The sequence below is a fragment of the Juglans microcarpa x Juglans regia genome, chromosome 7S (genome assembly GCF_004785595.1).
Source record: "Juglans microcarpa x Juglans regia isolate MS1-56 chromosome 7S, Jm3101_v1.0, whole genome shotgun sequence".
Lineage (NCBI taxonomy): Eukaryota > Viridiplantae > Streptophyta > Magnoliopsida > Fagales > Juglandaceae > Juglans > Juglans microcarpa x Juglans regia.
This window is the reverse complement of record NC_054607.1, coordinates 17,712,650-17,784,377: the sequence shown is the minus strand read 5'-3', so window position 1 is coordinate 17,784,377 and position 71,728 is coordinate 17,712,650. Positions and strand designations below refer to the sequence as shown.

Below are 71,728 nucleotides of genomic sequence, written 5' to 3'. Positions count from 1 at the left end.
TGACATAGCCAAAACAGGTTCAAAAGCCTACTAACTCAGTCATACATGCAGAAACATACAAAGACAAAATAAGATTATCCGGCAATGAGTATGTTCATCTTGATGCATAACAATCTCTAACGGATCCATAGATCTGCAAATTTTAAGGCCTATTTTTATTTTTATTTTTTGATAAGGAAGATGAGTTTTTTTTTTTTTTTTTTAATGATCAATCAAAGAGAAAGAGGCATAATCGAAATATATGAGGGGTATACAACAAAAACACCTAATGAGAGGCCTATTTCATAGAAAAGAAAGCTGAAGTTATTGAGGACATATTCACTGACCATTCCATCCACCTTAGATTGTCTAGTTGTGCTTCATGATAACCCCCCCTTAAACAGTTTTTCCATTGATGCACCCCTAAATTTTAGCCTTATGCCTTTGTTGGAGAAATAAATTATTTGTCCTGTCTGGTTATTTTTGCCTTCAATAGATATTTATGGAACCACAAACAGAATCCAACCCAATTGCTCTACTAGAACATAAATGCAATACAGTCTAGTTCATCAAAACAATGATGGCTTCATGTAGTTTTTTGTTTCATAACTCCAAAACATGTGGAGTTGCAGATACAAAAATCTCAAGTGTGTTGGATTATGTATTTGTTAACAGAATGAAAAGAAATATTCACTTCACCTTCTCTGAATTACTACCATAGTATGAGATATCAGAACAAACAATTAATACAATACTCAAAGCCCATTATCAAACCACGTCTGGATTTAAAAGCAGGAGTACATTTTGCCTATAAAATCACTTAAGAGGTCATTATATGGTATAAACTCCGGCCAAAAGGCAAAGTTGCTAAGGCAAGTCCAATTAATTCAAGCAACAAGCATTAAAAAGAATTACAATGAAGTGTTAAAAGTACAAATTGACATGATACCAGCAAACAAGGCATCGAGTTTGTTAAAAACAGTGATGGATCTACACTTCGGATATCTCGCGGACGAAGGCCTGAAAAATTAATATACCCATTAGAGGAAAAGGAGTAAAGGGACATAAACAAACACTATAATTTCAAGTTATGTGTGTTTGTGCGTCATGACTTATTATTTTTTTGATAGGTAATCAAAGATAATATATTCATAGAAATAGGCATAGCCCAGGTACACAGGAAGTATACATGAAAACACGCCTAGCTAGAGGGTACAATAGAAAGAAGAAGATCATGGATACTATGTCCGTTACAAACTATAGCCCCCGCCCACAGGAACAATGTCTTAAAAAACAAAACTTTAAGCTCGTCCCTTGTTCTCTCTTGATCATCAAAACATCTAGCATTTCTCTCCCTCCAAATGCACCAACACAAGCATATTGGTATCAATCTCCAAATTGCCGCTACTTGAGAATCTCCGTGTAGTCCTGTCCAGCTTGCAAGGAAATCCACCAATCTCCAAGGCATAACCCAAGACAATCCTACTCTTGAGAAGAAATCATCCCATAGAGCCTTAGCCACCTGGCAGTGTAAAAGCAGATGATCAACAGACTCCCCATGCTTCTTACACATACAACACCAATCTAGGACAATGACCCGTCATTTCCTCAAATTATCTATAGTGAGAATATTGTCCAAAGACGCTGTCCAGACAAAGAAAACTGCTTTTGAAGGAGCTTTCATCTTCCATATAGTCTTCCACGGGAATAAAGACAAACCGGAGTTCGTGAGCTTTTGATAAAAAGAACTGACCAAGAAGATACCTTTCTTAGAATGATTCCAATGCAAATTGTCTCCAAAGCCCCTGGAATACTTGTGGAATATAAAGCCGCAAAGAACTCCGTAAAAGACTCTAATTCCTAGTCCTGGGCTGCCCTAATGAAGTCAATATTCCATTGAAGGGTGCCATTTATTGAAGAATGAAGATAGGCAATCGATGCCTCATTTACTCTTGCAAGTGCAAAGATGGCAGGGAAGGTATCTCGTACACAATGGTTACCACACCATATATCAAACAAAAAAGGACACGCGAACCATCACCTACAACAAAATGTTCATGTTCTCGGAAGGTCCCCCAAAGACTCCTAATGTTTTTCCATAAACCCACTCCATAAGTGCCTTGTACCTCATTCGAGCACCTTCCTCCCCAAAGCTTCCCCAAACTGAGAATCTATAACTGCCCTCCAAAAGGCCTCCCTTTCATTTTGGTACCTCCACAACCACTTACCCAAGAGAGCTTGATTGAATTTCAGAAAGTGGCGAATCCCCAAACCTCCCCCAGATATTGGAGTACAAACTATGGACCAATTAACCAGGTGGAATTTGAACTCTTCCCCCAATCCACTCCATCAGAAATCCCTTTGTAACTTCTCAATTCGGTTAGCCTCCTTTGTGGAGAAGGAACAAAGACAAGAAATAGGTGGGTAAGTTAGAAAAAATGCATTTAATCAAAGTCAACCTACCACCTTTCGACAAGTAAAGCCTATTCCAAGCAGCCAATCTGCGCTCCACCCTTTCGACTACATCATTCCAAATCCTTTCAGATTTAAAAGAGGCACGCAATGGTAAACCAAGATACTTCATAGGAAGCAAAGATATTTTGCATCCCAAGGTAGTAGCAAAAATCTCCATATCGGGGGCAGCCCCCACTGGCACTATTTCTGATTTAGCAAGGTTAATACTCAATCCTGACACAACCGCAAAACAAAGGAGTAGCGCCCTCAAGTCTTGGACTTGACCAAGGTGTGTACCACAAAAAATAAGCGTGTCATTAGCAAATAACAAGTGAGAAATGTTAAGATCACCAATCCTCACCGAAAAACCATGGAGTAACCCACCATCCACCATCCCCTCAATCATCTTGCTGAGAGCTTCCGTGACAAATAAGAAAAGTAGAGGAGAGAGCGGATCTCCCTTTCTCAGGCCACGAGAGGAGTTGAAGAAACCTACCGGAGAGCCATTTACCAAGATGGAGAAATGAGCTGAAGAGATACAAAATTCTACCCATTTTTGCCATTTCCCCCCAAAACCACATATTTCAAGTAAATAAAGAAGAAACTTCCAGTTGACATGATTATAAGCTTTCTCCATGTCTAACTTGCAAAGTGGCCCAGGGTCTCTAGACTTAAGTCGACCATCCAATACTTCATTTACGATAAGAACCGAGTCAAGGATTTGTCTACCTTTGACAAACGCATTTTGTGGCTTCGAGATTAGTTTTTCCACCACTGAGCTTAGTCTATTAGCTAACACTTTGGATAGAATCTTGTACATCCCGTTCACAAGACTAATGGGGCGATAGTCCCTCACATCCCTAGATCCCACCTTTTTAGGATTGAGGGCTAAAAATGTGGCATTGAGGCTCTTTTCAAATCTAGCAATAGAATGAAATTCAAGAAAGACTTGCATAATATCTTCCTTGACCACCTCCCAACAAGCTTGAAAGAAACCCAGGGTAAACTCATCCGGACCGGGAGCCTTATCACTTGCCATACCTCTGATAACATTGCCCACTTCCTCTTCCGTAAATGGCTTTCTAACCACCCTGCACTATGCTGGTCTAATGTGGAAAATGACAAACCATCCACTCTCAGTCTCCAATTATGATCTTCTGATAATAATTGTTAATAGTATTGTTTAATGTGGTTTTTGATAACATATGATCTCATGACTTACTATGCAACAGTAAGAAGCATATCTTATGACACAACAAACAAAAACTACTAGAAAGACTAACTAATCCACAACCCAGACTAGGTATGTAAAGGTGAAAGGTCTCATCAATCAAGATTTAAGAAAGCAGTACACATATGGCAGAAGAAAAAAGAGAAGTCAGTAGCGTGACAATCAAATAAGACTAAAAGAGTTCTATTGCATTCAAACATGAAAAAAAACTACAAACCTTTCTGGAATAATTTCCTTACCACTTGATTTCAATAATTGGCGTCTGTTAATTTTCCTAGTAGATACCATCCCATTTGACTTTACCTCTAGCACCTACAGGACGGAAAACAACAAAAATGACAACACTTATGTAAAATGTTTTTCTTTCAAGTAACAGATAACATGGAGCAATTAAAAGGAAAAAAGAGGTGTTTCTTTGACATCCAACTAAAGTCAAAATCAAATAGGTCATGTTGGGCTACTTACATATACTTAACACAATAAAGTGAGGATAAATCATAAGTGATGAAAGTACATTCCAAAGCCTCAAGGTTTCCAATAGAATAAGAGCATGACGAATGCTATGGAATTTAAGGCCACCGGCACCCCTACAACAATAATGAAAACTATAAGGGATGGCTATCTCGGTTATTATCAGATCAATCTCTTGTGATACTTGATTGCAGTGATGTAGATCAAAACAAAGGATGCTTCAAGTTTAGAAAGATGCGGCTAAAATCTGAAGCATTTGTAGACAAGGTGAAATGACAGATGCAGTAGATTACTTTTATGGTGCCCCTAGTTTTGTCTTGGCGGGCAAGCTGAAAGCTTTGAAAAAAGAGATGAAGAAATGGAATGAGGATGAGTTTGGCCATGTGAAGGGGAGAAAAATTATTCTTATGGCGGAGTTACGTGAAATTGATGAATTAGCCAAAGAAAAGTCCTTGTCTAAGACAGAAGAGTTGAGAAAGGAGATTACCTACGGATGGAAAGGACTACATGAAGTTGGAGATAGAAGTCGAGAGCAATTTGTGATGTGGGCCCTATCACACGGGTTTGGGATTTAACAGGGTAAAGAAAAATTGCATTTGCATGGTCTCCAAGTTTCCTTGTCCTCCAAAAAAGAAGTCAGGGCAATTTGGCTACATAAAGGTGATAAAATATCATTTTCTTCCATAAAGTAGCCAATTTGAATTGCTAAAATAATATCATTGAATCTATTATGGTAGATGAGTCAATTTATACAGATCCCACATAAGTCAAAGAGAACACGGAACACTTCTAGTGTAATCTCCATTATGAACAATTTAGTTGGCGGCCCAAGGTGGATGGGCTGACATTTGATTCTTTTTTTTTTATAAGTAAGAGGTAAATTTTATTGATACGAATGAAATAGGCATAGCCCAAACTGACATTTAATTCTACTGGTAGGGAGGAGGCCAATTGGATGGAAAAAGAGTTTGGGGAGGATATGGTCCTAGAAGTTTCGAAAGATTTGAACAGTGACAAAACTCCGAGACCCGATGGGTGCTCATTGGGGCTCTTTCAAATGTTTAGGAGGTTGTTAAATAGACTTGATGAATGTCTCATTCAAAATGCTAGCTAATAAGATGGAAATGGCACTGGAAGAGGTCATTTCTAGAACTCAAAATGCTTTCTTCAAGGAGAAACAAAGCCTAGATTCAGTTTTTATTGCCAATGAGTGCATAGATAGTAGACTACGATCAGGGATTCTAGGAAATCCTTATAAGCTGGACCTAGAGAAGGCCTATGACCCAATTTTGTGGTATTTGCTATAATGATATGGCTTTGATGAGAAATGGTGCAGGTGGATCGCGCATTTTGTTTCTTCAATACAGTTTTTCATTGGGATCAATGGTTCGCTATTTGGCTTTTTTTGCAACTCTCGACTTGAGACAGGAGAATCCATTATCCCTCTTATTGCTTGTAGTTGTCATGGAGGCATTGAGTAGAACGTTGACTACGGATGTGGAGAGAGGACTCCCATCAAGTATTTAGGCAAGTTATGGAAATTGGAGGAGATGCTTTGTATCACATCTCCTTTTCATTGATGATACATTGATTTTTGCTGAGGATAATGGATATAAGTTTTTTTTTTTTTGGCTTATGCTGCCTATTATCATGATTTACAGCTACATCCAAATTGAAGATTAACTTGGCCAAATTAGAACCATTTCCTATGGGGACCATTGAAGATAATCGACAAATTGGCTAGTATTTTGGAATGTAGGCCTAGGGTGGCAGCTTGTATTGAGTACTTGCAGTGACCTTTGGGAGTGTCATTTAAGGCAAAAAAAATTTGGGATGACATCGTGCAGAAGACGAACCGACGTTTGACGTGATGGAAGCGACTCTATTTATCAAAATGAGGAAGGCTAACTTTCATCAAAAGTACTTTTTGAAGCATTATGGGAAGTAGTGCAAGTTAAGTATGCAGCATATGGGGTCTAATGAAATCGATTGTCCTTATGGCGTTGGTGTATGGAGAAATATAAGGAAGGGATGGGGAAGCTTCTCAAACTTTATCAGATTTGAGGTAGGTGATGGGTCTACGATCAGACTTTGGCATGACATTTGGTGCAGCGATAGGCCATTGAAAGTTATGTTCCTGGAGCTGTTCAGAATTTCTTGTGACAAGGATGCATCGGTGGGAAACTATTGGCAATGCATTAATGATACTAGCCAATGGAACATCACCTATATCTAAGCTGCAAACAATTACAAATTGGAGTCCTCTTTATCATTCTTCAATCTATTGTACTGTTCCAGAATGGGAGGTGTTGACAAGGACAAGATAAAATGAATTCCATAAAAACGAGGAGGTTCAAGGTCAGCACTTGTTATCGTGCATTAAGGCCCACAAATACTCTTTCTTTGGAAAGTAGTTTGGAGGAACAAAGCCTCTTTACGGATGCATTCTTTGTATGGACAGCTGCATTGGAGAGGATCCTTACTATGGACAATTTGAGGGGGAAAAGAAAAAGAATATCAATACTAGATTGGTGTTGCATGAGCAAAAAGAGCGGTGATGCAATCGATCACTTATTGTTGCACTACGAAGTAACATGAAGAATTTGGGCTGCGATGTTCAATATTTCTGTCTTTGCTTGGGTGATGGCCCAAAGGGTCATGGAGTCACTAGCTATTTGGAGAACAAATAACATGAGTCACTGAAGTGCGGAAGCTTGTAGGCTTGTTTCTTCATGTTTGACGTGGTGCTTGAGGATATAACAAACTGTACAGAACTTCAAAGATTGCAAGAAGACAGTGGATGGGCTTAACTCAGTTCTAAAAATGCTGTGTATGGATGTTGGCTCATAGTAGATCAGGCTCTCCTAGCTATCGTTTTCTTCCTTCCTAATCGGGTGCTTTCTATCATATACACCTTGTGTACTTACATTATGCCCCTTTAACTTGAATTATTTATCAAAAACAAATACTAGGAGCTATGGGAATGGTGTTACCTTCAGTCAAGTGTTCCTGAGTATTACATTTTCTTTTGGTGTCTAAAAATTCTGAGCTACACATATTTGATTTCCTTCAAGTTGCAATAATCGGCCGTTTTAATATTCATCCATGTTAGGTATGACAGCACGACCATGTCAATATTTTGGCAAGCATACCTTTCTACTCTGCTACTATATATTAATGAGTACTATTATTCTAAGACCTCTACACTACAATACTGCTTACGTGGCATAATTTGATTTGGAAGACAAATTTTAAAATTTGAATCTTACCAATCAAATGTTACCATTTGAGTAATGTGAATGATGTGCTCTATACATTGGCTCGAGAATAGAATAATTCTATATTAATTTATAAGTGAAGGGGACTGTGGCCTAACTTCGAATTTTGAGCCTTTGAGGCATATAAATTGTTTCTAGCATTTAAACTTGTTTTGGTAGCTACACAAGACTTGGAGATTATACTGTAAATTAATCAATGTCTTAAAAAATGTGTTCTTTGCAATTTCACCTATGCAGTTCTGTTTGAACTTTAGTGCATGGATAGTGAACTACATTCTGACTATGCCTTTTGAGCTTTGAAGTTGTTAGGTGATTTCTAGAAAAACGTTGTTTTCAAAACTTATAGCATTATTTGGGTACCACATAAATCTATTCTTTGGGTTATAATTTTGATATAGTAAGTCATGTCATCCATACTAAGAAACCACCAAATAATTTTCCTTTCTGCTCATCTTTCTTAGTATTCCTTTAGATAACGCTTCATTTTAAACCATACATTTAGTTCTTCAACACTCTTCCTGAAATCATTGGAAAGATTCTCTTATATGGACAGGTAAGATAACTGTTAGTTGCGTAAGCATTCTTTATTATTGTAAGCATGATTAGGAGTTCTAAAACTCGCAATTTTTCTACTCGTAAAACAAAAAGCATCAGGTTAAATAAAGGAGAAGCAAAAGACAAGAGGAAGGCTGGAAAGAAAAATACTTCGTAAACTGGCTCGCGAATCCCGAGAGAAAGAGAATCACTAAGCGAAGTGGACACCCTCTGAGGACCAATCGATCCAGTGGTCGGCACTGAACTCTGGTGCGGGGCCTTCGGGTCGTCGCCGTCGTCAGAAGTGGCTATGGTTTCCCGTTCGATCAACCGGTCCTCCTCCGCCGTTGATTTCGACATGCATTTCACCCTGGACAAAGAGGCCTCCTTGATCACAATAGGAGAAATCGCAGAGACCTTGCTCTTGTGCGACGGCGCCCATGGGGACTGGAAAAAGCTGGAGCTGGAAGCGAGGTCGGCGAAGAGGAGGTGGTGAGTTGTTGCGGATGGAGAGTGAAGGGGAAAATGGAGGAGATAGGGGGATGAAGGAGTCAGAGCCATTGCTCGTTCATAGAGATTGGATCTCTGATTCTGTAACGATCATACGGCGATTAAATTACTATTTTTTTGAAAAAAAATAAAAAAAAAAAGTCATAAGGAATTAGTGACCGTTATTTCGTGGCTCAGATTTTGCTTCGTGCTCGCGCCTCTCCTCGTCCTCACGTGATTTTTCTTTTTTTTCCTTAGAAATAAAATTTATATATTCTTCTCATTATAATTCCTTCGAATACGAATCATTTTGATACCCGTAATGACGGAGGATAATAACTAAGTTTGTCCACTTGGTGTGCATTTAGTATAAATTATATATATTTTTTTAATTTTGTTTAAAATATTTTTTAAATATCTTTAAAAAATAAAAAAATATCAATATACTGTCATTTGTAACTATTAAGTAAAAGAAATAAAAAAATAATTGAGGGAACAAATTTAACCGGCATAATATTTTTTTTTTTTATACAACTATACTTTAAAATGAGAGTATTTATGTAACGTAATGTTATTTTTATAAATTATTTTATAAAAATACTTATCATTTAAAACATAATTATATAAAATATTATAAAAAGTATTATATGTCTTTCATTTTCTTTTTCTTTATGTGTTTTCTACTTTCATAATTTCATAATTTTAGACTAATGGCATAGGAGGAAGAAATTATTTTTAAAATAATATAAAAATAAAAATAACAAAGTAGGCACCGCCCGAGGAATGAAAAGGATTATAGAAGATATGAAGGCATCGTTTGTTTTCAGAAAATATCACATCTCATCTCTTTTAATCATTACAAATTTTTCAACTTCTAATATAAAATAAAATAAACAATTTAATTTTTTTAAATTTTAAAATAAAAATAATATTAAAAAATTTATTTTAATAATATTTTATTTAATTTTTAAATTTTAATCTCAACTTATATCATCTCATTTACGAAAACAAACGAGGCCTAAGACACTTTTTCAATTTCCATGGCAGAGAGATGTGGAGAATCCAACATGTTCAAAGAGAGGGTAGCCAAGCTGCACATCAACTATCAAAGTTAGCCTATCTTGTGAACAAGAGATTGTGTGAATTGAAGAGGGTCCTGAATTGATTATGCAATGTATTAATTTCGAAAAACATTGTAATGCATAAATTATGGACGAGATTGTTTTTTATTCAAAAAAAAAAAAAAGTGCAGCCCGTGCGTGCTAGGCATTGGCGGCATTGCTTGGGTCGAGAATCTCAAACACTACCTTTCTTAGGCCCGATTTAGATATAAAAGTAGTCAAATTCATCTCATTAAATTATTATAATTTTTTTAAATTTTTATATAAAATATAATAAATAATTATATTTTTTTAAATTTTAAAATAATAATAATATTTAAAAAATAATATTTTATTTAACTTTCAACTCAACTCACTATTCAAATCTCCCCTAATTCTAAATAAAATTGTATTCGAGTCAAATTAAGAGGTTTGGATATAAAAAATCTCGTAACTCATTTTATCTTATCATTACAATTTTCACAAAATTCAAAATAAAATATAATAAACAATTCAAAATTTTTAAATCCTAAAACAAAAATTATATTGAAAAATTATATTTTAAAAATATTTTATTTAACTTTTAACTTTCATCTCGTTTCATCTCATCTCAACTCACTATCCAAACCTCTCCGCCTGGACTGAATAGTGAGATGAGATGAGATGATATGTAAATAATAGTAAAATTATTTATGAATAATAATAAAATTGTTTGAGTTGAGATGTTTTATGAGATTTTAGAAAATGAGAAAAAAAATTGAATAAAAATATTATAAGTTTAAAGTATTGTTAAAATATAATTTTATAATACAATTTTTGTTTTGCGATTTGAAAAAAGTTGATTTTTTTTTTTTTACTTTGTCTAAACTGTTTAGAAAAATTGTAATGATTAAGTAATGATTAGATCAAAAATTTAAATATTTAAAATTAAAAAATATTTGTATTTATAGTATTTGAATATTGAGATGAGAAGTTTTGATATCCAAACCAAACCTCAAGTTAAGTTTGTTCAAACATCTTAAAATTCGACTCATGCTCAGCTTGCATAAGAGTCGGGTTCAAAAATTCAGGTCGAGTTCAACTCAATTTATAGAAAATCGAACTTAAACTCGACTGGAAATTCGAATTGTAATCAAGCTGAGTGCTTAATCGAAACCAGCTTGGTTCAACTAGACCAAAGTATTGCCAACAGCCACAGGCCTTGCCACATGACCCACATCTCCAAAATAGAATTAGAGATCACATATATATTTATAGCTAATATATATGTATGTATATATGAATATGCGTACACCCATAGATGTTTAATGCATATTTTTAATATATATTGTTACTTGATATATGATATAATGCACCTACATTTATATATTGCAATACACACGAAATTATGTGTTATAATATATACGGGCGAGCTTTTGAGTCAAGCCAGGTTTTATACGAACTTAGTCACAAATATTAATTGAATTACGTAGAGTATTATGCAAGTTGTATTATTTAATAATCAATCATAAATTCATATTCAAGAACAAATCTATTTAATAAACAAAATCGGTGTGAGTCGAGTCTAATGATCAGTAATGGCACAAACAAACATTTCTATTGGCCTTATAAAACAGACCCAAACCAAAATAAAATATCTCAAGTATTTGCAAACTCAGTCATGAAATTTGAGAATTAAACAAACCCAAATCAAAATAGAAGGAGAGAACAAACCCTAGAGTCACGAGGATGATGGCGAGTCAGCGACGAGAATGATGGGGTCACGAGGATGATGGAATTTCTTTGATCGGCACTGAGGGAGGGAGGGAGGGGACCTATCGTTTAATGGGTATTTAAAAAAAAAACCCTAGTACAGAGTTTTAAATTCGATATCTAGTTAGGGTGTACCCAGATTTTGCTATGTAGATACTGGCTTGGGTTTGTTTCGGGGCACAACCCGTAATCGAAACTAGGTTATTCGGTTTCTAGACCGGGTTGGAAAAAAACTCGATCAAGATGAATAGACCTATTATTGACAACCCTAGAAAGTAGGAAGCATGAGCTTATTGTTTATGGATTGATGCTATATGCATAAAGAATGTGATGAATTGATGGTTCATTTATTAATTCATTGTGAGGTGGCAAGGGTGTTATTAGCAAATATTTTAAATTTTGTTTCAATGATCATTCAAATTTATGCACTAGAATGGAATATTTTAATGTCGACGCCTTCCCGTGTACATAAAATGAATATAAGTTGAAAACATTAAACAAAAAAGATAGAGATATTGATGTTAAAAGATAATATGAAAAAATAAGAAATGTGATTTGAGACACAAAAAGAAAAAGTTGAAAAATTATTAAAACTCATGAGATTTAAAGAAGAATGAGGGAGAATATTTAAAGTTACAAAGAAATCAAAACTATAAAAATGCCTTTTAGATTTTAAAATTATATGAATTCTATATATATTTGAAATTTATAAAAATGCCATACAAATTCAAGAAAATTATAAAATTTCCATTAAAATAGTTCGAAATGGAATTTGGTCTGGAATGCAAATTTCAACCAAAATCTGAAACAGAATGGAACAAGGATGTATAGTGTATTGGGTACTACACTGGAGGTACTACACCGAAGCTGAATTTAAAAAAAATATGGTTAGGAATGAAATTTTTAAAAGGAGTAAATTGGCTTGGGTGTTGGTTAGAGGGTTGCGGATCTTTTTGCTTGTTAGAAAGATCTTCGGGATGATTCTCATACGACTGCTGTATGAAATTTGATTCCTTTATGTCTCATGTTGTGCATTTGGCTTGAAAGAAACACCTGAAGCTTTGAAGATCGAGAGCACTCTTCAGATGAATTAAGGAATTTCTTTTTACACATCTTATTTCTATGGGTTTCAACTATTGGATTCAAAGGGACTAGTGTCTATGATTTCCTTTTATCTTTTATAGTTCCTAAATTATAATTAGGTGTTCACTTTGGTATACTTCTTGTATACTTAGGCTACACTTATTTATTTGATTTAATAAAACTTCATTCTTACTTATTAAAAAAATTCGTCATTCGATTAACATAGCTCAGAATTGTATTTACTTTTTTTTTTTAAAAAACAATATTATTTCGTTTCATCAAGATCAATCATTACAAGCAATGTCACTTAATACAAGACTTTTTATAGCTACTCGTCTTTCTTCAATCCAACATTGCACCCATTTCTTTTGTATAGCCAGCTTTGCTAATTTATAAGCTGCACAGTTACATTCTTTATGAATAAAGTGAGTTGTCTAATCTAGTTTGTTCAGGAGAACACATTTCATGTCCTCAATGATTGCCCAAGCCAAGACCAGTTATCTTCTTTGCTATGTAAGGCTTTGATTGACTTGAGCATCTCCTTCAAAGACAACATCCCTGAAACCTAATTCTTGGCATAGCTCCAATGCCATCCACAATGCTAAAATAGGTTGACCTACAAAGTTTTTTATGCACAAAGGGACACTAGAATTTCCCCTTGTAGTCTCTTGCTATGATTCCAATTCCCAATTTCTGCTTCTTTGTATCTAAAGCTACATCAAAATTTACTTTAATAGTCTCCCTCTCTAGTGGTCTCCAATTTTGCTTGCTGCCCTTGTTGCATGAATTGTGTCTGATAGAAACTCTTCTAAGCTTGTTAGAGCAGACTACACCACCTTATTTGGGCTTTCAAACTTGTTTTAAAAAATGAATTGATTTCTTCTTGTCCAAATCATTCTTAGGATAGATGATATCTCTTCCAACTTCTCTTTTTGTAAGTTTTGGTACATCCTCTCCCAAAGCGGTAAAAAATCCTCACATTTGCTTGACCACTTTTGAATTGAGTTTGCCTTTTTAGCCCACATATCACTTTCTGTAGGGCAAGACGTGAGAGCATGAAAAACATATTCATCTTTGCTTTGACAGATGAGGCGAAGATGATTATCAATAATCTTTTTGTTGTTTAGATTCAATCTGGTTGGAAAAATACTATTTCTTGCTTTTCGTAGAAATTGCTTCACTGCCCCTGGTACATTTGGCTCTCATGTTTTGTTCCACTTCTCTTTCTGTTCACATTCCCTTAAAGTTTCCCCTTGTCTTGACTTTCTCATGGTTTGATCCACACAATAGGCACTCCTAACAGAAAACCTCTCATCCCTTGTATGACCCCATATCAGTCTATCTGCATATAAATATGTCCAAAACCGGTGCAATAGGGGTGTAACTAGTGCGATATTGGTTCTTCAAATCTCAAAACCGGTATATACCTGTTCGGTTCTAAAATATGTCCAAAATCAGACCGAACCGGACCGATTACACCCTATTGCTACATAAAAGAATAAGTGGTCTATGATCCGAGCTTCTAGCAACCAAACTTTCCACCCACACTTCCTTGTACATTTCAAACCACCAAGTGTTGTCAACCTCTCTATCCAACTTTTCTTTAGTAAAAGACAAATCACTATGTTTGTTATTGCATATATATGTTGCCCATCTCCACCCCAGATCATATAATTCTCCATCCTCCCAGGCCCTTCTAAAATATTCCATCTGAGTTTCATTTTTGGGTCTACCACCTTATTTTTCCCCATGAGATGCAATCTCTTTAAAATCCCAATTACACACAATCCTATTTGGTTTGAAGGTTTGAAAGATGACAATAATTTCCAAGTGTCTCTTTTTTACTTGCATCAGGGTGCCCATAGAATCATGTGAAAAGCCATTTTGATCCATCTATTTCATCATTGATCCACGCATTGATCTGTTTACTCGAATAATTCAGAACAACAACACTTTCATCCTGCCTCCATAAGAAAATTAGACTTCCACTTTTTCCTATAGGCTCAACTACAAAACACCCATCAAATTTCAATCTTTTTTTAGAAACACTCATCTACATGCTTTACTCTTAGCTTCCATGAGAAAAACTAAGTTGGGCTTCTTATCCTTCACTAACTGATGAAGGTTTTGAACTATCCAGGAGTTCTCAATCCCCCGACAGTTCCAACAAAAGATTTCATTACTTTTGGTGAGTCTGACTAACAACCCCCGCCAATACCTTAGCACCATTGCCATCCTCTTTCCCCATTCCCAATCTAGTATTCTTAGACATTTCTAGTAATAGTTTATCATTATCTTCATCAATCAAATGTCTCTTCTTTGCAAATCAATTTTTCATAGTCACAAAAGTCGTACCTTTTTCTTTGGCTCTTTACTTCTAGCTACCTTTGTTCTGTACAATCAGCTCATTTTGTTGATCATGAGCAGTTTGAGTTTCCTCCCCATTCTTCTCCCTCTTCCTCTCCACTGCACCTTCTGTTTCAATAGTTGATTTTTTTTTTTAGCCCACTTCCTTTCACTAACTTGTTTGTTTTGTTTATGGGCCCTCCATCTCCCCGGCCCACATTTGCATTACTTCCTTAATTCTCGCCCACAACTCTCTTCCACATGCTCCTTCAAAGATTTTTCCTACGTCTGTACCTCCATTCTCGCCTGGCCTTCTTTCGTAATATACTCTAAATCTTTAATAGGTAACAATTCCTCCATTCACTCCCTAAAATCCGATATGTCCATCATACATTCCCTACTTTTGTGATTCTCACCCCATCCTTTGCCCTTTTCCTTTCAAATTTTCTGATCTCTGTCAACCACCACCACCGACCCGATATTGGTTTTTGATCTGCTACTTCCCTCCCCCTTCTCCAGTGGTTTCTTTGAACCAACCACCATTCATCTTTCTCTTTTGATTATTTTGTCTAGCCCATTTGTATTTGTGTGTAGCTATGTTCCGAACTGTATCCGATGTATCACCCCCGGGCCCTTATTTTGACATCCTCATTTACCATGTAGAATGCAACCACATTTGAAGCACATTTTAAGAAACTTTTCATATTTTAGTAGAACCTAGATCTTAATCTTGTTCACATTCAAAAAAGACATTTCAATCTTAACTCTAATGTATTGGCCCCAACAGATTCCATCCTTTGGAACATCCACCTCAATTACTTTGCCAATTGTGCCTCTGATCCGCTCCCCGCAGTCCCTATTCATGCATGTCAGGGGTAAATCATGAAGTTGAACCCATAAAGATTCATGATCAAAACTCATCTTGTTTGGTTGAGTAAAACCGTCGAACAGTTTTATGACGAAAAAGACTTTATCAAAATAGCCATGGACAACCCTCCATCACCCTCTGTTTATTGGCAAGAATAGCTAAAGTTATGAAAACGTTTGGACCAAATTCATGGAAGACTGCCGGTTTACTCATCTTAAGCTTCCATACTTTTGCAATAGTCGAAGCTATCACCTCTTTTTCTATTGACCAATTCATACACAATTTGCCCACCAGACTCTTATCTTCCTCCTTCCTTTATGCTTCTTCCACCGTTCCTCCATTTAACACTAATGTCGTATTTTACTCTTCTGTTAGCCTCAATAGGGTCTATAGTTCTTCCAATCCCTCCATCCCGTCCTCAGTAATCACCCGTCACAATTAGAGAGTTTTGACACTTTTACTCCATGGGGGAGGCAATGTATTTTCTTCGAAAACTCCACCTCCATTCACTCAAGAGAAAAACAAAGAGGAGACTTCCCTAAAAGTTAAAATAGTGACAAAATTGTATTTACTTTAACTTAGTGCATACGATTAAATTGATGCACATAAGACTTCAATTAAAGTCTACAAACAACTTTGAAATTTATTGTCCTTAATCTATGATAAATTAGACATTTGATATAATATATTGACAAACTTTGTTGATCATCATATTTTAAGACATGATGGCTTTAATCTCATCATCAATGGCTTCCTTCCGCAACATGACATCTCTAAATTTTATAGCCTTTTCAAATACATTGGCTCTACACTATTGAAATCAGGGAAGAGGATGACTGTAGAAAGAAAGTGAGATAAAATTGACATTTCTTATAATGAAAAAAGTATATTTCAATGTTGATAAAAAATATTAAAAATCATATAATGAAATTTAAGAATTTAATATAACGTATAAAGTCGGTATTGAATTCAGAATCAAGTAAGGACCAATTGAATAGATCGGGTGATTCAATAAATTGAATCGAATGTCAATTTATTGAAAAAAATAAATTGACATTTATTTAACCTCAACTGTAAATATTTTTTTTGCCTCATATGCAAAGAAAATAAAAATCATTAAGTTATAAGCACATGGTAAATGTAGTATTTTATACACAACCATAAATTTAATATACAATACTTTCTAATTTCTTGTTCAACTAAAGAAATAAATAAATACATGTTATTTTTTAATTTTCTGTGAATTTTATTGAATTCAATGATGAAAAAGTTAATAAATGTTTAGTTCTATTATATTTTGTACAAGAAAATTAAAATAAAAAATTTAATTATTAGACAATTTAAAAATAAATACAATTTTGAATCGGTTGAAATCGGTCAACTGAATCGGCTTAAATCAATTAATTGAACCGATTCAAAAAATTCACTAAAAACGATTTCACCGGTTTTAATCCAACATCTTTTTTTTTTTTTTTTTTTTTTTTTTTTTTTTTTTTTTTTTTTTTTTTTAAGGACGTAGGCTTGTAGCCTTGTTTTATATTCTTACCCTCTCGATATAACTATTTTCTATAGAAATAATATATATTTTATATTCTTACCCGTAAATATATATGCGCTAGACACGCGTCAGAAAGTGAAGGCCGGGTCATTTTGAGAAAGTAAAATTGCTCGGTATTTTGCATAACCATAAGCTCCATGGCGCTGGATACGGAACCAGCCACTATAGAAGAGCAAGAAGAAATCGATGAAGAAGAATGGGAACCACGACTTGATGCACCGGCACATCACCCGTCTGCTCCGCTTGATGAGGTAAAAATCTGATTTCACTCGGTTCCTTTTTTTGTTTGTTGAATTTTGCTATTCTTCGTGTTTTAGTTTTTCCACTCTATCTTAAAGGCTTCAGAGTCTGTAAATAGGGTTTCATTGGTTCATTTCTCACAAAAGTTTATAGATGACGGTTGTGGTTAACGTTTCCAGCGAACCTCACTGTTCTTGCCCCTTTGTTTTTGCTCGTAATTGTGCTTTACTTGCTGTATAAACGAGTTATAGAGGGCATTCTATGATGTGAGCACCTGGTGTTTGTCTAAAATATTCATTATTAAAATCTATTTGCAGCTTAGATTCATATGCTGGTTCCAATACGATGTCATTTGCCTGACGTTTGGTGCATGACATACCAGTACATTGTGGTTAAAGCTCACATGCTCGCATGAATTTTTCCGTATGCGTTCAATTTGGCTGAAATCTGAAATTGGAGCCCTTGATTGTGAGACTAACTGTAGTCCTATTTGGCACTCCAACTTAATGAGATGATAAGACCCTGTGTACTAGAGTTACTCCTTCGCACTTATAAAAAAAAAAAAAATGTACTAAATGAGATGATATGAATGTTGCCAATACATGCCCACTCACCCATATTTATCAGCCCTTAAATTTCTGTAGAATATAAATTTCACTTTAAGAGCGTCAAAATCAACTTTGGTGAACAATGTTTCAGATTCAAACCCTGATTCCTTTCTCTTTCTATTATGCAGTTATTTGAGATCTCGACTACAGTTGATCCTGGTTATATAATCTCTCTGATACGGAAACTTTTACCAACCAATGCAAGTGATAACCACACTTCTCATGGCGTTGATGCATGTGTTGATAGTAAAGTAGCTGGTAATGATCACGTGGAAGAAAGTTCAGCTTCTCTATATGGAGATGAAATTCTGAACTCATCAAACAAGATGTCTGAGAGCATGAACATTGTTCAGGATTATGATAAAAATGCTCAAACAGAAGGAGAAAATGAAGAGTCATGCCATGGGTTTAATCTGCCTGGTAATTCGGTAGGAGAAGAAGCTTGGGAAGAGTATGGTTGCATTTTGTGGGATCTTGCTGCAAGTAAAACTAATGCAGAACTCATGGTACTCAAGTTTCACCTTCTCCTGTTAACTAATCGTGATGTTTTTTTTTTTTTTTTTTTTTTTTTTTTCTGTTTTCTGATTACATGTCACGTCATTATTACCTTCATCCATGGTGCTAAACAAATAAAACTTGATTTAAAGAACTAGCTAGTTATAAGTACAATCTAGCGCCTGGCCTTATGACTCCTCGAAAGTCTTGGACTCTTGATTGTGCTTGTGATTATGAGGTGATGATGATGGTCATTAAAAATCTTACCCAAAGATGTGGTGAATTGTATTGATGTATCCACCTCCCACCACCCTTCTCTTTCGCAAGAATCCCACAAATTATTAATTTTTGTTGAAATAGGCTTCTGAACTGTGGTTTAACGTTTTGCTAGAGATTTAACTATGAATTCGTTCCTACCATAATCTAGTATGCTATTTGTGCAGGTAGAAAATCTTGTACTTGAAGTACTTTTAGCCAACCTTTTAGTTTCCCAATCTGTGCGAGTTAAGGTAAGCCACACATCAACTTTGTTGCAAAACCCTTTTTGCATGATTCATTAATGTCATTGACTTCCCTCTTTTAACTTGGTTTCTGTGTTTGGGTCAACTGTTAGCCTTGGAATTTTAAAAATTTGCGTCATGTGGATATCCTTGATTTTAATGCTCCAGGAGATCAGTCTTGGAATTATTGGAAACCTTGCCTGCCATGAAGTTCCGCTGAAACATGTAGTGTCTACAAATGGATTGGTTGAGATACTTGTGGATCAATTATTTTTAGATGACACTCAATGCCTATGCGAAGCTTGCCGGTAATATATAGTCATATACTTGTAATTCCCATAGTTAGTCTTTTGATTTGAATATTTTCAGATTTTGGTTTTAGTACCATTTTTGTTATCAACTTGCATATTTTGTGCCATAATGCTTCATTTCGGTTTGGTATGAAGTTGTAATTACCTGGACTTCTACGTATCATGCTGTAACTTGTGGCCAATGTGCATAAGTGTCTTATGACTCTCTTGAATTTTCTTTTCCTTGGAATTCATTATATCTTCTGGTGAAAAATTTGCAAACAGCCTTTGTTCTCCATTGATTGACAAAACATAGAAGTGCATATCAGTACTCACTGGTTTCCCACATTTTATTGTAAGATTATATGCCTCTTTTTGCATGGTCTGTGGGTTTAACGGGGTATAAGACACATATGTACACGGTCTCCGGGTTCCTCTTCATAAAAATAGAAAAAAAAAAGAATATACATCTCTCTCTCTCTCTCTCTCTAAACAACATTTATTTAATGAAAATAATCTTTATTTTTTCCTACGTCTTCTTTTCAATCTTCCACAGGTGGCGGTATTTGAGTCACTTCTTACATGTTGCATCAATCATATCAAATATTTTTCATATGTTTAACTATAATGGTTTTGAGACCCACATTATATCCTTCTTCTTTCCCATGTGGATGATGCCGAAGTGCTTAATCAGACCTTGAAATATTGTTTGGCACTGTCATACGAATCATCTATTTTCTACAGTAATTTAGTCATGAGGCCCTTACTCACACCCTATAATATTTTTAGTCAGTGTCATATAGCTACATGTCACCCTAGCATGTAAAATATTCTATTTTGTTTAAATATGTATACTTTTCTTATGGTAATATTCTTGTGCAGGCTGTTGACTTTGGGTCTTCAAAGTTGTGAACCTATTCCTTGGGCTGAAGCATTGCAGTCGGAACATATTTTATGCCGTATTTTATGGATTGCAGAAAATACCTTAAATTTACAGCTCATCGAAAAGGTAGCAAATTGTCTGTGATTTATTTTCCTAGAGACATTTTGGTAATTGTGTGTGCATTTCTGCATCTATTATGATATATAGTTTAGAAACAAGGAGCTTTGCTCTTGTTTAGGTACATCATCCACTCCTCCATAGTATATTACTTTATTTGAAAAATAAATCATATAGGAAATGAAAGTTAGAGCTATTAAATGATTTTTTTTTTCTACTTAGCTAATAATGACTTTCAGAGCAGTGGCAGCATCTCCCTCCTTGCCAGAGCTCCCTCCATTGTTCATCTAAAATTAGTTGTATCTTATATTTTTTCTAACGTCTTTTTTATTTTCTTAACTCATACCTTTTTAGTTTTGTCACCAATAGTTTCATAAAGGTTACTGAATTTTGGAGGAAGTTGAGAGATTATAAGTTAAGATTTCTGATGACCATGGTTACTTCGACGCACAAGATAAAGGGCTCTTGGTCTTTCTTTCCACTCGAGTTAAGTTTGTGAACTTTGTCACCAGTAACATAGAGTAAAGGGATAGAGCAAAACAAATTTATATTATATTGTTCTGTCTATTACAATGGAAGGAGGCTTCGATTACAAACACATGCATGTTTTTTATTGCTGAACTGGAACGTTAACTTTACTAGATCAGTCCAACATTGGGAGATGAAGTTTTTCTCTTCATTCTTACTTATATAAAAAAAAAAGTTTTTCTCTTTGTTCTTTGACAAGTTGTCCCCTTTAGGTGGAGAAATCGGTGGTGAGGACCAAATATGTTTGATCCCATCCAAAAGGCAGATCTTTGAGATTAGATATTTCTTTGGTTGTTATTTTTGGTTGGTTGGCAGCTCATGGGAAAATTCTGGCTATAGATAATTTGAGAAAGCGTGGTATACTTCTTATGGATTGGTGCTTTATGTGCAAAAGGAATGGTGAATCTGTGGACCACCTTCTTCTCCATTGTGAAGTGGTAAAAGTTCTGTGGGATGAGATTTTTTATAGGCTTGGTATTGCATGGGTGATGCCTAAAAGGGTGGTGGATCTATTGGCTTGTTGGAGAGGAATCCAGGGTAATCGTCAAATTGCCGTTGTTTCGAAGATGGTGCCATTATGTCTTATGTGGTGTATATGAAATGAGAGGAACAGACGTTGTTTTGAAAATAGAGAACGTTCATTGGTAGGGATTAGTATTTTTTTTTTTGCATACATTGTTACTTTGGGCATTGCTATTGTATTGGATGGGATTAGTTTTCATGATTTCTATGCTGCCTTTTCCAGCTCCTAGTTTGTAATTAGGTGTTTTCTCTTGTATCCTCCTTGTGTACTTGGGCTATGCCTAATTATGTGGTTTAATAACTTTGCGTACTTGTAAAAAAAAAAAAAGAAGATATTTCTTTAATGCACTCATCCCTACTGTTGGTTCTCCAATTATTTGGAAATGTATTTGGAGAAACAAGACGCCTTTGAGGGTAGTTTTTATTTTTTGGTGGTTGCATTGGGACAAATTCTCACAATGAACAATTTGAAGAAGAACATTATAACAGTAGATTAGTGCCCTATGTGCAAGCAAAAGGGGGAAAACATGGATCACCTTTTGTTACATTGTGAGTTCTCTTGAGAATTATGGTCAGCAATGTCTGGCACCTTTGATCAAGTGGGTCTCATGCCACAGCGAGTGAAGTTGTTCGCATCTTAGTGATGTTCTTGTGGAAGTCATAGAAATTTAGAAGTTTGGAAGATGGTCCCTTTGTGCTTAAGGTGGTACATTTGGCAAGAACCTAATGACCAAACTTTAGTGGACCGTGAAGGGACGGCGACAAAATTAAGAGCTTCAGTATTAAGCACTCTCTATCTTTGGATGGCTGCTCATATTAGTTCCCAACTCTTAGCTTTCTAGATTTCAAAGACTTTTTCTCTTTTTCTTCTTTTTGCTTATTGGAGGTTTCATTTTGTGTACTTCTTGTGCACCAAGATTGTGCACCCCCTCTACTCTTTCGTTAAAGTTGTATTGTTTATTAAAAATAAAAAATAAAATGGTTCTGGGTATGCTAACTTAGTAACGTATGATATCTTTAGGTTTAGGCTCCCTGGTGGTTGTTGTGCTAGTCTCCCTGGGGGTTTAGGTTTTATGGGTGAGTCTTGAGGGCTCTGCCATGGGTAGTTCCCCCATCATAAAAAAAAAAAAAAGAAAGAAAAATTAAAATTGCTGAAATTTACTTTTAGAGTTCTTGGCCTAACATGTTGTGGTATTATTTTTATTTAATCCTTAATTTTCCCCTGTTTACCAGTACTTGTTTTATTGGAACCGAACAATAAGTTAAAACAGGTTGAACTGATTAAAAAAAAAAGAGTTAAAACAGGTTGAATAACTTGGATAATGATGTTGGTTTCTGGGTTTTATAATTCTTTTAGGTCATTCTTCAATAAATTGCATATTCAAATAGACAAACAGAGTTTTCCATGCTTTAAAAATAATTTTTAAAATTCTTGAACACTTGTCTCTTTTAAACTTTCTAAATCTTAACCAATTGTCAAAAGATAAGCATTTAACTGCATATGATTTCCAACACGAGATGACTAACAAAATTTTACCCGAAATCACACCATAGCAAAATTTAACTACCATTTTAATTCCTCTAAGCTACATATGAAAGTGTTTTCTGGAGATTGTTCACAAAAGCTAGCTTTCTAGATTGAATTTATGGGTCGATTAGAAACTACAACTTGAGGGACTGCATATAACGTTAACAACTCTCTTGTCATTGCTTCTGCTATGATGCTTTGGAGGAATAAACATTGCTCAACATACAGTTTATACACTTTTCAATGAGTTAGAGATTTCCTTTTGAATAAACCTTTCACTGGCTGAAAGAGGCTTCCTTTTCTTAACAGAGTGTTGGACTATTATTAGCCATCATTGAAGGTCAGCTGGAAGTTGTGCATGTTCTCCTTCCACCTTTGATGAAGCTGAGTTTACCGAGCATATTGATTAATCTCTTCACTTTTGAGATGGGCAAATTAACAAGTGAAAGAATTCCTGAAAGGTACTTATTCACTCTGTTTCCAAATGGGTGACACAAGGGCTAAATTAAACCCCCCCCCTCCCCCGCTCTCACTCTCTCTCTCTCCCCCCAAATGGGTGACACATTTGTATCATGTAATTATTTGGTCAAGCAATTACTTCATTGTATTAGTAATTTCTTCTCAGTTTATCCTTCAGTTAGTATATTTTCAGACTTTACTAGTTCCTAGTCCCTAGCTTGTATTTAGGTGTTTCCGCTTGTATACTTTCTATGTACTTGGGCTATGCCTATTTACTTGCATTAATAAAATCTCTTATTACTTATAAAAAAAAATCACAATTAAGCACACATAAGATCTAGGAGAACAAAATAATAATAATATTCTCCCTGAATCATGCTAAATACCTGTATTGCATTTAGTCCCTGTGATTTAAGGATAGCTCTGTGCCTGTAATTTGTGTATTGACAAGAAAAAACTGCATCTTGATAGTTTTCCTTGCCAATTTTTTTGGTGCCATGTTTTGTCACGGTAAAAGAACATAACTAGGGATCTAGAGGTTAAGTGATAACTTAATGGCACGTATCTCAACCGGTGTTTGTAAATTTGTTGTCTTTGTCCAATTCATAATGGATATTTTTTTTTATAGGTAAGATAAAGTTTTATTGGAAAGTGTAAAAAGGCATTGCTCAAGTACACATGGAGTATACAAAAGAAAACACCTAATTAAAGTACACGAACTAGAAAATGATACAAGAAAGTCATGAACGCTAATTCCATTGAGTACAATAGCAGAAAACCAATAGCATAAGGCATGTAAAAAGAAATTTCTATGTTCATCCAAAGAGCGCTCCCCTTATCTTCAAAAATCAAAACTCCTATGATTCCTTTCTAGCCAATACCCCGCATAAGATATAAAGGAATCATTCTCCAAACAGCAGCCCCATTGTGGGCTTTCTTGAAGACCTTTCCAGCAAGCTAGAAGAACCACCAACCTCCTAGGCATCAACTAAGCAAGTCCAGTCCTACTAAATATCTTGTCCCATAATACCCTTGCCACCTCACAATGCAATGATAGATGGTCCACAGATTTACCATTCTTCTTACACGTAGCACCAATTTATGACAATAAGTCCACACTTCCTCAAATTGTCCGTGGCCAAGATTTTTCCAAGGGAGGCAGTCCAACCGAAAAAGCAACTTTGGACTCCTCCAAATACACTTCAAAGGAAAAAAGAGATGACTTTGAGTTTACAAAACCTTGTACAATGACTGAATAGTTAACTTCTTACTCCCAGTATGCTTCCAAAGCATCCTATCCTCCCCAAAGTACCAATAACTGCAGTGTATAATAAGCTGAAAAACTCAGAAACAGCTCAAATTTCCCGATCCTGGGCAACTCTAATAAAATGGACATTCCATTGATAAGGGTCATTAGAGCTGTCTGAAAGATCCAACATTGAAGCCTCCTGGTTAGAAGCAATTTGATATTGTGAAGAAAACACCGCCTTGAGAGCAAGATTACCACACCAAGTATCAGGCCAAAATCTGATCTTAGAACCCTCTCGAACCGCAAAACTAATAAGACTGGAAAAACCCTCACAACCATTCCTTATGTTTTTTTCCATAAACCCATACCATGCTCACCCCTCACTTCGTTAGAGCACCAACACCCCAAGCACTACCATACTTGAAGTCAATTACCTCCCTCCACAATGACTCCCCTTTTTGATGATACCGCCACAACCATTCCCCTTTATGGTGGATATTACCATATATAACTGTAGTGAAGTGATCTAGAGCCCTTTATTTGACTCTGTTTATATATGGGTGGCTGCACACAATAGTTTCCGCTCCTATAGCTTTTTAGAATTTATGCAATTGTGGTATTTTCTTCATCCCTATTGTTGGGTATAATGCCCCAAGGCAAGGACCAAGCCACATCTAGGCCATACTCCAAAAGGACTAGTTAATGGTACAATTGGAGCCCCATTCGAATCATTATAAAGAGCAAAAACTTCTCTCTCCCAATCTATGTGGGATCACATACACCACTTACAGTCACTACTTAATATGAGGTATTACATTGGGTGTTCCCTATTGTATATTTCTAGTGCACTTGGGTTATGCTCCTTTGTGCTTTGAATAAATTTGCCTTTCAAAATGACCTATAGTGAAGTTATCTGGCGCAGTTGGCTATTGTTATTGATAATTTGAATTTACCATGTGGACTGAACAGAGAAAATTCAATTGCAATAGTGTGGAGCCAATTCTGGATGGCTTGACTGTTCATTGGCTTTCTGCGCATGCCCAATAACTAACAATCGAGATCTACGTTACACAATCTGCATGTGGTACCTTAAGCACTGTGTATGACATATGATGGTTTTGAGTTTCTGTTTAAATGTATTCAACAATAAAGTTTGTCTAATAATCCAATTTACAAGGGTTAAGTTTCTCAGCCTAGTTGCTGGTATGTAAACAGTGGGTGTTTGATGATTAGTCATCCTTTAATATATGATTTTGTGATACAAATATACTCAAATTTTGTCAATGAGATACTAATGTCTTACATGTTTTTGTAACTTGGATTTATATTTACTCCTCTATGCAATTCATGCCATATGTGATTTATATTGTCCGATACTATTTTTTTCACTAATGAGGTCTCAAGGAGGTGTTTGAGCACCTAATTAATGTCTGGGCATGTGCAGTTTCCACATCCCAAACACGCTGATGACTAGTTTTGATTTTTTTGGGATAGTCATTTCTTTCCTGCATTTGACTTTATTTTCATACAATTTTCAGGTATTCAGTTCTTGATGTAGTTCTCCGTGCAATTGAAGCTCTTTCTGCTTTAGATGGTCATTCTCATCAAATCTGTTCAAATAAGGAACTTTTTATATTAGCTTGTGACATGGTCAAACTCACTGACAAAGTTGAGGTACATTATAGCTTGCTGAAATTTGTAAAAATACTAGCACTGGATAAGTGTATTTTGTGGTTCCATGTCATTTAATTCTTTTCAAGTATTTTGATAATTGTTAATGCGCTTATTTTTTGAGGTATCAACTATTCATTGTCTTTTCCCACCAAAAGAAAATTCTTGAGAACTTTTGGACTCAGTTCTTACTACAGAAAATAATTGGCTATATGGGAAGGTTTTTTTTATTTTGGATGGGTAAGATAGTTATAATTGGCAACTATGAGAAGTATCATGCAAATTGAAGTGAATACCTATTGGCGCTAACCCTCTCTCCTGATGAAAAAATTTTGTGATGAACTAATTAAGTTGATTGATTTTCCTGCAGGTTGCCAACTCTTGCGTTACTGCTGCAGTACTTATTGCAAATATTCTCTCTGATGCAACTGATTTAGCATCAGACATATCACAGGGTAATTAATTTGTCTTTTCTCTGCAAATTTTCTCTAATGCCGTTGTCTTTTGTGTGGTGTGTGTGTGTGTGTGTATTTCCAGGTGATTTTTAACTTCTGTTAGAATTGGAATTGACACTTTCAATCTGTCCAGATTTGCGTTTTTTGCAGGGGCTCCTTGATATATTTCCTTTTGCTTCAGATGATCTAGAAGCACAAAGTGCACTCTGGAACATCATTGCAAGGTTACTCCTTCATGTTCGAGAAAATGAGATGAGTCAATCAAGTCTATCTCAGTATGTTTCAGTTCTTGCAAGCAAATCTGATCTGATTGAAGACATTCTTCTCGATTACCAATTAGATGACTGCAGCGACAAAGACAAGGGCATGAACACTTCTTGCACAAAATCAAATGCTAAAACTACAGCTGTATCCTATTATGTGTTGGAATAACCTATCTTTTGTTTTAGGAACTATATGCACCTTTAGGTTATCTTTCTTATATTGATTTCTTGTACTTACTGTAACTGCCTTATTTTGCAATATTTTGTTTCTCTTGACCTTTGTGACAGATTAGAAGGTTAATCAGTATTTTAGACCGGTGGATTGTTTCAAAGGATTCTGCTGAAGAGAACAATATGGCAGGTGAACTTCATCCAGATAATGTCAGTGTGAATAGATTGCTTGATTGCTGTCGGAAATCATCCAAGTAAGCTGTCTCTCTCTATTATTATTTGATAATATTGTTTGTTGCAATGCTTCAAGTTAAATACACAGCTTCTATTTCTTTTAATGCTGATTTATTTTTGCCATTTATTACATATGAGTTTTCAAGCGAAATATTCCAAGCTTTGCTTGAATAATTATCTTGTGGAACAACAGTTTTCGTAGCGATTTATTACATATCAGTTTCATGTAACTTTAGTTTGAAGTTGGTGATACAATAAACACAAAGGTGTCAGGTCACTCATGGACAAAGAGTGAGAGGACGAAAGGTGCGATCCAGTGCCTGGTAATTAGTTTCTTTCAGAGAATGAACCAGATATTAGCTGATTTTACCTTGAGGATCAAGCTCATTTTTGTTTGATGGACACCCCATGTTTTGAGTAATGTTAAGTCACTCAACTGGGCAGTTTAAATCGAAAAGAAACTTAATGGGATGGAGGAGCACGATCACGGGGTTGATTTGCTGGGGCTAGTTTCAATAAAAGCATCTTAGATTTATGTCAAAATCTGATCAATTCTTAGAAATCTCTATATTGGCTGGGGATAGTTTCAATGCAACTATGATTATATACTCTTTAACTTCGAAAAAGAGTTAAACAATTATTTGTTATCTCCAATGAGATTGGGCAGCATGTGACAGCAGGATCAAGACTTAGTGTTGGGGTATTGGTGTGTTGGTGTGATTAGGATGGGGTTTTCAAAAGATATAGTGATAGAGTCGAAATCTTTTTCCCTTGTGAAGGATGGAGGTTTCTTGGTTATTATAGAGAGGAGTTGGAGGGTGGTGACTAAGCTGCTATTGGGGTCTCTTACTGTGTGATGGTTGGCAAAAGCATTGGAGGACTGTTTGAAGGGAGAAGAGAGATTTTTTCACCACGGTCAGGGAAGGCAACTGTAGCTTCATAGCGCAAAGGTGCTCCAATGGTCGTAGCCGCTACACGGCGTTGGTGGAATATGGTGGTGGTGGAAGACGGAATTTTATATTTGTACCTGAAGAGAAGGAGGGTAGTGGGTGGAGAAGGATGGGGGAGGCATTTTGGGAGCTCATCTACAAAGGGAGAAACACCTACAGAGGAGTAGCACCGATGAGACCATCGGCGGTGAGGATCTAGCTGCAAATTTGCACATACAGGGAGGCGTTGCTGGCGGAACAACCCTGGGAAATTCGAAAGGGGGATGTCAACATGGAATTGCAAAGAGGAGCCATTGCAAGGAAGGGTAACGGACACAGCATTGGCATATTTCCTCGTATTGTATAGTGGTAGGGTGGCAGTGGCAGGCCTGTTGTCAGCATGGCAATGGGGGACATGCATGGTACACTGCTGGACGTAAAAACATAGTTGAGCACGCTGTAGAATGAGGTTGATTGCTTAATACGGTGCGTTGAAGCTAATGGAATATGGGGGTGGGCCTGGAACGAGCTGGGCCTAGTGGGGGTCTGGGAGAAGGAGCAACAGACTTAATGAAGAAAACAAATGGGCCGCGTATTAAAGGCCTAGGCCCTGTATCTGGTAAAAATTTGGGCACTGTAGAAGAGGGATAGAGCTGACCAGGTGGGCCAAGTAGAGTGGGTAACTAGATTGGGCTTCAACCCGTGGGGACAAAAAGGGGGAAAGGAGGGTCTCGAGCCCTAGCCTGTGTGGAGAGTTCTAAAGGGGGGTGACCATCGGCCCACCACCAATGGGAATCTCGTAATCTCACCGAAACAGGTGGCAGGAACACCACGGTCAGCTGAGGGACTATCGGCTACGGTCCATAAGTCGCCGACGGAGGTCCAGAAGGTGCCGACAATGGTGGTGGACCTGACGGAAGTGTGGGATAAGGTAATGATCTCCTCTCCACCATCGTGCGCTGTAATTCCGGCATTTTGTGGCCAGAAGATGCCGATGAACAGCAAGGAAGGCCCATCCATTACGGTAGAGGCTCTACTACATTCTGTGGAGCATTTTGAGGCTCGGGTAGCAAGGCAAGGCCACTCTGTGGGAGCTATCGAGGTGAATTCCGAGGGAACTGTAGAGGGGCCTCCATAGATGACTATTCCTCTGTCTGGAGGTGACGAGGGCACTGGTACTGGATCACATATGCCTTTTCTCTTCTCTGGAAGTGATGAGGGAACTATTATTGAGTGGGAAGGCATAAATATGTTCGGGGAGGAAGAGATAGGGACGCCATTGAACTCTCAGTGGGCTTTTAGAGAAGAGGAGCCCATACCCCTGAATTGTACGCTACCAAACGAGTCTAGTATCTCTGATTGGGTGCTACTCAAGGTAAAAGAAATTCAACATTGTGTGGGGATGGAGTGTGACGGCTTTGAGGAACAGTTTATGGCTTTACTTACTGCCATAGAGGTGGGTCACGCTCAGTTCAAGAAATCTGGGACCAAGAAACAGCGGGAGCTAAAGAGATTTACGTGGTCATTGAACTATGAAGGTAGGTCAAGTTGAGATGGATCCAAAGGGAAGGGGATGGTATCTCTTATATGAAGCCTAAAATTGTGTCTTGGAATGTTCATGGGCTTAATGAGGCAAATAAACATCTTTGTATAAAAAATTTGCTTCGTGAGTGGAAGGTGGACATAATTTGCTTACAAGAAATTAAGCTGAAATTTATTTTAAGGAAAATTGTGCAAAGTATTTGGAGCCGTCCCTATGTGGATTGGGTGGATCTTGCTTCGAATGGGGTATCAGGTGGAATCTTAATGATGTGGGACAGAACGGTGGTGGAGAAAATAGAAGTCTTCATAGGGGAGTATACAGTGGCTTGTTCTTTTAAAAGTGTGGAAGATAATTTCTTGTGGGCATTTGCAAGTATATATGGGCCGAATGTAGACAATATCAGATGACTATTATGGGAAGAACTTGCTGGAATACATAGCTAATCGAATCTTCCATGGTGCATAGGTGGAGATTTTAATGTTATAAGATTCCTAAGCGAACGATCTGGAGACAGCAGGCTGCACCTAGCAATGACAGAATTTTCAGATTGTATATTTTTATTTGAATTTGGTGGATCTTCCTCTCATGGGGGGTTCTTTTAGAGTACTCTCTCTAACTTACGAACATATTTTTTGTCTCTATTCCCAATTCTAGCTAGTGTGGCGGCCTAGATTGAAAAATTTCATCGTGATTTCTTTTGGAATGGTGTGGGGGATGAATTTAAATTCCATCTAGTCAGTTTAGACAAGGTATGTAGGCCAATCTCCTCTAGTGGGTTAGGAATTAAAATATGAGAATTGTCAATCAGGCCTTACTTCTCTCTCTCTCTCTCTCTCTCTTTTTTTTTTTTTTTTTCAATCGGGCCTTATTTGAAAAATGGTTATGTAGATATAATATGGAGCCGGAAGCCCTGTGGAAGTCAGTGGTTGACTGCAAGTATGGAAGTTTGTGGGATGGCTGGTGTACTAAAGAGGTGAATGAGGCTTATGGAGCGGGAGTTTGGAAACACATTAGACGAGGGTGGGGGGTTTTCACTCGCCATACTAAACTTGTGCTAGGTACGGGCTCCAGAATAAAATTTTCGAGTGACATATGATGTGGGAATATTGCCGTAAAGGATTCATTTCCCTTAGTTTTCTGGGTGGCATGTGATCAAGAAACTTCAGTAGCGGATCTCATGGTGTTATTGGGGGATCAAGTCCAATGGAACATCACTTTGAATAGGGCGGCACAAGATTGGGAAGTAGGCAACTTTGAAGAATTCTTTAGCCCATTGTATTCTAAGAAACCGAATGGACAACGAGCAGACAAGTTGTGGTGGGTACTTGCAGGTAAGGGTACATTCTCGGTTCGATCCTTCTACAAATCCCTCACACACTTATAGAATAATCAGTTCTCATGGAGAAGAATTTGGAGGAATAAGGTGCCCCCAAAGCGGCCTTCTTTGCTTGGACAACTTCACTGGAAAAGATTCTGACAACAGATAATATGAGGAAGTGCAGGGTAATTATACTAGATTGGTGCTGCATGTGCAAGAAATCAGGTGAAATGGTGACCATCTCTTGCTACATTGCGAGATAGCTCAAGCATTGTGGATTGAAGTGTTCAGCCGAATAGAGTTAGCCTGGGTAATGCCCACCACTGTTGTTGAGTTTTTGGCCAGCTGGACACTTCCTGGAGGTGTTCCACAAATCAAAGCCATGTAGAAGATGGTCCCTATCTGCATTATGTGGTGCATATGACAGGAGCCCAATGACCGGACAATTGAAGATAAGGAGCGGACAATAGAGGAACTTCGATCCTTCTCTTTTAGAACCTTATTTCTATGGGCCACAACTATAGATTTTAATGGTCTAGACTTTCATGACTTTCTTGTTTCCATTACTGCGACCTAGATAGGTCTTATCTCTTGTATACCATCTTGTGTATTTGGGATATGCCTATCATCATCAATAAAATCATTTACTTATAAAAAAAAAAATACTTACTTTGGCTATGACTACTTTTCTTCATCTTTCTGCTGTGTTTTTTGGTACATGTATTGGTTTCCAGTCATGCCAATGGTGACTTCATTTCCTAATCTGGAAATTTGGTATTTATTTACATGGTAAGGAAGCCAAACGAGTAGAGCTGCTTCTTCATATTCCATATTGAGGAAGAATGCGGAAACATTGGTCATCTTTTGTTGCATTGCGAGGTTGATAGCATATGGAACATGGTTTTTGGCCTATTTGGGATAGAGTGGGTTATGCCTTCCTGAGTGGTGAATGTACAATATGTTGAGAAGGGAAACCCGATAGCCATCAATACGCTATATCATGGTGGATGGCCCCCATCTTGCTTACTACGATATATTTGGAGAGAAAGGAATGCGCGTAGCTTTTAAGGTTACACAAATTTAGTGTTGGAGCTCAAGTCATACTTGAGCTCAAGTCATCTCTTTCATTGTACAATGGTCCAAAATAGTGTACCTTCTTCTGTTTCTACTGTTCAAGATCTTTTAGCACTTTTCCCAGTTACGAGAATCTCTTGTATACTTCATGTCACTTTGGGTTATGCCCTTTTTTTTTTGCCTTGATTAAATTTTTCTTATAAGAAAAACTCTATTTATTCTGAAATGCATTGCCATTTACCTTTTGCCCATTTTACCATTCTGTTTGGAAAGTAGTTTTGAACATAATAGTCACCTGCTAATATTTGATCTTAAATGACAGATGTAATGATGCATCATGCTTCATGGATTGATATTTGCCAAAGGTGTCATCCTTGTGTCCTGGTCTTGAGATACATCCTCACACAGTGCTAATATTTGATCTTAAATGACAGATGTAATGATGCATCATGCTTCATGGATTGATATTTGCCAAAGGTGTCATCCTTGTGTCCTGGTCTTGAGATACATCCTCACACAGCTACACCGGAGAAAACGTCTTTACAGAATACTGCCCGGAGGAACACTAGATCCTGCAAGGAACATGGAATTTCAGCTGAGGACAAGATTGCAAGAGATTCATTGAAATTGTGGCCAGATAAGCCCAAGCAGCCCCAGTTTTTTACCTTGTCAGTTTTGATGGTAGAATTGGAGTGAAAGTAGATCTTTGAAACGACCTTGGGACAATTGGATATAGAGATAAAGAGCAGAAGCATGGTATCTGAAAAACCTGCTTGCTTAGTGTAATGCATTATACGTTGTAGCGAAGGAAGGAGGTTGGAGGGAGTTGTGAAAGGTGGCATAATTTGCTGCCCTTGTCTGGGTAGATTGATTACATAGCAGAGATCACTTCACTTGGTTTTGGACCAAAAAAAAAAAAAAGAACACTGTGCAAAGGGAAAGGGGGATAATTAAGTTGTCTGAGTAATGATACACATTTTTTTTTTTAGTAACTTTGTTTTAAATGGAGGGTGGTTGTGTACAATTTGAAATTCAAAAAAAAAAAAAAAAAGACTATTTGATGTAGTGCGGTGTGTACTATCACACGATAATGGTAAAAAAAAAAAAAATCTAGTCGTGCATTCATGCAATACATGGTCGATTGTGGAGTAGTTTAATGCAACCTTTTTCAACTACTAATTGTAATAATCAGATATAGAAGAAAGAAATTAGTTAGTTATATATAAAAGAAGTGGAAATGCCTTAAATAGTTAAAATTTAAAATTGCATTATATTTATTAACACAACTTTTCAAATTGTTTTAGCTTAAATTACCAAATTTATGGACATCTAATATAAAAAAATTAGATAAGATGGCCCAACAAGAGCAAAGTTCCAACTTTAAAAATTATATTTGTTGTAGACATACACAACTGGTAAAAAAGAACCATGCTTTTCAGCCCAACTCTGCTTCCTCCAAGTCATCAGAACTTTCACCTGGTAAATGACAAATACGTCCTTAGATCAAAACTGGATAGAATTTATTTTGAAAAAGAAATGTCATATAAAAGAAAAATGATAATTACAGTCGTGAGTGTATAAGTATCGTATAATTATTTTGAAAAAAATAAATAAATATGGATCTACATAAAAAAAAAATTAATTATTTAATAGTAGATTATATTTTTTTTTAAAACGATTGTACTGCATTTGCACACTTCATAACTATATGTAACATTACTCCGTATAAAATTGTAGAAACCACTTTCAATTGCCTCCTTCCTCTTACCCTTTTTTATTTAGAAATAATAATAATAATTTATTAGAAATTTAATTATAAATGTGTTTGCATCATTTACCCAGGGTTATAGAATTAAAGGAGTCAGGGACCCTGTATTCAACAGGCTGAGGTAATCGAGCAGGTCTATTTGACATAGTGCCTCTAGGTCTCGTCCGAACTCATGCTCAACTACCATGCAGAATGGATAAAAGGAATATACACATATGACTATTAGTCATCGACTGCCTAACATTTGGAAAACTGCACTACGGGTATATCTAAACAAAGGGTAAATATATTATGAGAACTAAAAAACTCGATTTCAACTATCTATGGCACTGATAGTTTATAAAGAACTGGTGAATAAGAACAAAAAATCAATGTGATTGCATGTTTGAAATTTATAAATCAGTTATACTAAGTAATCATTTGGGTAAGAGGGGAAAATATAGGGGAAGTTCTGTCAGGTCATTCCAGTCACCATCTTGCGTTTGAAGTTGACATGGTGGTTACTAAGCTTGTTGTATATCCTCCCTTGATCTCCCTCGTAAGGGTTTTTTTCTCTGCTAGGGTGTTCTTGGTGCGATCGTTCATATGACTACCTTTGGGGATCCCCCTGACTCCTCGGCGTTGGCAGGCAAGTCTCAGTCTTTCATGGATCTTGTCTCTCAATCTCCTTAGGCCATCCTTGAGGTGATTGTCCCTTTTAGGCAGCTAAAAGTCTTGGAGGGAGAAGTTTTTGTTCAATTCTCAAAGGAAGAAGTGGAAAGGTCTACAGAGCCTTTTCGGTATGCAGTTGTGTTGAAATTTTTGCGGCAAAGGCCATCGCTAGACAGGATCAGAGATTTCATTCATGGGCACTGGGGATTAAGATCTCAGCCCGTGGTCTACGGATTTTACAGAGGAGTCTGAACCGATTAGGGCCCCAGTTTGGATTACACTTCTTGGTCTTCCACCAAATTTCTATCACGAAGCCTTTCTGAAAAGTATCACGGCTCCTATTGGTACGTATTTGAAAAGGGATGATGCCACGCGATGTGCGACAAGACAGATGGTGTGTGGGTCTGCATCTTGATGAATATCTCCGTTGATCTGATTCAATCCTTTTGGATTGGTACGCCAAAACATCCCACGAGTATTTGTCAACAGGTGGTTTATGAAACTTTGCCTGCATTTTGCATGTGCTGCAAAGTGCAAGGTCATAATCAAGGTACTTGTAAACAGTAGGTGGAAAGAGTTGAGAAAAAGAACGAAAATAACAAGTCGGGATGTGTTTGGGTTCCAAAAATACCTGAGGTTCAGGCTAATAAAGACATTGTTCAAGGGGTTTCTAAGGGAGGGGAATTGGAGGACTTGCATGATAATGAAAATCCTAAGTCTGATGGGGGAGTTGGCAAAGAACTCTTAGTTGGTAAGGGAGGTTTAGAAGTCGAGCTAGGCTCTGTTTTGGTGTCTGAGAACGTGCATGATATGCATGATGTCTAGGAGAATCTGCTTTGACCACGTGCAAAGGGAGTGGTTTTGTGCATGGGGAATCTAGTGGGGCTCAAGATGATGGGGCTCTGATTGTTGACAATTTTGTTAGTGGATCTGTGGAACCAGGTGCTGCAGAGTTGGTGTTAACACATACTCCGTCTGTGGGGGATGTGTCGGGGGTTTTGTTTGGTCATGAGCAGAAGTTGCAAGTAGTTGCTTTTTCTAGGAAGGGAGGATAAAGCTGGCTTAGTTTCTGAGGGTGACGGTGAGCTTCCTAATTTAGGGAAGGAAATGGATGAATTTTCTGATTCAAAACTGGTCAAGAAGGATGTGGTTCTAGGCAAGTGTTACGCAGTTCGTCTAGGGCTCCTAGCAGGCCTTCTCAGTTGAATTTATGATTGATAAAATTATGTTTTGGAACGTTCGAGGCCTTGGGACCTCAAGGAGTAGACTTAGATCATTGCTGAAAAGGCATAAACCAAAAATATTGATTGTGGCAGAGTATTTTAGAGATGAAAGTAAGCTTTTACATTGGCAACACATTTTATAGTTTGATGAGTGTTTTTCGAATGGAATTAAAGACGGGACATTGTGGATTTTTTGGGAAAAAGAAGTGAAGGTTAGTGTTCTCAGGTTCTCTAATCAACATATTTCGTTGTTGATTGATTCTTCATTGGTGGTTATAACTGTTTATACAAAGTGTTTATACTTGGAACGATGGCGTCTATGGTCAAAGATTTTATCTTTCGGTGCTCTTCAATTACCGTGGATAATTCTTGGAGATTTCAATGTTATTAGTGATGATAGGGAGAGAAGGGGAGGCAATCCAAGGTTGCCTTGTTCAATGGAGGATTTCTGTAATTTTATTTATGCTGGAGGTTTTATTGATCTTCCTTTTAGTGGCAATAAGTTCTCTTAGTGTAATGGGTAAGGGGGTTTGGCAGTAGTTGGGCTCATTTGGATAGGGGTTTTTGCAATTCCAAATGTTTGGACCTCTATCCATATTGTGAAAAGTATTTAGGCCGTAGAACCTCGGATCATGCTCCGATGATTCTTGGGATGTTAGACATATCGTTGAGGTATGGCCCGAGCTCCTTCAAGTTCCAACAAATGTGGACATCTCATGAAGATTTTTGGAGGTGTGTCTCGAAGTCTTGGCAGGAGGTTACTAGTGGTTTAGGTCTTTTGAAACTTGCCTTTAAATTAAAAAGACTCAAAGTGGTTCTTAGGAACTGGAATAAGGAGGTTTTTGGGTGGATTGTGGAGCATATTAGAAGGTTGGAAGCGAGAATAGAGGAAGGTGATACACGGCTTCAGGAAGGGTTTTTGGAAGAGGTTGAGAATGAGGTTTTTGCCTTTAAGCTAGAGCTTTCTGCTTGGTTAAAAAGGGAGGAGGCCCATATTACTCAACAAGTCAAGCAATCTTGGGTCGATCATGGTGAAATTAATTATTCTTCTTTTTTTTCAGCTTTGCAGGCGAGGAAGTATAAGGTTGTAATTGATATGCACCTGAGTGATGGTCGGGTTCTTTCTTCTCTAGAAGCTATACATGATGAGGCAGTTGTTTATTGGATAAGCTGGGAGGTCGGTTAAGTATTGGATAAGCTGGGTGGGTATTAAGCTTAAGGATGTTTCTAAATTACTAAGAAGAGATGTCGCAATCTTGAACATGCTGCAGATACCAATTATGCAACCCAAACAGAAAAAGATTATTGCAGTCTCATGGCAAAAACCGAGTTCGGGATGGTCTAAATTAAATGTTGATGGTAGTAGTAAAGGGAATCCAGGGGACTCAGGTGCAGGTGGTGTATTGCGAAATGATAAAGGTTTGTTGCAATTTTCTTTTACTGCTAATATTGAAATTGGTTTTAATAACAAAGCAGAAATGATGGCTTTATTGCTTGGGCTTCGAAAATGCAAGGAGCTGGGTTGTTATAATGTAATTGTTGAGATAGACTCCATGCTAGTGCTTACCTGGTTGAGGGAGGGTAGGTGTAGTTTATGGCATTTGGAAGATTTTTTAGAGGAAATAAAGTGTCTGGTGTGGGATTTTAACATTCGGTTTCAGCATGTCTTCAGGGAAGCTAATACTGCGGCGGACTATTTGGCTCGTTTGGGAGGAATTGGCTACAATAATGTTTGGTTTTCGGTTGAACAACTTCCTTTCCAGCGTAAAGATATTCTTAGAACTGGCCGACTTGGCTTGCCTTACTTAAGAAAGGTCTAAAGTCTCCTACAGGTTTGAAGTGGCCCTTGATTTTAATAAGTTTTGCTTGCAAGAGAGGAGTTTTTTTTAGGTGCAGGGTATATAGTTTCTTGGTACATAGTGGTTCAATTCTTTTGGAATACGTCGGTTGGAGCATGATTTGTATAAGGTATTCTTCTGCTAAAAGTGAGGCCTTTTAATAATTAATGAGAGATCTTCTCCTCCTTTTATAATATATACATATATACATATATATATATATATATATATATATATATATAAAAGCATCCGAGTTATAACTAAGAATAATGATAAAATTATTACTTTATTACTACTCATTTATTACTTTTTTTGTATTTGATTTTTTTTTATTTACTTAATGATTAAGGAAGTTGTATATTAGTAAAATTATATATTCTTTTAATTTTCTCTTGGTGATTAAGGATGTTAAAAAAATACTTAAAAAAATGATAAAAAAAAAAAAAAACCTTGAAATGCCTTTTAGTAGTAAATAGGTAATAATAGAGAAGTAACCTGTCACTACCCACTAACTAATTACCTAGTGGTTTGCAGTTACGGCTGGGCTAGCTGGAATAGGTGCCTCAGTGACCATCCGAGGTTAGGGTCAGCAATCTTCCACGACACAAGCCATCCCATCCCCATCCCTCACAACTAAACACCGACACAAATTGTTAAAATATAAAGGGAACAAAAACGAAGTGGCTTATCGCAGAACCTTTCATTGCGCTCTCTATACCCATGGCTACACTCACTCTCCCAAAGCATTCTATTCCCTCTCTGCTCCCCACTCAAAGTCCCACACACCCATTTTCTCAAAACTTCCCAATACTCTCCAAGTCTTCACAATCTCAGTTTTATGGCCTCCAGGTCTCTTATTCTTCCTCTCTTTCAATCCCCTCATTTTCCTCGATGAAGGGTTCCATTTTTGCCAAGGTGAACAAAGGTACGGTCCCACCATCGTTCACATTGAAAGATCAGGATGGAAGGAATGTGAGTCTCTCCAAATTCAAAGGCAAGCCAGTGGTTGTCTATTTCTACCCTGCAGATGAGTCCCCTAGCTGCACAAAACAGGCTTGTGCTTTTAGGGATTCTTATGAGAAATTTAAGAAAGCAGGAGCTGAGGTTGTTGGGATTAGTGGTGATGATTCATCGTCTCACAAGGCTTTTGCAAAGAAATATAGGCTTCCTTTCACTTTGCTTAGTGACGAGGGAAATAAGGTGAGGAAAGATTGGGGAGTGCCTGCAGATCTGTTTGGAACACTGCCTGGGAGACAGACTTACGTTCTTGACAAGGAAGGGGTGGTTCAGCTCGTCTACAACAATCAGTTCCAACCCGAAAAGCATATCGATGAGACCTTGAAACTACTTCAAAGTCTTTGATCAGCTTCTTCTTTTCCCTTTTTATTATGTGTCTCGGACTTGCAGCAATAATACTTCTTCTATCATTCAGAGCCCTAATTACTTTAGCTGTTGGCCAGATTTGGACCCATCATTCTATCAGGTGAGAAGCTGATCAGTTCTGCTCTAGAACATCAAACTATTTAAAAAAAAAGTTTGCTGTATCTCTGCGATATGATCCGAACATAATCATTCAAGTTCTTCAATTAAGGGCCTATAGAACAGTTTATATGCCTCCATAACTTCAAGATACCACATTGCCTCTCGATCCGGGAACTGTGAAAGATCAACAATCTTGTGCACCTGATATTTGTTTTTTTGACAGTGAGAATATTTTATTAATAAGTGAATCTAAGTGCATAGGGAGTACGCAATAGATACGCCTAATAAGAGAGAACAAAAAGGGTTAAAGAATTCCTGAAAACTAAAGTTTGAAGAACAGATGGGTGCTGACCAGTGTTAAAAGTGTTCTAAAACTTAGTGAACCTGATGTTAGGACAAGGTAAAGGCTTTTCAAGTGAACTTGAAATACATGTATTTTATATCGACCAATTAAACAAGGGCCATTGTGGTGAAATTTGTGTTTGAAACAAAAGCAATGGGGCTTTTGTCTTCCATTTCACACATATTTCTTCATGCTTTTAATGGGGACTGCTAAAGAGCTAAACACCAGAGTCTTGAACATTATGCACAACATTTTTCAGCCAAAATAAAAAGTTCCACCATACGAAGTAAGCGACTCTTTTTTGTTTTTTGTTTTTTTAGTCTGTAACAAAGGATGAAAACTTGGATGTAGAACAGTTATTCTAGGATAATTATATCACTGGTAGTAGTTAAATATATACACACACACACACACACACACATCACTGGTATGCTTTAAAATATATGGCATGAAAGCGTTCTAACACTACGCATATCATTAGTATGGTTAAGTGAACCTGGTACCAAACTGTCATCATACCTGATCCGTAATGCTAACAGTTTAACATCTCTTCTGGTTTAAATAAACATTCATTGGAGTCATAAAACCAACAACTCGTGCATATCAGGAAAAATTTGTGACTGCATTTGTATATGGATGCAGATGAAAAAACTCATGCAAGCTAAAACTCGATAGTTAACAACTCTCGTCAAATTGAACTTTGCCAGAATCTTGAGGATCCAATGAATAGCTATGTAGACTTGAAGATTTCTAGCAAAGACAACCACTAAAATCAAGTTCAAAACATCAATGTCTCTCTTACAGAAAACAAGAAGAAAAATTCTAGACATAAAATCACATCTTTTATATGAAGTACCAGGATAAAAAAGTAAAATCACATCTTTTTAAGTGGTGTGCGGGAGTGTGGGGCTTCTATGTAGTATGTCTCAAATAAGAATATAAGTAATAATAACTATAACCTCGGTAGCAATATCCACAATACTAGCAGGCATAAATTATGTATTTGGTTGGATAAAGGTGAAAATAATATGAAGTATTGACAGAGTCTAAACATAGTGATCAGCAACATTTGCACTCTAATATTCTGAGAATAGTTTGTTCTAACAGACGCATACAAATACAATGCCCACCACACCAAATAATACAAAATTCAAAGATATGCTTCTTTATATAATCTCAAATAATACAAGTTCTCAAGCAATACTTTGTATATACGCATATATATAATATACAATAATGATATCATACTGATCAAAAACATTTCTGATATCATACATACGGTACCTTGATAATTGGGGGCTCAGCTGCACGTGCCATGTATCCTCCAACAACCATTACATACATCCCTGTAGTACAAAGAAAGAAAGATACAGAGAGAGACAGAGGGGGGAAACAAATACTAAAATGCTCCGTCGGAAGAATGAAAATGGGTCAAAAGTGGCAGGCATAGGTACCGGTCTTCCAAGGGCGGAGACGGAAGTCTGCGGAGGAGAGTGCGAGCTGGACGACGCCGGTGCCGTCGTCGAGAAGTAACGGGGCCCCTACGTGGTCATTTTCGTTCGAGGCCGAGACCAGAACGCCCTGAGACACGGATGTTGTTGATTTTTGGGTCTTACTAGAATAGAAAAATGCATAATCAAATGGGAGAAGATGGAATAATGGGAAAAAGGGGACATCGTTTTGGGGAAGAGAGAGAGAAGAAGAAGAAGAATAGAGGGAAAGTAGACCTGTAACCAGGCGCGTTGGAAGAGTACGTTGCCGAGAGACATGGCGTTCTGCGACGCCATTTCCTTAGCGTCTTTCAGCTGAGCGCAGAGCAGCTTCAGCGCTGCTAGCCTGTAGTCCATTTCCGGGCAGACACCGAGAAATGTTGATCGTTCTAACTTCTAACCTTCTATGTAAGCCGTCGATTTATAAAATTATTTAAAAGACTTCTTTTTACAAAGTTGGTAGATTAGGCCCTCTATTTTATTTAATTACAAGAAATTTTAATTTTAAAATTATTTAATAAGAAAAATAGACTCATCATCCTTACATTACATTTTTATTTTTACGTTTATTTTTATTTTTCTTTTCTTAGCAAGTGTATAGTACAAAAATAATGAATAAAATAACTTATCTAGTAAATCAAGTTTTGTCATGTTAAGAAAATAGAGTGTTCTTTGCAAGCATACTTTCAAATAGAATTTTTCTGATTTAAAATATACTATATTTATTAATAAAATTGGAATGAAAAAGTAAAGAATAAAGAGTAGTGTTCTCGATTATAATTCAAGATGATATTTCTTCGTAAGATGTTATTGAAAATTTTCTTAAACTATTGAATAACTCTTTAAAGTTGGGTATTAACCTATTATGAAAATTAGAAAGTTCTTGAGATGTATTTTTATTAGGGTTTGATAAAAATGATGGGGTCCATTAAGAATATGAATAAGAAGAAACTTTTTCTGATTGAGTTTTTTTAGAGAGTTTTTTATTCTTAAGAAAATCAAAATAAGATGCTTTAAGAATTTAAATTGTTTTGGTGTAAATATGTTTTTATTAAGAGTAAGAAAATTTTGAGAAACTTTTCTGTTAGAGAATATAACTAAATACCTTAAGCATAATTTATTGAGTTGCTTTATAAGTCTATCTAGCCTGAACAAATAATCCAGCAAGCCTCAAGCGTTTCTTCTTGGTGGTGAAGTATATTATGTAGAATAAACTAGAGTAACATTCAACACATTCACAACCTAAATATTTTTTTAAAAAAGAATAAAAAGAGAGAGATTCTGTACTTTTTAGAATGTCAGAGAATCACCTGAGGGGGGGTTATATATAGCCCTCCCTATGCATCTCATATGGCTGGCCTTTAAGACCAGTCTTTAAACCATGCAATAAAGTGGCAAACGGCCATTTTTATTCTCATGCATATAATGCATGGCCATTAAGCCAGGTGATACATGCCGTTACGGCATATGAGGGGTTTGCCTATGTGAACACCCCTCCATCTTACACCTGCCACTCGCACATAATGGGCATGACATCAAGCCTGCATCTTTCTAACGTTCTCAATTTTGTTCATACAAGCAAATAGACTGTGTGAACACCAAGCACACTTGCAAAAAGAAATATGGGATCATTATACCAAATCTTTCTCAGAGAAGACTAGTATAGCAACATCCCTAAAGTGTCTTGTCATGTCCTAGACTTATTCGATCACATCAGAACAAGCATTTCCAAACTCTCTTGAGTTCAAAAAAACTTAGAACAATGCTTGACTACCTCCAAATCATTTCGATGTATTCACAACCTTAATTGCTACCAACGTTTAGCGTCACAGCTCGACGTCGGCAAACGCCTTTGAAGATATGCTATCGAATAGTCTTCCATTTGCCCTCATGTCATTTAACTTTGGTCGAACTGCTTTCTCACAAGCGTCTTTGATCGATCTCTATAGATCTTAACTCCTAAAATGTATTCTTACTTATCTATATCATTCATCTCAAAATTGAAGGATAACCACTTTTTTGTGGTGACTATCAACCCTTTGTCATTTTCAGTCAGTAGTATGTCGTCATCATAGAGTGACAACATAATGAAGCTCTTCTTGGACCTTTTAACATAGACACAATGGTCCTCCGTGATCATCGTAAACTAATTCGAGGGAATGACTCGTTGAAATCTGAGATATCATTGTCTAGATGATTGCTTTAGGCCATATATAGATCGTTTAAGTTTGCACACCTTGCGCTCTTGACCTTTGACCACAAAGTTCGTGGGTTGATCCATATAGATTTTCTCATCTAGTTCTCCATTGAGAAATATGGTCTTAACATTCATCTAATATAGTTCCAAATCCATGTACACTACTATAGCTAGAATCATGCGAATTGAGGCAAACCTCACCACTGGTGAAAACGTTTCCTCATAATTTATATTTTCTTGTTGAGTATATCTTTTCGCCACTAAGCGAGTTTTGTACATTTCTATTGATCCATTCGACTTGCGCTTCGCCTTTATAACCTATTTTTTTCCAATAACCTTTCGCCATGACTGTAGATCTATCAAATCCCAGACCTGGTTAGTCCTCATAGACTTTATTTAATCATTTAGTACTTTCATCCACTTATTTTTAGTAGAAGATGAGAGAGCCTCATGAATTGTCCTAGGTTGATCATCATCTTGCGGAGCTACCATAAAAACTTCCCCTCCAATCTCAAAATGACGACGATGAATATTTTCACACATGCTTTTACTCGGCCGAGGTTGTTGTGGTTGATTTACAAGTGGTGTGCTCCTATTCAGAGACAAGTCACTCTCACAATTTGTAGCAACTTGAGGAATTTATTCTTCATTCTCAACTAAACCTCCTGGAGAGCTTTCCTCTTGACCCATTGATATGAATCCGCAGGAATGAAATTTCATGAACCCACAATCAATTTGAAAACTCCTTAAGAAAGCCAAATTCAAGTCAATAGATGGAAAAATCTAAACCCGATGAGAACTCGTTTCAAGAACCTAGATTATATCAAAATCTAGACCTGTTGAAGAACCCGTCTCAAGAACCTAGATTACAAAGGAGGAACGCCACAAAGGTTGTGATTTACCTTTGATAAGTTCAAGAGTTCAATCAAGAACAAGACGAGAAACCTCAACTCACAAATAACATTCAATATTGTCTAAAATTCAAATGAGGCTACAAGTAGTATTTAAATTAAACCTAATTAAAATCCTAGCCAAAATAAAGCTTCTTTTACCCAAAATGCCCTAATGAACAGTGTTTCAGCTTCAGTACACGCGGCTACAGTACGGCTACAGTAACGCTACAGTACCTCTTGAAACCCTAGTTCCTAAAAAGTAACTTTCTAAATAAGCCCCTGGCCAAAATACAATGCCTTCTCGAAAATCCTAGTTCACTAAAAATAAGACGTGTGGGCCAGGCATCTTCAAGCCCACTTATTCTAAACTAATAAAATAAATCATTTAACCAAATTGGAAGTCTCCAATAACAATAGGCCCTATCTCTAAATCATGTCTTCCACAGCTTGAATCAAGTAGATCTTCTCCTTCTTTCAAGCCCATCTTGAGTGTGGGCTCTTGCTAGCTTCATCCCAAGTGGATTGCACCAATCCGTGCATTGCTTCCTTGATCTTCTTGGCCCTTGATCTTGTAATTGACTTATCTAGAACTTGCAAATGATCTTTAAGAGTAGCCCACCTTGGTTTCCATCACCCATAATCTCATAGAGTTCCAAACTCCAATCAACCTCACCTCTACTTGGAGACTCATCCTCTATGAAATCCACATCTCGTGACTCAATCTCAATAACAGTTCAATCAGATTGTTCATCTATTAGCACATACCCTTTTGAGTGTTCTGAGTACCTTATAAAGATACATTCTTTTTCCTCTAGGACCTAACTTCCCATATTTATGATAAATATCGTGAACAAAACCCGTTGAACTCCATGGCTGCAAGTTACTCAAATTAGGCTTCTCTTTGGTCCATAGTTCATATGGGGTGAAATATACTGATTTGGAGGGCATTCAGTTAAGAATGTAGGATGTAGTTAAAAGTGCATCCCCCAAAATGAAATTGGTAGGTTTGCTTGTGTCATATTGACCTAGCCATCTCAAGCAGTGTTCGATTTCTCATTTCTGTCACGTCATTTTGTTGTGGCATACTTGGCATTATCAACTGTTTTTTTATTCATTTTTCATCACATAGCCTTTTAAATTGCTCAGAGAGATACGTCCGCGGTCATTCCTCAGAGTTTTTAAGCTATTGTCTCATTGATTTTCAATCATTCTAAGATATTGCATAAATCACTCCAATGTTTTAGACTTATGGAAGATTATGTAGACATGACCATAACGTGAAAAATCATCTATAAATGTGATGAAATAGACACCTCCGTGTCTTGTCCTCACACTCATTGGACCACATATGTCTAAGTGGACTAATTGTAATGGAAAAGATACCCTAGTGGCTTTTCTAAACAGTTTTCTCTTAACTTTTTTCATAAGACAATGTTCACATATGGGTAACGTGACCTTAGCGAGATTGCCTAATATTAGGCATTCTCTAGCTAATCTAGTCATTCATTCTTGCCCTACATGGCAAAGCCTGACATGTCATTTATATGAATCCAAATTACCAGATACAGAAAGAAAAGCAATAGATTCATTCATACTTGAATAATCCAAATCAATTATCATAAAACTGTCTAATAGAAAAGCACAACCATAAAAAACATTACCCAAATATAAAGAAACACCATTGTTTTTAAATACAATCACAAAACCAAGTCTTAATAAAGTAATTACAAAAAGTAAGTTTTGTCGGATTTCGGAAGTGTATAGCACATCATGGAGAAATAGAGTGCGGCCACCCTGTAAGTTCAGCTTGTAGGTACCAAGTCCTGGCACCTCCACACTAGCTCCATTCCCCACCTTGATATTACCACTCCCAACTGGAATCCGACGATACTCCACAAAACTGACTTGATCTCGTGTTATGTGGTCGGTCACTTCTGAATCAACAATCCACACAAGATAGGAATGAGTAACCGTCACATGACTAATTACAAAAACAATGCGAGAATAGTCAGAGTGTACCTTCTTCAGCTTAGTGCAGTCACGAGCGAAGTGACCTTTTTTTCCGCAGTTGAATCACTCTATTTTTTACTTGTTCTTCCCGCGTTTTCCTCTCTTGTGCGCTGAGAAGTTTCTGACCCTTTCTTCACTTTTCCAGCAGCTACCCCTATCTTGGACTTCTTGCGCTTAAGTTTAGATGCCTTCCGCGAACCAGACTCAGCCATATAGGCCGAATATTTGGGCTTAACAACCTCTAGGAGCTCGGCCTCAAGCTCTAAGTGACACGAGACATTATCAAAGTCATTGATGTTCTCATTGTGCGTTAGATTCTGGCTCATTGTCTCCTAAAAATTTGGTAGTGAACGTATCACTGTCTAAACTTGATGCTCATCAGTTAGGTTGTTTCTTGCTATCTAGAGTTCGCGGATCATGGATCAACATTACCCTAAGATGCTACTTCATCGTGTGGTCAGAGTGCATCTTATAAGAGTCAAACCTCATAGTTAATCCGCACAACCTCATGACTGAAGTTCCCCTAAAAACTCAAAGCAAAACAAAAAGAATGACATCCATCGTAGATAAAAATATATGTGAAAAAATAGCTTTTAGTAAACTGGAAATAACTAAAAAACATGCTCTAATATCAATGTTAGAGAACACAATGGAATACCTCAAGCACAGCTTATTGAGTTGCTCCACAAGTCTATCTAGCTTGAACAAATCATCCAACAAGCCTCAAGTGTTTTATCTTAGTGGTAAAGTATACTATGTAGAATAAATTAGAGTAACACTCAACACATCCACAACCTAGATACTTTCTTAAGAGAAAACAAAAAGAAAGAGATTCTGTACTTTTTGGAATGTTAGAGAATCATTTGAAGGGGCTATATATAGCCCTTCTTTGCATCTCATATGGTTGGCCTTAAAGGCCAGCCTTTAAGCCATGCAATAAGGTGGCAAACGGCTACTTTTATTCTCAAGCATGTAACGCATGGCTTAAGCTGTTACGGCATAGAAGGGGTTTGTCCATAGGAGAGGTCCCCTCCGTCTTACATTTTCAAAAAGATTTGTTACCAAATTTAAAGTTGTTTTGATAAAGTTTGTATGCATTTTTTTTTTTTTTTTTTGTCTGAAAGTTTTTCTTTTCAAGAAACCGAATTAAATGATTTGATGATTTAAAAGAAAAAAGAAATTTTTTATGTTTAAATTGAAGTTGAAAAATTGAAAAAATGTTGAAACCAAAAGTAGCCTTTGAGGCTAGTAAGCTTAATCCACTAGCGTTGGAATGCTGGTGGCATAAATTAGAGAGAAGCAACCACAATACAACTCACCATATGGCATATAGAGTGTTTCTTATTTTCTATACCGCCCGTAACACAAATTCAAGAAACTAGATGTAAAGATCACGACACAATAACCACATGATATATATACGTGTGTGTATTATGAGATTTAATGATAAAGACATATGCTAACGAACCAAACACCCAAACAAAATGGTAATATATAAAACAAATAATAAAATTTATCTCTTTCTATCAGTTTAAATTTTTTAAATAAGTAGTGATATCACATCGTATTAAAATAGGAGTTTCAAGTTCGAATTCTGATTCTATACTTTATTACATTTAATTAAATATTTTATATGTTGAGTCTACTTATTGAAAGTGAATGTTAAAATATAAAATATAAAATAAATAATAAAATATATATATCACTTTCCATCGACTTAAAAAATTTTTAAAATAAGTGAAGATTTCACTCATCAAACAAGATAGATCAGATGAATACCAAAGCATAGAAATGATCATACCTACATGCAAGTGTTTTTATTGGGAGATAGCGGGAAATGTTCATGTGTTTCTAGCAAGCCTTCCCACCCTAGCCTATAAAAAACCTGTAATTAATCACACTGATCATGATAGTTTAGTACAGGCATACTGAGCTACTTGATTATTATATGCTGGCATATGTGTGTGTTCGTGTATTATTTTGGCATATTCATTGACAAAACATCAACAATTAAAGCTCGAGTCGGGTAAGTATGAAGGACCGTAAGTCCCATTGATGCTCCGACAAACCATGTGCCTCTGTATTCTTTCAGACGAAACAGTGCCTGCGCAGAGTGCTTTTCCAGCGAAAAAGCATGGAGGACCGCGAGTCCCATTGATAGCTCGTCTGTGATTAGAAAATAATAAAAAATAGTCATCTTATAATATTATTATGAAATAATTATAAAAAATAAAAATTAAGTAGGTAATTTAGTAATTTACAAATTATTATTACTTATTTATAAATAAAACAAATTATTGAAAATACTATGCGATAATTTGTGGGATTCATATTTATTTCATTTCAAAAAAGTTAAAATCATTTCATCTCACTTTCAATGCAAACACATAAAATTTTCAAAAATCATCTTATCTCATTTCTAATCCAAACGGGCTGTAATGATAAAATAAGATGAAATACAATGAGTTGATATGGTTTCTCAATCCAAACGAGGCCTAAATGCCCTCTGCAGCACAATTTTTTTTTTTTTTTTTTTTTTTAGTTTTTCAGATATCTAGCTTATTTTCTTCAAGCTCCATTTTTAATAGTACTAGTAGTATATGACACTCAAACCATAAACTTTAGTAGCCATGAATGCTTTCTTAACCAGTTGGGCATTGTATCAAGCATTATTGGACTTTCATCTTAAATATGACTAGAACACTTAAAATTATCCCCACTGTTTTGGACGTGTTTTGTACGTAGTGGGAGGACTCCTCGGATAGCTGGGAGGTGGACCAAGGGACCTGCTAAGATACAAGTAAAGAAGGGAGCTCGGGAGTAGTCAGGGGACTCTCTGATGCATAAGTCAGTTTGCTTTTTTACGAAATTTTTACTCTACCTTAAAATTCCGTGTCTTTGATCATACCTTGATTAGGCTTTTATACTAGGTAGTTTGGAGTTCTGTTGCTTTCATCCCGAGAAGCTGTCCCATCGTGCTTCATGCCTCATGCACGTGAACCAATCAGGGGGCGTGATACCCTAAGAGAAATAATTAATACAGTGTTGAGCTCTAACTCACATTTCAGTACCATCTTAGTTATGGTCGACGAGTCCCTCTCTCTCCTTTCGTAGGGAGAGCCATGGTTGCTCTTTTGGCATGCATTCCCACGGCTACTATTTCACAACTGTCACTTCAGTTGCTTCTCAACCTACTACAATGGTGCCCACCTTTCTTTTCTCAATGAATGAGTCGTGGTTACCTCTTTCGCAGGCTTTCTTGCAACCATTTTCTACGAACTTGAGGAGTTTGCGTCCCCTCAGCCTTTCCTTGTGCCGCCCACCTTCTTTTTCCATGGTGATTGGTGGTTGTAGCTTCCCCCGCACACTTCCTAGTATCCACGTGCTGGTGATGATTCAAGACGGTTGATAGGTCGGCATATGTCACCCTTGGCCACCTCTGTTTGGGTTGGGCCAAACAGGCCTGTCACTTGGTGGGACAAGCCCACCAAAGGTTGTCATCTTCACTTTACCAGAACATTGGGCCTTCCTTTGGATCGTGGGATCTCGGCCTCTTGGACTGGGGCCTTTTTACCCTCTCCACCCACATTGGTACAGTGATTTTTGAGTTCGGTAAACCTAAACTACTGCCAACTCACTATAGTAAATCCAAATAATCTTTTGTGTGTTTTATATTCAAATGGAATAGAATAGAGAAAGATTGGAAGAGTGTGATATATGACGTTTCCAAATGTAATTAATTGAAGCCAGTTAACAAACTCTATGCTGAGGTATTTTAGTAGAGATGGAGCATTAAAGAAACATCCAAGAGAACATCTATGAAGAATCTGATGTACTATTATGGTGGAATATGTAAACAAATTGAGAAGACCAATAACCGTTTCATACATTCTTTTGAGTAAAGACCACAAATGTAACATGCTCATCTCCAACTCAAGTATTAATCTTAAGCTTCATGGTAAATTTTCATCATATTACGAATGAGACTAGACCTCCGAAAATAACGACTACACTGTCTAATTCTTGTCACAGATTTTTTATGATAGTAATGACATTCCTTGGTTCCTAATTTCCCTTTGTATAACAGTTCAGATCGATTTCTTCATGAAACATGCAGTACCACCCTTTTAAGTAAATGTGCAATATCTACTGATGCAACAGTAGAGGTAAAGTTTCATCGCTTATTTCAAATGCATAATCAGATCCTAGACTGTTAGCCAAAGCTTTGAATTCATCCATCTCAGAGCTTAAAACTTTGAGACCAACCAACAAATCTCCACCAATCTGGCCCTGTAAGGAGGTCAGACACAATATTCTCTTTATGCTCTTCTTAGAAGTAAATTTAAGTGAGAAACAACAGTCGAGTGAAAACAAATCATTTTGGAGAATATTATTAAAATAAAAGTGAGCTTTTGTATATTGAGAAGCCAATGAGCTAAAGGAATGTTAAGCACAACCTGTCTTTGGTAATTCAACATGCTGATATTCCAACGGCCACTAAAGGCATCCAGTAATTTCATTAGAGCATCTGGTCTCTCAGGGATGAAAAACCGACAGAGAATCTCACTTTCAATGCTTGATCCATCACCTGCCTGAAAATTCGAAAAAGGGTGGTTCAGAACTCTAACCTATGAAATGACAAACTTTAGATGACTGGATAAAAAGGGGGTGGTATTTTTTCTATGGGAAAGTAAATAAAATAGAGGCTATGGAATCTAATAAGAGTTCGATCTTGACAATGAAACTAAGAGTAGAGCAAAACAAGATAAGAATCAAGAGGCTATTATCATTAGTTCAATCAATAAAATATCTGGCTAAGTAAACAAACCCCCAAACCATGAACCTCAATTCTGAGAGACATTACAATTTTAATCAGGTCTGTACTTGTGTGAACCGCAACCAAATGAGATTCACACTCCCAGAGTAGATAGACAACAAATTGGAGGACTCAGGAATCTGACACTGCCAGCAAAGATGACAAACAAACTAAGTTGAAATGTGGAACAAAAAGTTCTGTCCTCTTTCTTTCAACTTTTATTTTGCCTAAAGAGGTTTGTATTGAATCTTGGTTCCTATTATTTAGTTGACAGCTTGCTGAACAAGATCATTTAAATATTGCAGACCAATAATTGCAGCTTATTTAATATTTGCATGAGGGTGATTGTAAAAACAGACAAACAAACCGATGATCTTATGTTCAGAAAATCCCATGGAACTAAAAGATAATAGTATAATTGGCTTCTAGATCACACATAAAAATTATTTTGTCTGCATACCAGTTCACAGAACTGTTTGAACTTTCCCCACTTATCTGGAACATATGTAGCAGGGACAGACTCTTGCCGCCTACCAACATCAGCATGTTGGGATACCAAACTTAGTCTATCAAAGGTCATGTTTGCTCCACTGGTTATTGCTACAACATTTTCTCCCTTCAGACCATAATATTTGCAATATGCTTCTGCACCAGCAATGGCAAGGGCTCCTGCTGGTTCAAGTATGCTTCTTTTTTCCTCAAACATGTCCTGCAGCAAAATCTCCCATGATAATTTTTGGTATGCAAAATTGTATAATGCCGTTGCTTTAATATCTCCAGAAATTTAGCAAGCTGATATAGTCTATCTTTTCTTTCTTCCCTTCTTTTGGGGGAAGGGGGGTTGGTGGCAGGGATGGAAATCAAGAAATTGACTCCATGCTTGTATGAATAAGGAGGCCAAATGCCAAAAGTTGAAGTGTGATATGTTATAGGCACACTAGCTAAAATGTTCAGTTTTTTCTTTCCATTTTCTCAATAGAATTACTAACATTCTTTGTCTTTTCTGGCTAATGTATGAGTCATATCAAGTAGTATTAATCCTTTAACAAACATTGTTCCAAAAGCAAATCACATTCACACGGCTCACTTGTGAGCTTAGCTCAGCAAAAAAAAATTTGGGCCCATCATGTATTAGGCAAGTATTGAGTGTTCAACTTGATTTTTGAAACCTTGAATCAGGTTTAGATAACAGGTAACAGTGGCCCTCAGTAGCATGTTATCAGGAAATTTATGTTGTCTCTCATTAATATTAAAAACAACAGAAACTAAATACACCGTAAAATCAATGGAAAATTGTCATGCAAAAGCAGGTGATATAAGAGCTGGAAGAGAGAGGCACCTTTATTGATGCACAGATAGCATCCTGGTTTACAAGCACTACTCCATCCATGAGTTCTCTGCACAACTTGAAAGTTTCTTCCCCAACCACTTCCATAGCAACTCCATCTGCAAATCCTCCTATATTATCAAGCATAATTCGCTGCCCATGGAAAAGTGATAGTGCCATTGAATTTGCATCATATGGCTCCACCCCAATAATCTTGACCTACATGTAAGATGTTACTGATAGTGATTATTATGGTCTTACTCACATGTAAATAGAAGATCCACACACCGGACAAAATAAATGGGAGGAAAAGTATCACAAGGTAAGTGGGACAAAAATTGAATAAATACAACAATGAATTCCAAGAATCCATGACTTTACTTGAGCAGGATTTGTTCTATAGGCCCATAACTCAGTATCCCTGATCACTAAGGAGACTGGAACTGAAGCATTTGAAATAAATAAATAAACCAAGAATTTGGTCTTGAATAGTACATCTAACAAATTAATTATATCTAAAAAATATAAACTTCGAGAAAATAAGATTTGAAGCAGAATACAGGTCAGTAGAAGAGAGCTATCTGTCTGTTTGGAAACGCTGAGGACCTGCTTTGGAAAAGAGGAATGTACTTAACAGTTAAGTCACTTCTCAGTTGAATCACACCATCAAACAGATAAGTGAATCATCAAATTTATTTCACACAATATGTTGTACTGGAGTAATACTAGTTAGTTATCATATATGATGTTAGTACGTAGACAGAATAAATAGCTTGTCATGCATCACCCCAATTTCTTATGGCACAGCAGAAAACTTTGAGCAGTCTACAAGCCAAAATCCAGGAATAATATCGTTTTTTCATCATTTTGATATCAATGCATTGATAGGTTAGATTAAACGGAGTTTTCCATTATGTCACATTTCTTATTTTAACAGTGTTACATAAAGACAAAGTGCCCAAATGTCATGAACTCAAAGTTTGACTTTGGTGCTTGAACCCGAGAAGTATGTTATATTTTCACTTTCTAAGTTTCTCAGGCATTCCATTGAAGTACTAACCCAAATACATTGCTTCGTTGAATCTCAAGGAAATCAAGTCACATACCTCAGGGCAAACTGTCTTCACATAGGCAGCAATTCCAGCTATCAGCCCACCACCTCCAACAGGCACAAAGACTGCGTGTAATGGAGTTGGCATTTGACGCACGATCTCCATTCCTACAGTCCCCTGCCCCGCTATGACATCCGGGTGATCAAAACCAGGTACAAATGTTCGGCCTTCTTCTTTGGCCCGCTGTTTTGCATATTGTTGTGCGTCAGCATAGCAGTCGCCAACAAGTACAGCTTTAGCACCTAATCTCTCCACCGTCTTCAGCTAAACAAGTGTAATACCAAAAGAAATTGAGATTACTAAAATTTTTTTAAAAAAAGGACAAAACAAAAGCTTTTGTTCAGAAGGGGAAGGGGACATCAACTTTGATTTCAGAAGTTGTAACGGGCATCGCAACTACAGCATCACAACCCAATTTTTGTGCAGATAACGCAACACCTTGGGCATGGTTCCCTGCTGATGAACAAATGACTCCCCTATCCAACTGTTCCCTTGTAAGCTTGGCCATCATGTTATAAGCTCCCCTCAGCTTGAAGGAGAATACCTGGCAATTTGAAACTTTGAAGACATTAGCTGTGTTTTCTAGTGTCAGTGCACAAAGCTTTTTCTGTTCTGAAAATGTGGAAGACCAAAAAAATAAATTAAGGGCAATTTCTAAAAGCACTTCCCGATAAATGAATCCTTTGAAAAGACCAAAATGAATCCTGATGATTGAAGTTTCATTTGTAAATCTCTTTGTAATGCTAGCACACCTCGTAAAGTGTGAATCATAGTGGCTAGCTTGCCAGTTTTGTACATATTTGCTTTTGGAAACATTAAAAAAAAGACCCACGAACAAAAAAGATATAAAGAAGGTTTGCTCGGTTCTCCTAGTAATTGTGAAGATTTGCTATTGAGTTTTTTAGTCAGTTTATTATTTTAATTTCTTCTCTTGTTTCCATTTCATTTTATTGTTCAGAAAGACGAAAATGAATGGGTCAAAAGGTCTATGAGAAGCCGTTGAGAATCTGTTTCTGAGAACATACTCCAGGTTGAAGATCCTCTCTCTTGAGCCAAATATGGACTCCAAGCCTCTCAGAGAGCTTTGAAGCATACTCCATTGGTGTCTCGATCGCAACATCATAAACCTTAGACGACAATATCTTGGGCAAGTAACCGATGGCATGCTGGAACCCATACCCGCCATCTCCGGCGGCCGCCGCCAACTTTTCAGGCGCAACACCGAGAAAGCCACTCTCATACACTAAAGACTCAGCCGAGACTTTCATCAACTGGGGCGGCATATGATCTGAGGTCTCAGGTGGCGTAGAATTAATTAGAGGAGCGAGCCTTAAGGGCTTGTGGGAGTTCTGCAGCGCAGGGTTTGTCAAGGTTGCAGTAACAACATTGGAGGGTCGGCTTTTGTGGTATTTGTTTAGAGTTAAGGTTCTGATCATGGGTGGGAAGGGAGAGTGGTGGGGTTTGCTGCGAGATAAAGGAAAACCAGGTGAAGAAGTGAAGCAGAGAACCTCCATTCTTGGAGACACAAAGAGATGCGAGCAGTACTCCACGAAAACCCTTCCCCAACCCCAACAATCATATACATATATATATATATAATATATAGAGAGAAATATTCTAACCATAAAGTGACTATACAAAAATAATTTTATAAATTGATGGAACTTGATATGATTCGTTAGATTATAGAATTATTTTTATTATAAAGTAGATCTAACAGATCAGTTGAAGTCACGTCAATTTATAAGATTATTTTTATATAATTTATTACGAATGTAACAGTTCCTATATTTGGACGAATTCTAACAACACCAAAACAGAATATACACGACTGGACCACCAGAATTCTAACAACACCAAAACAGAACATACACGACTGGTCTTTCCTAATAAAGAGCATGCAACGTATATTTGACGTGGAGGATTTTATGGGATATTATCATCCTTTGTCTTGTAGGCAGAGTGACTTTGTACTCTGTTTTGTGTATGCATCTGAATGTATACAGATGTGTGTATGCATCCTGCTGTCAAAGATATATTTCCTTATGGTTTGATCTGATCTTTCAGATATATATATATATACATGCACTAATATAAAATTATAGGTAGGGTACGTCAAAGCACAATATTCTACTGCATGCAAACGTAAACGATCTGAATTCTTTTCCCACTAATTTACAAATAACTCTAGGATAAGTTCTAAATATAAATTTTGCATTAAGCTTTTTTTATAAAAATGTGGGCCTATCAATAAAAATTGAATTTTTTATACGTTTTTTTATAGTGTGGTCTACTATTTTATAAAAGGCATACCCAGACTTATATATTGTGGATCGACTTGTATATATCATTATTCTTAATTTATATACTCTATATCTCGTGAAGTAATCCCCATTTCACCTAAAAATCATGAAAGGAGTACTCCAGTACTACTTGAGTGGGAAGGTTTTTTGAGCCTTCCGTAGAAGTTCTGAACATAATTTCTAGCTTCTTACCAAATTATAGTGGCCTTCCTCGATCTTAAGCAAATAGTAGTAGTGGAATATGACGATCGAGCAGAAAAAACACAAATAATGCATCTTTTCAATCCTAGTGGAACAATTCCGGTTAAATTACTCCATCTTTGTGGGCATGTCTCCGTGCTCTCCACGTTATCTAATTATTTTTGTTTGAGCCTATCTTTCTCTTCGGATAACTATGAGGATGGTCCGTTTGGCAACACAATTATTATCAAGTATTTTAAGATATTTTTTTCTTAAACATCACTCAAACACAAAATACTTTTTAATTTTAAATATTTAATTTTTCCATCTAATCATTACTTAATCTTTACAACTTTCTCAAACTCCCAAATAAAATATAAAAAATATATTACTTTTTCATATTTAAAAAATAATAATATTAAAAAATAATATTAAAACAATTTTTTAATTTTTTAATATGTTAATTAAAAATCTTCAATTCTTCCATATATATATATATATATATACACACACACACACATACATAAATACATTTATGATATACACTTACGTATACATTTATTTCTTTTACTAATTATTAGTTTATATTATATATATATAAATACTTTTATCGAAATATTTATTTTCAATACTTAAACCGGATGTAAGGAGATTCCCCCCCCCCCAGCAAGCCCAAGAAACTTGTGCATAAAAGAGAAGTAAGATCAAAAGTCTAGCCTAGGATAAATAGTCCCTAAACTGGTCTACGGGAAAGCTCTCTAAACACAACTTGTAGGAAGAGTAGTGTTGCAGGGGATGAGACTAGTCAGTTTGAGAACCCCTCAAGTAGTATCCAGTCTTCAAGTACCTGCCCGCACAACATACATGATATACAGGGAGCCATATTTAATCTACTGATAGAGAAGTCATGAACGGACTAGAGGTGAGACAAACTGAAAGAAAGAGGTTGAAGAACCACACTGCATTAATGACTTCACCAACCGGCCAACACACTAGTCATGCCGCATTTAAAGGTTCTGACACAACTAACAGTATGAGGAACGTGGACTTCATGGGAGTAGGCATGGTCTGCTCTCCCGACATATAGTATAAATAGCAGATTCCAGGTACGAGAATATCTCTCTAATCCCTAGACTCCCTTAATTATTTACAAACTTTCAAGAATATTTACTAAATTTGGCATTAGAGGTTACCCAGCCCCTAGGCCTCTGTCTCAAAACCACAGTCATTTCTACCTTTAGCAGGCCCATTTTTGAAAATCTGATTTGTTGAAATTTAGCTCAAAAGTGTGCGAAACATGACGTTAACAACTAACATTGTCCAAACCTTCATTTTACAAACAAAAAGGCATAGCTAAGCTAAATTAATGATTTTCAAATTGTGGGAGATAATTAAGGTGGGATTTGGATAATAAGATGAGATGAGATGGTTTTAGATGAAAGTTGAATAAAATATTATTTTTTAATATTATTATTATTTTAATATTTGAAAAAATTAAATTATTTATTATATTTTATACAAAAATTTGAAAATTTTGAACCTCGATCAAACGTACGTACGTGGATCCTCTTCCCATGCATGCATGCAAGGCACAAGATTGAGTCAAAAGCCCGCCACTCGATGACCTTTACCAATTCCAAACTCCATTACTTCATATATATGTTTCAGATATAATATTATATTAGCTTTGTTCCCAATTAAGATAAGCGTTGACTACTGCATGTTGATTTGCTGATTTGTTGCGCGCTGGTTCTGATCATTCCCTTTCTACCTACCTCTTTCCTGCGTCAGAAACCAGTTGGTATATAAATATAATACCCCGTATTTTTTTAACGCATTTATTTATTTTATGTGAAAGATTTTTTTTATATAATTAATTTAAATATTATTGTTCTTGTTTTAAAAATTTATCGAATTTTTCTCGTTGGATTTATTTTATAATTTTTACGTTGTGAAATTTATTTGGATGTGCTTTGGTGTTATTATTTTAATGTTTGTTTTTAAATTTACATTTTGCTTTAATGAATAATTTTATTGTTGGACTTTAATTGTTATTGTTTTATTTTAATTTTTTTTTCTTTTTCTTTTCTGTTTTTTTTTTCTCCCACGCACGGCACTTCACGGTGCACGTCTATCTCTTTTCTTTCTCTAGGGTTTTCTTAGTACCCGTATATTTTCACACTTACACCCTAAACCTTCGAAACTACCCTGTGCCGTCGCTGCCACCAGCCTCCAGAGTTCACCATCGTGCAGCCCCTCCTAGTTCGACGTCAACTTCCATCTCCATGCACGTAAAACCGACGCCACCGTTAGCGTCCTTCACCTAGGCTCAACGCCTCTCTGTGCGCCATCGTGTCCGTCTCGGCCTCAGCCGCAGCAGCATGCCGTTACCGTGAGAGCGTCCCGCTCATACAAGGAGGTCAGCAACCGCGGGAAACCATTGCACCACGTGAGACGCTGAGCAAGCGGATCGCATGGCAAGAGACTCGCCCGCGCACGGCCAAAAGCCATCCTGCATCTTCACGGTTTTATCCAACCGTCTTCTGGAAAACCGCAGCCTCCCAAGGAAGTCAAGTCGCCGCTTGCTCCTCCTCAACGCTGCCATGCGCGGCCACCGTGACCCAGCCGTGAACCCGTAGCCTTCGATAGCCATCCCGCAGCCTCTGTTTTTCACTCCCGAAACAGAGGATGGTTCTCCTCCTACCGTGAGCCATTGCAACCTTTAACCATCGTGAGCTTCTTCACGTTGCGGCTCTAGAAACTGCCGGAGAAGTTTTCCGTCACCCCAGGTCCGCCTTGCCGCCCCGCCGCACGGTATCTCCCTCTCTGTTTTCTGTCTCTCACGTTGGTTTACTCTCCCGTAAGCTCTCTCTCACCGTGCATCTCTCTCTCTCTCTCTTTCTCGTCCAGTGCATAGCCACCGAGTGCACCACCTCCCGTTGCACGCCGCGCCGTCGCACTTCACCATCTCGGTGAGTCCCTGCCGCCACTGCATGTTTTTCGTTTATTCTGTTGTTTGTTTATCGTCTATTTTACGTATAGGGTGCTTATATATATATTTATATATATATATATATATATATGTGTGTGTGTGTGTGTGTGTATGTATATTTATAAGTAAAGTTTTAACTTGGGCACTCACTAGTTTTAACCTAATATATATTAGGAAAGTTCACGGTTTGAGTTTCGGCTGAGAAGAAATTTTTGTGTGTTGAGTTTATATTTAATTAGGATTTTGTTTTAAGTTTTAATAAATATTATATTGTATTTTGATAATATTGTTAGTTAAAGTAAGTAAATCTATTTTTCATAAGAGGTGAGTTTTTCATGAATTATTTTAGGAAAAGATTAGTAATCAATGTATTCTTTTTATTTATAAAATATTGTTGGTATTTTAGATATTTTGAATATTAATTTTTATTGAGTTCTATAAGTATCATAATACTTTTTCGATAAATTTTCTTCTCCAGTACGATTTCGATTAAGTAAATATTGTTGGTCTTAGAAAATGTTGGTATTTTAGGTATTATGAGAATTTTAGGTTTTGAGGTTCTTAAAATAGGTTCTTTTAGCATTTTTTAAGTTTTAATATCGAAATTCGTGGTTGATTGGAAATTTATGGAAGTTACGTGATTATTTTATAGGTGACGATTAATATTTGTTCGGTATTTTTTAGGAAAGTTCTGAAAAGCTAAGAAGTCCAGGTAAGCGGGGTTCCTACGCTAGACTTTGCATTAAAATAAAATGAACTAAGGTCCTTCTTGGAAAATGTGCATGTTTGGTTATGAAAAGAAATATGAAAACAACCTCAGATATTTGTTCTGCATCACTCATAAGATTCGGTTTATGAAGAAAGTATTTTCTGTCATGACTGGTATAGACATGAGCTTATTTTTGATATTTTGTTTCTGAACTTTGAAAAAGAGAGCGAATATGAAATTTTGTGCATAAAGTATGTTTTGTGATCTGATTCTGTTATGTTTTGTACTCTGTTATGATGTGGCATCTGAAAAACCTTTGGCATGACTTTCTGACTCTGATTCTGACTTTGATATGGTGATTCTGATTCTGTTTTGCTCTGATATGTGGCCCTGTCACGGGATATAATAGTGATCTCTGGCCCTGTCACGGGATATAATAGTGACCTCTGGCCCGCCACGGGATATAATAGTGGTTTTCTATTCTGAGTGCAATCGCTTTGGTAACACAGTGATTTATGTTCTGCTTGGCTTTTCGCAGGATGTACAACCCTACCACGGGGGTTAAACATGGTCTCTGTTCTGATATGATATGATAAGACGAAGTTGTTCAGTCATGTTGTGCCAAAGGAGCCTTTGAACATGAAAAGTTGGTTTCTGAATATGAAATATTTGAGAAGTCGCTCTAATTTTCTGATAAAAAGTATTTGTTTGAGATTTGCATATTGATACTGAAATGTTTTGTTTCTGCATTTCGAACTCTGTGAAAATGCTCGTGTTTACACACTAGTGTATGTCCTCTACTTACTGAGTTGTTGATAACTCACCCCTTATCTCCATTCATTTTTCAGATAATTTTTGAATAGACCAGCTAAGGATCAGGATTATGGAGAATCGGTGAGATGACTTTTAAGCATAGTGGATTACTCATAGAAGATTTTTGAGAAATAACGGATTTTATTAAGAGACTTTGTAGTATTCTGATGACGTTATATTTTGGAGTCTATAAATTTGTTGATTATCAGGTTATATGAGTTAACTCTCCAGGCCCTCGGGGACGGGGCGTTACAATAAAACCAAAGTTTTGAATATAGTTACGGTCGAGACATTGTAATGAAATATTTTAATATTAATATCATTTTAGCATAATTTATATATAAATAAATTATATTTTAAAATAACAACATTTAGCACCAATCAAAAAATTCATATGCTACTTTTTATTATTAAAGGTTTTTAGGTTCGAACCTTATTTAAATTAGTTTCAATATAAGTCATCTCCTTTCCTAAAGAATTCTTGTAAACTTGAATTCAAATGTTAAGTTTTAATATTAAGGGTCTTTTATGGGTTGATATGGACTGAGATTTTTTAAGAATTTTATTGGAATTTTATGATTTAAAATTAAAAATACAAATATAAAAATTAGAACATATATATATATAGGGAAAGTCTATTATGCCGCCTCAAACATACCGCTTGGTTTGATCGCTCGATTTTTTTTTTTTTACCGAATGATGAAGAAAGTAATTTTAAATGTATAGATATATTTTTTTATTTTTTAAAAATATTTAAATACATTAAAAAATGTGAATAGAAAAATAAAAAAAAAAAGTTGCTTTTGCAACTAGCGGCAACACCTAGCGGTGCTACTCGGGCGGCAGAGTAGCACCGCTCATATATATATATATATATATATTTAACATTTATTATTGTTAATATAAATCTTCAAGAAAATATTAAATACTAAATAAATATTATAAGATCCAGCCATTTTATATATTTATATGTGTCTTGCTCTAAGGTCTAAAATGTGAATAACAACTGAAAAGTTTCAAATACGGTTTATTAATAAATGATATTTTGATCGAAATCAATGATAATTTTTTTATGAAGGGGAAATCGATATAAAAATAATAGTAGTGAGATTGTTTGAGTTAAGATGTTTAAGTATTAAAAGTGTGTGAGTTCCAATATTGTGAAATATGATGTAGAAATGAGATGAGATAGTTTTAACTTTTTATGGGGATTAGAAAAATTGGTGGATCCCACCAATTATTTGGTTTGAATTTTTAATGATTGATTAATAATTATGAATGATTAATTCTCAATGAACAAAGATGAAAAAAGTTGAGAAATATGGGATGAGATGGTTTTGTGTTTAACATGTTGTTTGGATACTTGAAAAAGATATATGGTTTGGCATATGAGATGGTTTCACCTCATCTGTATTTCAACTCAAGCCACAAACGAGCCCGTTGGGGTTTTGAACCCTGCTTCTTATATATAGTTTTTAGTTTTTTTATTTTTTTTTTACTGTATCTCCCTATTTAGTTTTTGGACAAATGTTTATTCAATAGTCTTATCCTCAAAAGCAACCCCTTTTTCCCACGTTCTAAATTTTATCTACGCTCCAATCTTGCACTGCAAGTCCGTCCTATGTAGCAAGCAACAGCTACCACAGACACCCAATACAGATAAGTTTCGGTTAAATGCTACTATTGAAAATGTTAGATAATTAAACAAGTGGTTTGACCTCGCTACAGTGCCAGCCAAATATGACTGATCACAAGAACTAGTTATTGTAGCTCAAAGTTCTTATAACCCCATGATGCTAAATCCATTGCAAACCCATCTAGGTGATATTAGGCATATTGGGACTTCGCTGACGTTTGGTTAAGCCAATATTAATGCTCTTACGCATCCACATTCGGACCCTTAAAAATAGCTCCTTAGCCAAAATTTGGTGAAGATGCATGATTAACTTTGTCAAAAAGTCACTCCACATCCGGCTTGGCTTAATTGGGAAGAGATTTGGTTTTGCAACATTAAAATTCTGTTTTTTAATTCAAACGTAGCTCCCTATATGATTTCTTCAATTTGTTTATTCCATAGTTGGGGGTGTTCAATTGGATTTTGAAAAATCTAATCTTTTGAGATGTTTTTATAAAATGATGTGTTAAGCAATCAATACCAGATCAAGAAATACCAGATCAAGAGCAATCAATACTAAATCAAGATCAAGCTGTCACAAATCACATTCCAGCTCACAATGAATTGGTTTCTGTTAAATAGGAATGAAAGAGATAGTTAGCCATGTATTGCTCAATTTACCATGTATGGCGTGATTTATTTTAGGAAAGCTTCTAAAGCTTCTCAGTTTTGTAGGATGTCTATATAATAGAAAATATACAGTAGGTTACGACATATTGGTCTAGCCCTTTTTCCTTTTATTCTTTCATGGTATCACAACCAATTTGGCTTACGCCCGATCCTGACATTATGTCTTCTTCCGCTGCTATCTTCATTCCCCCAAACAATCTTCTACAATTTGTTTCGGTGAGGCTTGAGGGACCTGCTTCTTATTTAAATTGACCATCTCAATTTGAAGATGCTCTTAGTATTCATGATCTTTTGGGCTACGTGGATGGTACAGAACCGTGCTCAAATGAATTTCTACCTGCTGCTGAAGGTAGAACAACTTGTGAAACCAATCCCGATTTCACTTTATGGAATTGTAAAAACCAGTTTGTACTGGTTTGGATGAAATCTACTATATCTGAGAAGGTGTTATCCATGGTCTATGGTTTGAAGACTGCTCGACAAGTGTGGGTTGCTTTAGCACAACGCTTTGCATCTCCTTTAGCCTCCAATGTCAATCAATTAAAGCGTCAATTACAAAGTTTGTAACAAGGAGGGCAGAGCTGTTCAGATTTCATTGAACATGCAAAAGCTCTCGCTGATCAATTAGCGGCAGTAGGGAAGCCTGTGGATGAAGCAGATTTAATTTTTCATGTCCTTAGAGGACTCAACATTGCCTACACTCCATTTGTCTCGAATTGCTATTTTGCTCAGCGTGAGAAATCTTTGTCCTTATCTGATTTCCAATTTGAATTATTTGCCTTTGAAGCACTCCTTGAAAATCAACAACGAAGTGTACAAACTAATCATAATAGTTTTGCAATGATTGCTCATAAACTTGGAGGAGGAGGTGCGAGAAATTAGAAGAAAAATAACAAAAATTGGCAGCAACAATGTTCTACTCCAGCCCCTCCGATTCAGAAATTTATTCAAGGCAATAGCAATGGCAATCTTGTCTCCTCCAACGTTGGGCATGTACCTGCCAATATTGGACGTGCTCTTGCATGGGCAAATGACCCAACTTTTGATTCGTATGTCTGTCAAATATGCGGCAAAAAGAATCACATGGCACTCGACTGTTTCCATAGGTATGATTATAATTACCAGGGGCGCCATCCACCTCAACAATTAGCAGCTATGGTAGAGCAATCAAATTCTCTTCATGATGAGAATACTTGGTACGTTGACAGTGGTGCAAATAAGCATGTTATTGCTGACATTGCTAATCTTTAGTAGGTTGAACCTTACAAAGGAGATGACAAAATAGTTGTGGGTAATGGTAATGGTTTACAAATTAAGCATACTAGTACACTCCCGTTACATGCATCTAAATCTACTCTGCAAATGAAACATGTTCTTCATTGTCCACAAGCAGCAGTAAATTTTTTGTCTATTAATAATTTTTGTATAGACAATGATTGCTACTTTGTTCTTACTGGATCCAATTTTTTTGTGAATGACAACCTTAGGGGACACACGTTGCTAACAGGTAGGAGTGAAGGCGGACTTTACCCTATTTAGGTTGATCGAAAAACCAATAATAATTTTCGTACGAGTGTTGCTCTTATGGGAGTTCGTACTACTCTTGATGTTTGGCATGCAAGATTGGGTCACCCCTCCTCGCATATCACCAAGAGTGTCATCAAGTCCTTTAATTTGCCTGTTTCTGGCTCTTTCAATTTGAATTCTGTTTGTCAGTCTTGTTTAATGGGAAAAGCCAAGCAATTACTGTTTGCTGATTCTACGTGTGTAATGTTGTCTCCTTTGGATCTTATTCATTCAGATGTTTGGTCTCACCTATTGTATCTAATGAAGGTCATAGATATTATGTTCTCTTCATAGATGACTACTCTCATTTTACATGGGTGTACCCTATTCGTAATAAATCTGAAGTTTTTTCTTGCTTTGTGCACTTTAAATCCTCGGCTGAAAATCGCTTCTCTACAACAATTAAACAATTTCAATGTGATAATGGTGGTGAGTTTCTTTCTCACCAATTCGAAAATTTTTTATGATAATATTTGATTCATCATCGACTTTTGTGTCCTTATACCTCTCAGCAAAATGGCCTAGCTAAAAGGAAACATAGGCACATTATAGAAGTTGGACTCTCATTGTTGGCTCAATCACATTTGCCTACAAAATTTTGGGTTGAAGCATTTATGACTGCCATTTATCTTATTAACCACACTCCCACTTCTGTTCTAAATTATACATATTCATAATTTAAACTGTTTGCTCAGACACCAGATTACTCCTTTTTACGATCTTTTGGCAGCGCTTGCTATCCCTTCTTGAGACCTTATACAAAGCATAAGCTAGCCTTTCGTAGCAAACAGTGCATTTTTCTTGGCTATTCATCTCAGCATCATGGATATCGTTGCATGGATCCAATGTCTCAAAAGATTTATATCTCTCGTAATGTTGCCTTTGATGAACTTAATTTTCCAGCACGGGTATGGTCCTCCTCCACGTCTCATGTTGCCACAGGTGTTTCCAAGACAGGTATGTTCTTTGATCTCACTCCCTTTTGTTTGCAGTTCATGTTAGAACAAGTCCCTAATGTTTCAGAATCAGTCACAATTTCCTCTAGTCCCATACAGCCACCTCAAAGTCCATTACATGAGCCACCTCAAAGCCCATTACGTGAGCCACCTCAAATTCCTCTAAATCAGCCATCTTCAAGTCCAATACAGCCACCTCATAATCCACTACCTGATCCATCTTCATCCAATGTCAATATTTCTTCGCCTCCTCCCATAAATCCTGCTTCCTCACATCATATGGTGACACGCTCAAGTACTGGAACTCTTCGGCCCAAAGAGTTTCCAGATTTTCAACTTTTCTATGCTTCTAAACATCTAATACGTGTGTTTACTGGGCTTACCTGTGTAGAACCAAGTTGTTTCTCTCAAGCTATTTTGTCACAGGATTGGAAGCAAGCTATACAGATGGAATATGATGCACTTATGACCAACAACACATGGGACCTTGTACCATGACAAATTGATCATAATGTTATTTGCACCAAATGGGTTTATAAGGTCAAACAAAAGGCAGATGAGAGTATAGATCGTTATAAGGGGAGGTTGGTGGCATGGGGTTTTCAGCAGGTGGATGGTGTGGACTTTGCTGAGACATTTAGTCTTGGGATCAAACCTGCTACTGTGCGAGTGGTGCTAGCACTTTCTGTGTTCTTTGATTGGCCTGTGTTGCAGTTCGATGTTTCCAATGCTTTCTTGCATGGAACACTTGAAGAAGAGGTCTTTATTTAACAACCTCGTGGTTTCATTGATCCTATATATCCTGAGCATGTGTGTCACCTTAAGAAGGCTCTCTATGGCCTTAAACAGGCACGGCGAGCATGGTTTTTTACGGCTCTCCAATACTCTACTTGATCTTGGGTTTGTAGGCTCCTCTGTTGACACTTCATTGTTTACTTTTCCCTATATGGAAAAGTTCATGTCTTTGTTCTCATCAACGTGGATGATTTGCTTATAACGGAGTCTTGTCCTAACTTTCTCGAAACTCTTATTGCCCAGCTTAAAAAGGAATTTGCCTTAAAGGCTCTTGGTGATCTAGGATATTTTTTGGGCATTGAAGCATGTCAAGATGCCCATGGATTACATCTTCGGCAGAGCAAATACATCCTCGATGTTCTTCATCATGCACGGATGGTGGGTGCAAAACCATATCCAACACCTTGTATTTCAGGCAACAAAATTTTTGATGTGACTGATGAACCTATTCAAGATGTTACGGCTTATAGGAAAATTGTTGGGGCTCTTCATTCACCTACTGCTATCCATTGGAAGTCTGCAAAGCGTATTTTACGCTAGCTTAAAGGTACAGTCGATCATGGTTTGTACTTCACTAAAGGGTCACTCAACCTTCATGCCTACTGCGATTCTGATTGGGTAGGGGATCCTATTGATAGACGGTCCACTATTGGATATGGCGTTTTCTTGGGTTCTTGTTTAGTCTCTTGGTGTGCAAAAAAAAAAAAAAACAGAATGTTGTATCTCGATCAAGCACAGAGGCAGAATACCGAGCCTTATCTATGGTTGTTGCTGAATTGTATTGGATTTGGATGTTGCTTAAGGACCTACATATACCTCTTCTTTCTCCTCCTACAGTTTGGTGTGATAATCAGAGTGCAATTGCCCTTGTTGCCAATCCTGTTTACCACGCTCACACCAAACACATCGAGGTTGACTTCCATTTTATTCGTGAGAAGGTGATTAATAGAGATGTCCAAATTCACTATATCTCCACCTTCGATCAAGCAGCAGATATTTTTACTAAAGGCTTGACATCCTCTCAGTTTCAGTTCCTAAAGACAAAATCATGGTCTATCATCTCCCCATTCGTTTATGTGGGGGGGGGGGGGGGGGGGGGGGGGGGGGGGGTGTGGGGGTGGGAGGTTAAGCAATCAATACCAGATCAAGATCAAGCTGTCACAGATCACATTCTAGTTCACAATGAATTGGTTTCCGTTAAATAGGAATGCAAGAGATAGTTAGCCATGTATTGCTCAATTTACCATGTATAACGTGATTTATTTTAGGAAAGCTTCTAAAGCTTCTCTGTTTTGTAAGATGTCTATATAAGAGAAAATATATAGCAGGCTATGACATATTGGTCTAGCCCTTTTTCCTTTTATTCTTTCAATTTTGAGATATTTTATAAAAATATATTTTATTTTAAAATATAAATGTATAAAGTGTTTTAAAAATAAATCGTGTTTATTATTTATTTATTTTTAGGTGTGTAATGTAAGAAAATGACTTATCTATATGTGGATTTGATCATTTTGGTTTTTCCTGGTGTTGTGCCGTAATGGTAAATGATTATTAAATCTTGGGTAAGTCAGTGCGGGCATGTTGTCGCGCGTTGAGGGATGGGATAGTTTAGTTAATTATATATACATATCTTTTGTTTTTTATTCCATCTTGATTTAAAATGGGTATAAATCAAGATGCTTTCAACTCGAGAACTTTGATTTTAACTCGAGAACTTTGATTTTAGTACAGTCGAAGGTGCAGTGCCTTAGACCCCGTTTGAATAGTAAGATGAGATAAGATAATTTTAAATAAAAGTTGAAAGCTGAATAAAATATTATTAAATTATTCTTTTTTAATATTATTATTGTTTTGAGATTTGAGAAAATTGAATTGTTTATTATATTTTGTGTGAGAATTTGAAAAAGTTATAATGATAAAATAAGATGGGATGAGATGAAATCGTTTCTATATCTAAACGAGACCTTAATACATGTAAGAATGGTTACATATTTCGAGTAGGTGGCTACAGCTAGCCCCCATCTAGAGATAACATTTGAAATATATAATCATAAAACAGAGAATATTTGTATTGGCTTTCTACACACTCTTGTGGTCATCGTGCTCTTTATTTATAGAGATTAGTTTTATCAAATACAACATAACACAACTTTGTTACATTTAAAAAAAAAAAAAAAAAAAAAAGAACACAGAAGATAGAACAGAAAATTAACGAGATTCTTGTGATAAGCTTCATCCCTTCTCCCTATTTTTATCCTTATCTCTTTGTTGATTTGCTTTGGTGGAGCTTGTAAGGTGGAGTCTGGCTGAGTAGTGGCAAGGTTGCTATGAAGTCTTATGCAAGAGTGTTGATCTTGTTGATAAGTTGTATAAGTAAGAGAGGTAAAACGGTGTATTGAGATAAGTAATGTTACACGTTTTATGGATTGTAACAGAATTAATAGTAGAGGAATGTAAATGGTGCATTTTGTAGTTAAGTGGAACGGTGCGTTTGATGGAGGCATAATGTAGTGTATGAAGTGTAGTGTAATGTCGTCATTCTTGTCTTGTATTAGATCAGTATAAAAGGGCGCGAGCCTTGAAGGAGAAAGCAGTTGAGAATTCTGAAAGTTGACTGTATTTTGGAGGTTAAAGATTCCTTGAAATTCTCTGAGCAATAAGAGAAGTGTTGTGGCTTCTTTCTTCAATTTTTTATCTTTCTTCAGTTCTTGTTCTTGATCATTCTTTAGTTCTTGTTCCATTCTGTTCTTTCGTTATTTTTCAATCGTGAGAAGTGAGAAGTACCATTACAATTGGTATCAGAGAGAATGATTCTCTCATGGAGGAGAACACGCATGCAGCAGCTTTGAAGGCGCAACAAGAAGGCACCTTGAGGTAGCAAGAGGGCATTGTCAAGCAGTTGGAAGAACACCATCATGCTATCAGTGGCATCATAGGCAAGTTAGACCAGCTTACTGACATGTTGCGTTCTGTGGTTTAATGTCAGCAAGTAAATTCTGCTCTTACTCCTTCTATTGGGGGTAGGTATGGGTGTAACCTATCTGGTTCGATCTAGATTTTAAGAAATTTTAGAACCGAACTAGTATATGCCAGTTTTGAAAATTTAAGAATCGATTCATCACCAAAACCAAAATTTTTCATTTTTCTGGTTTCGGTCCAGTCCGGTTCAGTTTACCATTTACTCATGTGACACTATATATGTTTAACATTATAATTTTTTTAATATTAAACTTAATTGTGAGAATTTAGTATTTATTATTAACAATTACTAATTCTTTAATGTTCAATTATAGTAATATAATATAAGTAGTATCTAACTTGTTAGTGAGATTAATAAACTTGAATAATAAGATTAAACTAGTATAATTAGTGTATAATTATACTAGTGTGTTAATTTTATGTTATAAGATTAATAGACTTAAATAATAGGATTAGAATTTCATGTTATATTAATTAGAAATGTAACATATAATATATAGAAAAATTAGATATAATATAAAAAATTAAAAATATATATACCAATCCAGTTCAGTTTAAACCGATTTTCAAAATATAAAAATCGATACCGCACCGGTTTAGCACTGACTTAGGACCGGTTTTCATTTTTAAGAACCAGTATCGTATTGGACCAGTTACAAACTGGACCAAACCCACCTGTCCGGTCCAGTTCGGTTCAACTTGTTTTCTGGTTTTTTCTTACACCCCTAGGGGTAGGGATGAAAATCTTGAGGGGGGTGTATGGGAGAAGTATGTATCTTGATGAAAGGGGGTCATTACCTAGAGGGATTCAATTAGACTTTCCACATTTTGATGGATCTAATCCTGCTAGTTGGATTTTTAAAGCCTCCCAGTACTTTGAGTTTCATCAGAATTTAATGAATCAAAGGCTCTTGATGGTCTCATATTACATGGAGGGTGAAGCCCTTGTGTGGTATCAAAATGCTATTGATTGTGGTATTTTTGCAAGCTGAGATTATTTTGTGAAGGCTCTTCAGGTGAGATTTGGCCCTACAGCCTATGATGACCCTATAGAGGTTTTAACTCGTTTAAAGCAAGTGTCTTTTGTGGCAGTTTACCAGGCACAATTTGAAGCCTTGTCAAATAGGTTAAAAGGGTTGTCTAAAAAACATAAGCTGAGTTGCTTTATGAGTGGCCTTAAGGATGATATTTGATTTCCTACTCATATGATCAGTCCTGTGAATTTAAACGTTACCTTTGGCCTAGCTAAAATTCAGGAGAAATACTTAATAGCATCGAGGAAGTCTTGGAGAGCCAGTACAATGTATGGCTCTGAAAGTAGTTTTGATATGGGAGAGGATGCTGCCAAAGTACAGAAGAGTACTAAACCTATTAAAAATGTTTATTCCTCCCAAATGGATGAGAAGAGAAGGAAGGGGTTTTGTTACCACTACGATGAAAAGTGAAACCTAGCCCATGTTTGTAAAAATCCTAAAGCATACTTGTTATAAAGGGAAGATTTTGTGGTAGCAGTTTCTAAAGTGTTAATGAATCTGAAGGGGTTAGTGTTGATAAGAGTATTGGGAAGAAAAGCACTATGGTTGATGAGGAGAACTTGGAAATTTTCATCCATGCCATCTCAGGTTATTCTAGCAACAATTCCATGAGGTTGCTAGGAAGAGTTGGGGCTTGTTTTATCGAAATTCTAGTTGGTTCGGGAAGTGTTCATAACTTCCTGGATCCCCTAGTTGTGCAATCTGCAAGGCTGAGGATTCATAAAGATTCTACTTTACAAATGAAGGTTGCTAATGGGGATGTGGTGCTGAGTGAGGGTTTTTGTCAAGAAGTGGTGAAGATTCAAGGTTCTAAGTTTGATGTGCCTTTCCATATTTTGAGATTGGAGGGATGTGATATGTTACTAGGTGTGCAGTGGCTCAAAACATATGGGCCTATTAATTGGGATTTTGCTGATATGACTATCAGTTTTCTGCTGGGAAACTCTAGATAGATTTTGAAGGGGTTGAAACCAGATGAATTGACAATTCAGAATGGGGAGAGTTGCTTGAAGTTATCTCTGGTTAGACAAAATGGTTGGTTTTTACAAATGTTAGCTAGAAGTTATGAACAACAGCCTGTAAATCAGAGTCAAGAGATAACAACAGTTGTTAATGAGTTCAAGGAAGTTTTTGGTGAACCTGTTCAGTTATCTCCTAAAAGGACTTTTGATCATCAAATTCCCTTGAAGGAAGGGACCACCCCAATTTCTGTAAGGCCTTACAGATACCCTCATTACCAAAAGATAGAAATTGAAAATATTGTGAAAGACTTGTTGATTTCTGGTGTGGTGAGACCAAGCTAGAGTCATTTCTCCTCTCCAATACTTTTAGTTAAGAAGTCTAATGGATCTTGGAGGATGTGTGTTGATTACCGTGCCTTAAATCAAGGTACCATCAAAGACAAATTCCCTATACCTATCATTGATGAGTTACTTGACAAGTTGTTTGGAGCTAAATTCTTTTCAAAACTGGGTGTGAGGTCTAGATACCACCAGATCAGGGTTAATGAAGAGATATTGAGAAAACAGTTTTTAAAACTCATGAAAGTCACTATGAGTTCTTAGTAATGCAATTTGGCCTTACTAATGTCCTGTTACTTTTCAAGGCCTAATGAATGATATATTCAAGCCTTTTTTTAGAAGGTTTGTGCTGGTTTTTTTTATTTATAATATCTTGGTTTATAGCAGAAACTTGGGTAAGCATGTACATCATCTTAGAGGTA

At 36.5% G+C, this 71,728-nt stretch overlaps 5 protein-coding genes across 10 annotated transcripts in view; 2 read left to right on the top strand and 3 right to left on the bottom strand.

The window, feature by feature from the left end:
- The window catches only part of LOC121241252 (magnesium transporter MRS2-11, chloroplastic), a 15,187-nt gene extending 6,621 nt beyond the window's left edge, over window positions 1-8,566 (bottom strand). For 2 of the 4 annotated variants that reach the window (XM_041138941.1, XM_041138942.1), the window contains exons 1-3: window positions 8,119-8,566; window positions 3,904-3,976; window positions 929-999 (exon numbers count right to left, since the gene is read on the bottom strand). In XM_041138941.1, the coding sequence (XP_040994875.1) occupies window positions 929-999; window positions 3,904-3,976; window positions 8,119-8,508 (534 nt within the window). In that variant the 5' untranslated portion in view covers window positions 8,509-8,566. Of the gene's footprint in view, window positions 1-928; window positions 1,000-3,903; window positions 3,977-4,129; window positions 4,252-8,118 lie in introns of all 4 variants that reach the window. The other 2 variants (XM_041138943.1, XM_041138940.1) reach the window with 2 other exon arrangements.
- Window positions 8,567-17,208: 8,642 nt separating this feature from the next.
- LOC121241276 (protein saal1) lies at window positions 17,209-33,283 on the top strand. 3 transcript variants are annotated; one of them, XM_041138977.1, is made up of 12 exons: window positions 17,209-17,394; window positions 18,120-18,497; window positions 18,930-18,995; window positions 19,155-19,294; window positions 20,159-20,285; window positions 23,164-23,315; window positions 26,101-26,236; window positions 26,604-26,688; window positions 26,822-27,096; window positions 27,240-27,376; window positions 32,543-32,616; window positions 32,729-33,283. In XM_041138977.1, the coding sequence occupies exons 1-11, from the start codon at window positions 17,281-17,283 to the stop codon at window positions 32,571-32,573; spliced, it is 1,641 nt and encodes a 546-aa protein (XP_040994911.1). In that variant the 5' UTR covers window positions 17,209-17,280; the 3' UTR covers window positions 32,574-32,616; window positions 32,729-33,283. The 3 variants fall into 3 exon arrangements, with proteins under 3 accessions (XP_040994911.1, XP_040994912.1, XP_040994913.1); XM_041138978.1 differs by lacking the exons at window positions 32,543-32,616; window positions 32,729-33,283 and adding an exon at window positions 27,577-28,639; XM_041138979.1 differs by lacking the exons at window positions 32,543-32,616; window positions 32,729-33,283 and having other exon boundaries at window positions 26,822-26,963.
- A 5,137-nt stretch (window positions 33,284-38,420) lies between these two features.
- Window positions 38,421-39,131, top strand: LOC121241562 (peroxiredoxin Q, chloroplastic). Its single transcript, XM_041139386.1, has one exon. The coding sequence runs from the start codon at window positions 38,421-38,423 to the stop codon at window positions 39,060-39,062; it is 642 nt and encodes a 213-aa protein (XP_040995320.1). The 3' UTR covers window positions 39,063-39,131.
- LOC121241563 (recQ-mediated genome instability protein 2) lies at window positions 38,828-41,413 on the bottom strand. The gene is made up of 4 exons (XM_041139387.1): window positions 41,253-41,413; window positions 40,980-41,106; window positions 40,810-40,871; window positions 38,828-39,383 (listed from the first exon to the last, which is right to left on the bottom strand). The coding sequence occupies exons 1-4, from the start codon at window positions 41,370-41,372 to the stop codon at window positions 39,270-39,272; spliced, it is 423 nt and encodes a 140-aa protein (XP_040995321.1). The 5' UTR covers window positions 41,373-41,413; the 3' UTR covers window positions 38,828-39,269.
- An 8,576-nt stretch (window positions 41,414-49,989) lies between these two features.
- Window positions 49,990-55,338, bottom strand: LOC121240197 (threonine dehydratase 1 biosynthetic, chloroplastic-like). Its single transcript, XM_041137597.1, has 8 exons — window positions 55,204-55,338; window positions 54,396-54,961; window positions 53,735-53,914; window positions 53,365-53,634; window positions 52,271-52,477; window positions 51,392-51,640; window positions 50,573-50,707; window positions 49,990-50,405 (listed from the first exon to the last, which is right to left on the bottom strand). Exons 1-8 carry the CDS (start codon window positions 55,268-55,270, stop codon window positions 50,262-50,264), a joined length of 1,818 nt encoding a protein of 605 aa, XP_040993531.1. The 5' UTR covers window positions 55,271-55,338; the 3' UTR covers window positions 49,990-50,261.
- Between the last annotated feature and the right edge of the window lie 16,390 nt (window positions 55,339-71,728).

Bases quoted from the DNA above. Each gene is read 5' to 3' on its own strand.
- LOC121241276 (XM_041138977.1), top strand. From the start codon at position 17,281: ATGGCGCTGGATACGGAACCAGCCACTATAGAAGAGCAAGAAGAAATC. The intron at 26,237-26,603 runs GTACATTATAGC...ATTTTCCTGCAG, and splicing joins AACTCACTGACAAAGTTGAG to GTTGCCAACTCTTGCGTTAC. The intron at 26,689-26,821 runs GTAATTAATTTG...CAATCTGTCCAG, and splicing joins AGCATCAGACATATCACAGG to ATTTGCGTTTTTTGCAGGGG.
- LOC121241562 (XM_041139386.1), top strand. From the start codon at position 38,421: ATGGCTACACTCACTCTCCCAAAGCATTCTATTCCCTCTCTGCTCCCC.
- LOC121241563 (XM_041139387.1), bottom strand. From the start codon at position 41,372: ATGGACTACAGGCTAGCAGCGCTGAAGCTGCTCTGCGCTCAGCTGAAA. The intron at 41,107-41,252 runs GTCTACTTTCCC...TCCGTGTCTCAG, and splicing joins TCCAACGCGCCTGGTTACAG to GGCGTTCTGGTCTCGGCCTC. The intron at 39,384-40,809 runs GTACCGTATGTA...AACAAATATCAG, and splicing joins CTGAGCCCCCAATTATCAAG to GTGCACAAGATTGTTGATCT.
- LOC121240197 (XM_041137597.1), bottom strand. From the start codon at position 55,270: ATGCTCTTTATTAGGAAAGACCAGTCGTGTATGTTCTGTTTTGGTGTT. The intron at 53,635-53,734 runs GTTGATGTCCCC...ACACTTGTTTAG, and splicing joins TTACAACTTCTGAAATCAAA to CTGAAGACGGTGGAGAGATT. The intron at 52,478-53,364 runs GTATGTGACTTG...TCTTACATGTAG, and splicing joins TGAAGACAGTTTGCCCTGAG to GTCAAGATTATTGGGGTGGA.